Source organism: Gobio gobio, assembly GCF_949357685.1.
Source record: "Gobio gobio genome assembly, chromosome: 8".
NCBI classification, from domain to species: domain Eukaryota; kingdom Metazoa; phylum Chordata; class Actinopteri; order Cypriniformes; family Gobionidae; genus Gobio; species Gobio gobio.
The window spans coordinates 47,929,482-47,991,592 of NC_137114.1; the positions used below are offsets into that span (position 1 = coordinate 47,929,482).

The following is a 62,111-nucleotide window of genomic DNA, read 5'->3' on the forward strand; positions in this document are numbered from 1 at the left end:
CAGGCAACACACTACCTACATTATCTTCACTGCATATACATTTAAATATCCTAAAAAATAAAGTTATGAAACTTCTCTTTGCCCTCAGTCAAAACGATTTGGTAGGCAACAAATTATAGATTCATGAGGCCAAAGATCGCCCGTTAGATCTACACAAGGCGAATTATATCTCATGTTTAACCACTACAGAGACATCAGAGCCAGCGGCAGACGTCAGAAGGACTGGCCGAGGAAAGGCTGCTCTCGCCGGGGTTAACGAGCGCCGCTGATTGCCTGGATCTCACAACTCCTAAAACGCAAGATTACATTTTTAAAATAGGTGCTCTCTTTATAAATAACCACAGATTTGAGCTTTAAAGTTAAACAACTACATTCTCACCTGAAAAAGTCTTAAAACTACATTTTGTGACACAATAACAGTATTTTTAAATTATGCAGGTTTTCTCATCACGTCACTTTACCACGTGAAAGCAGAAAGCAGGCTCCTGATTGGTTGAACAAGACGTGAAATGACGCCAAAGTTCAGATTTTTCAACTCAGGCATCAGACACGTTTTGCGCAAAACCCTCAAATCGCGTGAACTGGACGTGCGAATGAGGCGAAATCGCATCCACCGCACCGCGCTAAACGCGTCTATCACACCGCAGGACCTCCAGACACGCGTCAACGTGCCTTTCCATTGACTTGACATAGAAATCACTCACTCCAGACCATGGTTATACTGAAATTTATAGCAAAATTGAAAACTATATTAAAATAAAAACTAATTTAAAAAACGCAAAACTATAATACCCTTGCTTCATATGCTCTTTTCGCGTTAGGTGTGAACGCAGCATTAGCGCAGCTAAAAGAAAGACGGGACTGTATAAATCGGTTTATTTTGGGAACTTTTTTTTGTCCTACACTCTAAAAAATAATTCAGTGGCTTAGTAAATATCACAGTAATAATTAACTTTATTAACTTAATAAAATTTCTAAATATCATTTATTTGATGTTTTGAGTTGAACATACCAAAATAATTGACTAAAAATCCAACAGTTAATTTTGTCTCAAATTTACTGTTATTTTTAAGTTTTTTTCACTAAAAGAATTTAGTGTTCGAATAACCAATTATTTATTTCAATTATACTTAATATATTTGTGAAATTTCTATCAAAATATTTGAGAAAGGAGAATTAAATCGATCTGTTTCAAGAACCACAAATATTTCTTAATTCAAATCAAGATTATTAATATTTAACCCGCACTGATGAAATTTAGTAAGTTTACTTGATTATAACACTGCACCCCTCCCCCTACTGACGTGACGACGGCTCGACGGTTGATTGAGCGCTGCTGTTTTCCTCTCAGGAGTTCCTTCTTCTCAGCGTCGCAGAATTGGAACATTTCCTCTGTGAAATTCAGGTTTGTGTGTTTTATTTTATCTATAAAATCATTACAGAGCTTAAAATTTTTTTATTTAATCCAAAACAACATAAGTTACAGGGACGCAATGTGAGTAAACGAGTGCTGCATTGACGCCCCTGGTGCTACTGCCTTGCTCAAAACACACAACTTTATTCCTTAAGATAATAAATATAATTAATTTGGATGATAAAATGTTCTTAAAACTGTGCACTGTTTGTTTCTTGGCAGGTTATGGACTCAGGCGCGTTGCAGCATCTTTCGGCTACGAGTGAAACGCTGGACGGCGGTCTGAAGTTCAATGAAGTTGCGAGTCCATCTCAGGCTCGAGAAACGGCGCTGATACGGTGGAAATTGGATAACAGACAGGTTGATAACACTTGAATTACTTTTAAATGTTTATTTTTTACTTCTAAAATGTTTGTTACATGAGTTTAAATGTTGTAAATATGTTGTATAATATTGTATACATGTTAAAACTGTAATATATGCTGAATTTCTTTACTCATTGACAATAAAGGCCATTGTCATGTATAAGTGTGGTTGTGTGGAGTATTTTACAAAGGTTTAGAGGAAATTAAAGTTATACTGTAAGAGTTAATATTACTCATAAATAAAAACAGTTAATTTTACTCTTAAATATGGTTTTTAAATGTTTTTCCTCCAATTTTTTCTACTCAATTTTATTTGTAAATGTACCAAATGTAGTTACACAGATCTACTTAATTTTTTTACTTGCATTTGCTCAGCTCATATGGTGTATGTAATTGATTTCACTGCTTTAAAATGTACTCAATTTTATTAGTGTAAAAATGTTTCACCAAAAAAATTGAGTAAATCATAGTAAACGTTTTTAGAGTGTACGTACACAAGTCATTTAGACATTTGCAATATTTTTTTTTAAAACAAAGGCTGGTTTTACACGGCCAATCTGTTTTGCAGTTCCTGACTGTTGTTTTTCATTTGCAAGTCGATGTTCAGATGCTAGAATAAGCGGCCCCTTTAAGAAAGACGACACTGCGCGCACTGAGCATGCGCAGAAGAGATAAATGCGAGACGAGACGAGAGCAAACACTCCAGTTGAAGCTGAAAGCGACGGTGTTAACGATCGTGAATGAAGGACAAAAGGGAAATATTTCTGTCGAATGCCTTATATTTCAGTCTGCAGGTGAGAGATGTTTCTCAGATTACAGAGTTTAACATTAATCAGCTCCAGAGTTTACATGTTTAAGGACCAATGTAATGAAATGCGTTGTGTGTCCTGGTTTATTATTAGAGTGTAATAATATGTTGGCAGAGTTTTTCACAGACTCTGACTCTATTACACCAATAAAATGTGCTTAATGTGCCACTTTACAGAAGATCTCAGACATCAGCATAATGAATGAGGTGAAAACAGGGAACTTTTGGAGACAAAGAGGCTTTTCAGCAGCTCAGTTAAACATGATGGTCCTGTTGTTTCTCTCGGACTTTGGACAGGAGTTGAACAAACCTTGTTTTAAATGCAATTAATATCTAACTTGTATCAAAATACACCATATTCCTGACAGAAAGTATGTGTTCACTTGACAAAGAGGCTTTTCAGCAGCTCAGTTAAGCCTAGTTCAAACAGTTATTTTCACACTGCATGACTATCTTGGGTAGCATTCAGTCACTGCTGTGTTCACACTGCACGATGGATTGGCGACAGGGGGTTTCACACTGCATGACTGTACAAGAGGAAAAATTGGAATTGTTATTAAAAAATATAGACTGCAGTTCAGAAACTTGCTATCTAAAAAGGAGAAAAAGAAAAAAGCTGGCGCATATTCAGAGAGGGGTGGCACCTTTACAGACGTGTAAACAGTGAACCAGTAGTCCTACACTGGAGGTAATAATACTGTATATTATTGATAACAAAACTATTATTCTGTGTGAAAAGGAATTAAAAATTAGCAACTTCAAATATGATATGAAATAACCAATAACTCAACAGTAGTAGAAGCACATGGGCTGTGGTAAATGCAATGCAAGCAAGATTTTTTTCCATCATAGTTGTATATAGTTGTAAACAAGATGGAGCAACTTAATTGACACAGGTTGAAAGGCCTTTGAGCTCAGCAAGAAGCTGTAGCAGTGTTTATTCATATTTATGTTACATTATAAATATATTATTTGTGTTTCACACAGGGTTTTGTGAGACTGTGCTGTGTAGACATTGGTCCCTCTAGGTTAGGGGGTCCCGGGACGTGCTCTCCAAAATAAAATGTTGTTAATTTTAAATTTAAATGCATAAATATGGTGCATTTTGAGAGAAAAATTAAGTGACTAGATCAAGGGTGTCCAAAGTCGGTCCTGGAGGGCCACTGTCCTGCAGAGTTTAGCCCCAACTTGCCTCAACACACCTGTCTAGAAGGTCCTAGGGTGCGTTCCATTCGGCCGTAAGTGGACTGCGAAGTGGACTTCAGAGGGTATTCCGCCATCTTAAGTGAGATTCCAATCCAAAGGGAGCGAACATGTTCAGTCCGAAGGGCACTGCGAACGGCGCAGGGAAGAAGGGAACATCGATACATCACTTCACAGGAAGTGGAGAGTGAAAATCACCTAAATGTCTTTGCGCGTCGCGTGCATCAACTGTCTGAACTAATGATGGTGCAGAGCCGTTGGTTGGAAGAGTTTTTAAACAGCTCTGCGATTAAGGAGTTTACATATGCATTTGAATATTCATAGTTATTATACAAACTAGAGTATTTATGAATGGTGTTACATTTATATTATATTTTATGAAAATGTAAACAAATTAAAAGTGTTGAGAAGCGCCTGAGGGCTGTCATGTTTTATATTTTACTTTATTTACCTCAGGAATGTGTACTGTGCAGCTGCACTTGGGAAAGAAAGCGCACGAGATGAGACGCTACAAAGACCATTAAGAATAGCCTACATACATAGTTAACCAAATCAAAGTATTTTCATATTGAATGACAGGTGAAGCTTCAAATTGGTTCATAGTCAATACAGGTTATAAGTAATCTAATAAAACTAATGGACAATGTTTTGATTATATGTTTTAGATAGCCTATACTGTGTGTTTTTGTAAATGTATATGCTTATTATATGGTTTTCAATTTGAAAGTAAAGTAAATTACAATATTAGTTTATGTTAGGTTATATCATAATCTGCACCCGTCCTTGCCTTTCTTTGATGATGTTGCAGGGCGTTCCAAATGAGCGATTATTGTCAGCGAAGTCCACTTCAGCTGATATACCGTGCTCAGGGAGTAGGGAGCAGTGAACAGTGCGTAGGGACCCTATCGAATGGAATGCACCCCTAGTGTGCCTAGTAAGACCTTGTTTAGCTGGTTCAGGTGTGTTTAATTGGGGTTGGAGCTAAACTCTGCAGGACAGTGGCCCTCCAGGAGCAGGATTGGACACCCCTGGACTAGATCCATGAAGAAATGTTTTTTTTTTTTGGTAAACAATTTTGTACTTTAGTATTAATTCATTTATTGGTTGCATAGATATGAATGGTGATGGTATAGGGCACATAAATTAGTTCATAAATGGTAAAACATGTAGGAGTATGCATTCGAACCATCAAAAATATGTAGCAAAAGAGGTTACCTTTGTTGAATTAACTTATTTCTAGAATAATTAGTGGGGGCCTGTAATACGTATTTATTATGTGCATTTACTAGGGGTGTAACTGTTCAAATTTCTCATGGTTCAGTCAGTGCTATAATCAGGGAAAAAATAACTACTGTCAATTAAAATTAAAGAAAATAAAAACAAATACTCTAACTATGCAACAGCACACATAAATACAATCAGAGCAAAGATACTTATAAAATAAACAGGTCTAACATTAGTTCTCAGGTACAGAAATTGAATATCAGTAATCAAATGTAAAATAGCATTGCATATTTCACTGTATAAATTAAAGATTGTCATTAAAGTTACAAAAGAGCAGTGAGTGATTTCCTTGTATTTTATTGTTTGATTAACATTAAAAACACAGACAGCAAGAATATTAGTTTGCTAGGATACTCAAGACGGTCATGTTGACAATTTTGTGTGAATTTGTCCATTTAGGGACGCTGTTGGACACCGAGCATGTAGGACGTGTCGCCCTTTTGCTCCGAGTTTGTGATTATTTTTACTTTTTAACACGTTTCTATTCACTAATTTGGCCGGTGCACAATGTTGACAAGTACTTGGTCAGTTTAGGTGTGTTTTGGGGGAATTTCAACTAGGGCTGTCACTTTTTATTCAATATTTGAATATGCATTCGAACATGACGTGAAATATCCGTAATCGAACTATAAATAAACTATCCGGTTTTTAAAGTGCCATGCAGAGTCCTGCACGGTTGTGGGTATCCGCAAATATTGCTGAAACTGGTGAAAAACATCCCAACTGTGTTGGATACGGGTCGGGTCGGACAAGGGAGAACACGGGTCTAAACACGGGTTTTAAAAAGTCGAATATATATAAAAAAATATATGCATGTACAGTGCAGCCGCTCCCATTACGCGCATCACGCGCTGCGCGTCGGGCACCAAGTGCTGAGGGGGGCACCACAAGAAAATGCTCTCTCCACCTGTATTTCAAGATGATAAAATAATTTTTTATCAACAACGCGATCTGCCTGCACTCGTCGAGATGGATCCTGAGGAGTTGAATAAAAAGATAGCCGCAAATGTGGAAGTTCATCGCTGATGAAGCACGCAGATAACTGTGGTAACAAACCAAGCACACAGAGTTCTATCGAACAGTATTTTTGTTATGTTTCCTGAGTTTGGTCTCCTAATAACACTGTTTTAGTACATTAAGCCACGTTAAGCGTTTTATTATAGCCTAATGGTTTTCTATGGGAGAAAAACGCTCGGGTTGGGGCGCTCGTAGATATTCGAATATATTGCTTGATATTTGATATCCGTTCGAATCAGATTTTTCTCAAAAATGACAGCCCTAATTTCAACTGACTATGGCAGCTGCACGTGGAAACTCGGCTCGCACAGGCCGTGCTAAGGCCTCTCCCTCGACTGAGCCCGCATCTTGGCCGAAGGTGGCCACGGACCCCGAGTGTGCGCCCAATTTGGACCACCTCCGGGCTATGTTAGACCAGTTGAAAGGGGACATTTGTGGCAAAATACACTCGCTATCTTGCGAGCTTCGAGCGGACATTTCTTCGGTAAGAGAGGAGCTTAGGCACGCAATTGAACCGATGCAACAAAAACTTAGCTCCAACGATCAAGCTATCACGGAGTTGCAGCGCACGTGCACTGACCACAGTGATCTGCTAACTTCACTGGATTCAACAGTTTCTACGCTGAAAGCCGAGGTTAAACTGCTGACTGATAAATGTGAGGACCTGGGTAGAGGGTAGAGCGAGGAGGAACAACATACGCCTGGTAGGTGTGCCAGAGGGGGCCGAAGGTGTGCGTCCAACCGAATTTATTGCCCAGCTGCTGAGGGACTCCCTCGGTCTGGAGGAGTTGCCTCTGCTCAATCGTGCGCATCGCACTCTCCGATCCAAGCCCAGTGATAGTAAACGAACCCGGCACTTTGTGATTCATGTGCACTTTTTTCACGTGAGGAATGACATTTTACGCCGAGCCAGCGAAGCTCCTCTTCTCCACCAAGGCAAAAGACTTTTTCTCTTTCCTGACTACACTTCGTCAGTCGCGAAGAAACGTGCTGCATTCACGGACGTTAAAGGGTAACTAAACCCCTGCTCAGAGCTTAACTCCACCCACTGGCAAATTTTGAAAAATGCTGGAAAAGTGGGCATTGATTGACAGCTGTCAGACTCGCGAGTCGCTGAGATGGAGAATGACTGGAGTGACGCCAGCTTTGCAACAGAGCGGTCATTTCTCCTACCTTTACCTGAAGTGGAGGAGGGTGAATTGTTTGTAGACACAGACCCAGAGCCTTATCAATGAGAGCCGCTGGCTCAAACTGCGTTAACTCCGAATGCCGACGATGCTAGTGAAGCAGCAGCGCAAGAGAACTGACCTAATCTTTGAACAGTCAAATCATTATACTGAATGTATGGCTGTAACGATTTGACCAAAAATAAAAACCTCGATTAATTTAACATTTGACCTCGATTACGATTAATGAACGATTATTTTGCTTTTTTTTTTGTTGCTTTTTTTTTTTTGCCCTCATAAGGTTTTTGAGTATGTTCACTGATAAGGTTTGTACTGTAAATATTTTCTACTATTAAAGGTGGATTTTTTTTTTCTAATGAAAGTGCATTTCTTTGTGATTTTAAAATACTTGAAGGAAACAGTTCACTTTTAGCAGTTATTGTCTATGGGAGTAGAGATATGAGAGTGATTGTGTGTGTGTGTGAATTAGTCATACTGGCCCTCATTTATCAATCTTGCGTAGAAACGGGCGTATATATTGGCGTAACATTATGCTTACACTCCTCTCACCGCCTGATTTATGAAGCTGTGCGTACCTCTGAAATCCAGGCGTACGCAATACCTGCCCTTGATAAATGCCGCGGCTGAAAACGATCGTCATTAGATTAACACGCCCCTATATATTCAAGTCTCCGCCTCCCCCACGCCCTCATTTTACGCCATGGACATACGGAAGACGGCAAAGAAGCGAAACTTCTCTGAAGTAGAGATCGAGACCATCACCAGGGAAGTGGAAAAAAACAAAATTGTTTTATTTGGAAGTTTAAAGAGTGGGATTAAAGGTGCCCACAAAAAGGTGTACGGTGGAAATCCAGTTTAAATAGCTGTTTGGATGAGAAATTACCTATCACAATTCATTATTTTACAGCACGTGTTTTGAAATAATATGTGTACAATAGTGATGATGATGTGATGTGGAGTACCATTCATTCACATTAATATAATTGCATGACAATTTGTAAGATTAATATTATGATTTGTATTATTAATGACGCTTATTGTTATTTAGAAGAATGTCATTATTATCATTATTATTATTTATTTTATTATTATTTAAAAGAAGAAGAATGTCATTTTTATTATTTTGTCAGTCTGAATTATTTTCAGTCCAGTCCGTGCGCAGCTGCCGGGCCTAACCAACATCAGGTAAAGCGCACAGGCTCGCAACTGGACGAATACATGCCTACAAATCAAATGCTTTGGTAAAGTCACACAAATTGAAGTTCATGTTGCACAAAAATAAACACTGAAGTTTATAATTACTTATTCGCACGGGATTATTAGTATATGCGGGGACCTCTGGTGATTTGTAGGCTAATAATCGCAGATAATGTCTGTGATCTTAATCCCGTGCGAATCGGCCATGTCTGTAATATGTAGGCCTAAAGTAAAAATTCCCCCGCAAATGACCTACCATATTTCGCCGAACACCGAGGTGATATTATTAGTCCCGTGCGAATCGGCATCTATTTGGCCGGGATTAGGCCGATCGTATATAATTTTTGCAAGGTTTTCGTGTCCTGTGAGCATTTCTATCTTTATCTTTCACGAAGAATGGCGCTAGACTGCATATGTGCACCGTTATGACTTCATGAGCGGCCGCGCGGATTATAGGCTACCACTTTCACTTTAGAATGAGCACAAATTGGGAGTAAATTGCTTGAATGGTGTGTTTAATATTATTCTTAATGAAAAACACAAAAACAGAACAGTACAATGACAACTCGCTTAAATGGGCACTTTTACATTTAGCTTTGAAACTGAATCTTCCGCCGTGTTATTATAGGCTATATTGCTTAGTTACGTTTTTAATTGCGTCTGTTCTCTAACTGAACGAAATTATTTGTATTACTATAAAACAATCAAAATGATATCGATACGACTGTTTATAATTTCATACAGCTATATAACGAAAAAACATTTTCAAGTAACATCATATCCAGGAGATAAGTCAGTAAATTCGAGTAAAATCACAGCTTATCCCGTGCGAATGCGCCACGCAAAATTCAGATGTGGGGGAGTAATTTCTAAATCACACGAGGTCCCCAGATAATAGCCTAGCCTACTTATCCCGTGCAAATAGGGCTTTATTTTTTTTTGTTGTTGTTGTTGTTGTTTTTGTTTTTTTTACAGTGGGTCATAATATAGCATATCTTTGTCAGTGCGTTTTGTGGTGTTAGGAATTGTTTTTCTGCGCATTTTCGCACTAACTCAAAACGTGCGTACACCACCTCCTGAGCTGGCGTAGGATTTGAGCGTGCCGTACGCCAACGTCCATATTGATAAATCTCAAAGTCACCGTGGTTTTGGGTGTACGCCAGGTGTACGCTGGAAATTTGGTGTACGCACTTTTGATAAATGAGGGCCACTGTCTCTATTCATTATGAAGCTGTGGTTTGTTCTTACTTCAAAGGTATTCAAAAGTATGCCTATAACGATTGAGTTTCTAAGCTACTTTAGTGACTTTACTCACAGGACGGCGGTGACACTGCGTTTCTGCGCGCGATCTTCACGTGATGTGCGAGCTTCTGTCTGAGTGTTCGTTTGTCACAATATATCAGGCATTAGTTCAACATAACACACATCTGATGGTCGAAACTCGCTTTACTGTTCAAACTGGCAGGGCTTAAACCACCTACAAATGACAAGCTTTGTGAGGACTTAGGTGAAAGAGGTCTGCCTTCAGGGCGCGCGCGCGTGTTGTCAGAGACGTGACATGACTCGGCTCTCTGTGTCACAGAAAAAAAGCTGAGCACTGAACGGATACGTAGGCTATTGTTGTTTTTGAATAGTGCACAATCGCTTTAAATGTTGAAACTGGCAAGCCTTTAAACGCATGTACTTGACAAACTTTATGAGCATGAAAGTGAAAGCGATCTGGCTTCGGGTCTTGCGCGCACCGTCTGTGTGTGTGTGTGTGTGTGTCAGCGCGTAGGCTATAAGAACAGCAATTAACTGACCTGTATTATATAAACTGTAAAACATGAAGTTACTATAGTGATTCTGGGCATCTATAAACAGATAACTGCTCCTGCATCTCTCTGTGTGTCTGCAAACTGCACTTGATGTGACTGACGGGGCGGAGTCACGTGAAAACCAAAATAACCGACATGGGAAAAATACGTCGGTTAGAAGTTCTGAATGTCGGTTTCGGTTATTTTTCGATTAATCATACAGCCCTAACTGAATGCCACTAAAAATAGATCAGATATCTGATATACATACGATTTTCATTCAAATTAACTGAATCAATAAGCAGCACAGGACCAATAAGCTCAGACCTAAAAGCCAGATTTCCTCAAATAAGCCAGCACGTTACGGTATTGTTGCTCGTTACCGCAGCAACCACTTGCGTGTCAGGGTTTGAAAGCGCGTCTCATGTATGAAACTTACCTGTACACATGACGGGCGGCAATAATATCGCAAGAAAAGCCTGACGTGTACTGACAACTGCATTATTTAACCGTATTTTCTTCATTACAATGTTAAAGCAAGTGTCAAGTCAGTTTCATTCATAATGTTTCTACCTCATGTAACATGAGAGTTCATACTGGAGAGAAGCCGCTCTCAATATGTGATTGGGGGAAACATTTCTGAGGGCGTGGTGAGCTCGTGCCAGGGGCGCGGATAGTGAGCCGTTGGAAGTACCATCCTACGTCACGATGTACCACAACGTCCAATAGGAAAATTCAACTGCAGTAGCCACCGTTCAACCTTAAGAGGGCAGCACTTTGGCGGTTTTACACCATATTTTATAGAATTAAAACACTTTATACTCAAATGTCAAAACATTTACTCGAATCAATGAACAGCATTAATAAAGCCCCAGTATTACAGATCATTAACTAAAAAAAGTTGGTTTAGGGTTTAGTTACCCTTTAAGCGTCTGTTACATTCGTGCGAGTGAAGTTTGGATTGAGGTTTCCCGCGACTTTAAAGATCACTCTTCCCGGTGGAGCTACACACACCTTTGAAGACCCAGCCACTGCAATGGACTTTGTCAAGGTGATCTTGAAGTAGTGCTGGGCGGTATACCGGTTCATACCGAATACCGGTATTTATTTATTTTATGATATGAATTTTGATGATACCGCTATACCGGTATATGTCGCTTAAACAGCGTTCGGAACGTGGCGCAGCGCGTCATTGTTTGAGAGGGGACCCATTTCATTGATGCACTGTAGTAAGAACAGTCAGAGCACAGTTGAGCTTGCATAAACAGCATAGCCTATGGCTGAATCCTATACTCTCATTCATTATTCCCTATGTTATCACTTTATTTGAAGGAGTGAATGAAAACGTGCATGAAGTCGGACAGGCAATGTGTGTACATCGGCTGTACACTCGTTATTGCGGTGCGATGTGGTATAGAATGAGTGCACTCAATAACGTCCACTAGGGTTTCGGACACCACTAAAAAGCGCTGTCCCCTCCAAATAATGCTATATTTGAGGTTATGGGGGGCGATTTCGGATTCAGCCCTTGATTATAGTGGAGAATTCGAACTACATGTGGCGCGCGAGAGAGAGCGGGTTCTGTGCGGAGCGCCGCGATGAGTTTAACAGCGTTCTCCACATGGATCATATAGCACTGATATAGACCGGAGCGATCGCGTTTACATTTTTTATGGACATATTTCATAAACTCTAGTGCTCTAGACATGAACCAGAAGCGTGTATGCGCGCATATTTCATCACGTCTTATTAAAATGAAATGTATGCACTGATTACACTGATACAACCGTATGTCTGATCAAGAACGCGCTGACACGATGGATTATTCTGCTACACAAAAGACAATGATGTAAATTAATAAATAAACTGACAATTTTAAAGAAGAATGGGCAAAAAAGTAACTGCTTTATTCTTTCTGTGTTAAACTGATGTGTGTCATTCGTTCATAGAGTGCTCTTAAATGTAGGCCTATTGCAAATATCCGTGTTTTTCTTCGTTTGGCAGTTTGTTGTTATATTGGGTTAGATTTTTAAAATGCTTAAGGTGCCCTCAACCCAACTTTTAATATTCAGGTGTCTGTAAGTATGACTCTGAGTGTGTTGCAGGTCTGTGTTTTATTGGTTGCTGTCTCTCCACAGCATCAATTTGTGAGGCTTGGTAAACCAGGCCAATTAACTCTAGTGTGGAATTTTTCTACAATAGTCACTCATCATGACAGTAAAACAGGTATTCTAGTGAATCTCCTGCAGTATTTCCTCTCTTAATCAGTAGAAAATGTGATTAACACCCGGTCATGCATAGGGGAAAAAATACCGTCATATACCGTGAAACCGGTATAATTTAGAAAAATACTGTGATATACATTTTTGGTCATACCGCCCAGCACTAACTTGAAGTCTGGTGTCTCTTATGGAGCTACAGTTTGAAGGTGGCTGGCAGTTTGTTTGGTAATCCGGGGGTTAATTTAACCCGTTTTCTGTTTGTTAAACTGTCCTGCTTTAAGTTTGTGTCACTTGAAACACTTTTCATATTTTGCTACTGTGTTTGTTTACATATTTATTCTATGCTTTATTACAAACTCGCATGAGCAGTACTGGTTTGTGCTGTTAACGGAGCGTGTTAGGATGTTTTTGGTAGTTTGTGGGTTTTGCTCGCGTCTTATTTGGGAAGACGCTAGGGATCAACTCACATGATCAACTGCTAAATTCAAATGTTGAATTTAGCCAGAGACAGGCGCGCTCAGAGCTGTCATATATCACAACTTTTCAGTGTTTTCAACCACATACTGTTTATTTTAGGTTTCAAATATAAATTCACATAAGTACTAAAAAAACAATACATTTAGAGTTTGTAAAATACACACTGATATCTATGGGAATAATGGTAATAATAATCCTTTGCATTATAATTCGACACGTTTTATTCATATCAGATACACATTGTGTAAGTAACTTCAATGTTTACTCTATTCTATTCCCAATTCACCAGCCACTTACTTTTAAGTATTTCGGGAGAAGTGGATGAATTCAAGTGTTGTAAACATAGAGGTTGTAAATCCAACAGATCCGATTCTCTGAACTGCGTCTGCGGCACAAACTAACACGGCGGCGCCCATCGCGCATACAGCTCAACTAATGCGATCGTTATAAAGGTGTTTAAACAACAATATACTTCCACTTGCATGTATTTGACAATCGGAATATCAGATATTTCATGCCATAGCTAACACATTTGTGAATATTCTTAATAAAAAAGGAAAAATTGACATGAAAGCAGATCATCATTCATTCAGCGCTGTTGCTGCTGCGGTGTGTCACGTGACAAGCAATAACGCGTCACCATGGAAATGCCGCCCCCCCCTCTCACAATATAGTTCCCACATCCCTGGTAGTGTGTGCGCGCTGGCTTTAGCGGTGCATTTAAGGGCACTCGTAAAACCTGATGTTTGTTGTGACTGCCAGAGTTGTATGCAGGGCGAGCGCGGAGAGGGGAAATCTATCTCGTCTATATCGTTGCTTTTTTCGATAGTAATATCTTGAAAGTTCATATCTAGATATAGATACGATAACGATATATCGTTCAGCCCTAGTAGACGCTTCAGCTCATGGGGTGGTGGGTGTGTGTGTGAAGAGTTCTCCTTTTTTTTTTTCTCTCTCTATGTGTTTTGTTTAGTCAGGTCGCCCATGTTTTAATTTATTTCTGTGACTGTTATACATTCCATGCTGCAGTTTACACTAATACTTGACTAGCATGCAGCAGTCTAAGATGCTACGACAATCAGGGACAGGACTCAAATTTGTTAGCTGGAACTGTAATGGTTTAAATCAGCCTATTAAACGTAGCAAAGTACTTCACCATCTTCAACAATTAGGTGCCCATATTGTTTTCCTTCAAGAGACTCACTTAAAATCTTCCAGCCATATTAGATTAAAGGGGAGGTGGGTCAGTCAAGTATTTCATTCTAATTTTAATGTTAGATCTAGGGGTGTTGCAATTTTGATTCACAAATCGGTTCCTTTTGTGTGCTCTAATGTAATAGCTGACCCCAATGGAAGGCTTGTGTTTGTAAATCTGTGATTCTGGCTAATGTGTATGGTCCAAACTGGGATGACGACAATTTTTTTCCATCAATTGTTCACCAAATTACCTGACATGTCCACACATCTACTTATTATGGGGGGGACTTTAACTGTTGGCTTAATCCTGTATTAGATTGTTCTTCCACTATACCCCTTTTCCACCAAAGCAGAGCTAGAGCTAGATCGGACCCAGAGCCTAGTTTCAAATCAGTTCTTTGTGTTTCCACACCCAAAGCCCCAGCTCCAAGCCAGGAAAAGTGGTTCTTAAGTAGCACCAAAACATTGCTGGGCTAGAACAGGGCTAGAAGTAAGAACCGATTACGTCAGGCGCTGGGGGCGGGGTCAACAAGGCCAACACAAACTTGAGATCCGCCATTTTTGAAATTGCAGTTAATGGAGCTAACAGCTGCTGCTCGTTTGTAATCTCCGTCTATACAAATTACGGCGAACTGCATGAATGCGTTGGATTCGCTGTGTTTTCGTTGTTTTGATGCCGATGTAGAATCGTAAAGTCATGTGAATCAATAGTAACGCAACGTTTGCTTTGTTGATGGAAGGCTTGTTCGCAGCGGTGCTGTGCAGAGACTGATCGCCGTATGATAACAAGTCCAGCGAGAGCATATGACTCCTTGTGCTTTTGATTCACTCATGCGTTTTTTTTTTATATATATATCATACGTGGATCGGTCTGCACAGCGCCGATGCGTCTCGAACAAGCCTGGTGTGTGTGTGTGTGTTTCCCGCTCCAGGGTTGCCAGGTTTTCACAACAAAACCCGCCCAATTGCTTCTCAAAACACGCCCAATCGCGTTCCAGAGGGGGGTTTCCCAGTAAAAATCACATTTGGGGGTAAAATATGTGTTTTTTGGCATGGTTGCCTACTAAAAGGTTGCCTACTCGCATTCCCGGGGCTAAATATCACATAATTGGGGTCGCCTCATCCCGCGGACATGAAAAAACAGCCCGCGGCAAAACCACAGACTTGGCAACACTGCCGCTGCCTCGCTAGCGTTGCTGAGAAAGATGAGACGTATACAGTGACGTAAGACCTGGCTCTGGTGTGGCTCTCAGCATGTGGAAAAGCAAACGGTTCTTAGAAGGCTCCTTAGTCGAACCAACTATGAACTGGTACTAGCTCTGGCTCTGAATTAGCTCTAGCACTGCCTTGGTGGAAAAGGGGTACTAGACCAGGTGTACCCTCAAAGTCTTCCAAGACCATTTTATCCTTTATGAAGGAGTTCTCGGTCTCTGATCCATGGCGCTTTCTTAATCCGTCTGGTAAAACGTATTCTTTTTTCTCTAATGTACATCACTCCTTTTCTCGTATTGATTATTTTCTCTTGGATAACTGTTTTCTCCATTCTGTCCAATCTTGCTCTTATGATACTATTCTAATATCAGAACATGCTCCGACCACACTGGAGTTAGTCATACAGGAGCGCGAACATGCGTGCCTCCCCTGACGTCTTAATACGCGCTTGCTATCTAATGAGGATTTTGTTAAGTTTGTTTCTAATCAAATTGACTTTTTTCTTATTACCAACAGAACTCCAGGGATCTCAGCCTCCCTTTTGTGGGAGACTTTGAAAGCATACATTAGAGGTGAAATTATCTCATACAGCAGCTATGAGAACAAACAAAGGAATTTTTTTTTAAAGAATTAAGGATTTCCCAGCTTGATAATATCTACGCTTCCTCCCCATCCCCTAACTTATATAAAGATCGTCTCTCTCTTCAGGCTGAGTTTGATGTTCTTTCTACTAAAGAGGTTGAGGAGCTCTTATTTAAGGCTAAATATTGTTATTATGAATCTGGAGATAAGGCGTCCAAACTTTTGGCCCATCAGCTTCGACAGGCCTCCTCCTCTCAGCAGATTCCACAAATTCATACTCCTTCCGGCGTCACAACCGATGAAAAATTAATGATCAGTTTAAACGGTTTTACTCCTCTTTATATACTTCTGAGGTTGGGTCTGATCTGTCTGCCCTGGATAGTTTTTTTGACTCTCTGGAGTTGGTTAAGGTAGATGCTGATATTGCTGAGCAGTTAGAGGTCCCAATCACCATAGATGAACTGAAACGTGCAACATTTTCTATGCAGTCTAGAAAATGTCCAGGCCTGGAGTTTTACAAGACCTTTTTTGACAATTTAGCACCAGTTTTGATAGAAATGTTCAATGAATCTCTTACTCTTTCTTAATAACCTCAGACTCTAAATCAGGCCTCCATATCTTTACTTTTAAAACAAAAAAGGACCCTCTGTCCTGCTCAAGTTACAGTCCAATTAGTCTATTATCTGTAGATGTAAAACTTCTGTCCAAATGATTAGCTCTGCGATTGGAATCAGTTTTGCCCTTGATCATTTCTCCTGATCAGACAGGTTTTGTCCAGAACAGACATGGATTCTTTAATCTCAGACGACTTCTCAATGTGGTTTATAATCCTTCTACGTCAAAGGGGCCGGAAGCCGTAATCTCATTAGACGCGGAGAAGGCTTTTGACAGAGTGGAGTGGAACTACCTTTTTTACGTTTTGGAGAAATTTGGTTTTGGCCAGGAGTTCATTTCTTGGATCAAGATGCTATATTCATCCCCTGTGGCTTCAGTCAGATCTAATGACACCCATTCAGATTATTTCCCTTTGCACCGCTCCACTCGTCAGGGCTGTCCTCTGAGTCCTCTCTTATTTGCTGTTGCTTTTGAACTTCTGGCTATTGCACTTCGTTCAGAGCCACACATCACTGGAATAACAAGATATGGTCTTGAACAGAAGGTCTCCCTCTATGCCGATGATTTATTACTATATATGTCCAATCTCTCTGTCTCAGTTCCAGCTGCTCTTGACATCCTTAGTACATTTGGTCAGATTTCAGGTTATAAACTAAATTTGGACAAGAGTGAGCTGTTTCCTTTAAATCAAGGTGCCCAAAACGCTGCTCAGGGTTTCCCATTCAAAATTGTTCCATTTGGCTTTAAATACCTTGGTATCCAGATTGGAGACCAATTTGAAGATTTGTTTGATTATAATCTTTCCCCTTTGTTAGATCAGATACGGATGGACTTTCAACGGTGGTCACTGTTGCCTCTTTCCCTTGGGGCCAGGGTCAATTCTGTTAAGATGAATATACTCCCCAAATTGTCCTATCTCTTCCAATGCATACCTATCTTTCTCCCTCAGTCCTTTTTTCATAAACTAGACAAATTAATCACTGAGTTTATATGGAACAAAAAGGTCCCTCGTATGCGAAAGGAGTTGTTGCAGAGACCTAAGACCCTTGGGGGCTTGGCCCTTCCTAACTTGAGGTTTTATTACTGGGCTTCCATCCTTAGAGTAATTCAGCTTTGGATTTCTCTGGAGGGTGCACCAGTTCCTCCCACATGGTTGAGTATGGAGATGTCTTCTGTTAAACCTGCTTCGTTGACTGCTCTCATCCACGCTCCTCTTAGTTTCTCTCCCTCCCTTTTTTGCAATAACATCTTAGTTAAATCCACTTTTAAAATTTGGAAGCAATTTAGATGTTATTTTGGTCTACAGACCTTCTCTTTCTTAGCACCCTTATCCGCTAACCCTGTTTTTCATCCTTCCTTAAAGCTGTAGTCTACGATGTTGAAAATCAGTCGAGAAAGCCTGAATTTAAAAAAAACTCATCCCGCCCCTCCACACGCACACCCCTCCCCTCTGTGCTACCTGATCCCTCCCACCGGGAAACGACCTGAACAACGTCACTCAGTCAAGCAGGAGTAAACATTGGAACAGAGATGTTGATAGCTCAAAGGCACACGTTTGAGTTCACGCCCACGCAAGATTAGCAACACATGCAATGTTCTATCGGCTCGAACAGAAAACCGCTAACGTTAGGCCTATTGAAATAGTCAAGCACTTCAAGAAATATAATTACTTTGACCCGTGATAGGCGATGCTAAACGGCTAACATTCCAATGCCGACCGGCAGCATGATCATGTTGTCATGCTGATAAAAAGCTATTTATGTAATACACCACACCATAAAAGTATAAATAAATGTTTACCTGCTCAACAAATAATCAGCGTCGGTTTTAAGTCCAAAGGTTTCTCTGAAGCTTCCTCCAACGGGCAACGGTGGACCCTATATTGATTCGGCTTTGAGTCCGGCGTTCTTCACATTTATTTTAAATATCTGCTCTTTCCTCAATTGACTTTCTCTTTATTCCAACCTTGACTGTTGGGGCGAGCAGGGGCCGCTTGCCGCTGTCTGTTTGTTGGTTTTTCTCCATTGCTGAGTTGACGCTGCCTACTTGCCAGCAAAATTTCATGTCGCAGGAGGGGGCGGGGTGGGGTGCGGTCGGGGGGAAACGCGAGTGGAGCAGGGATTGGATGAGAGCAGTTAACCAATGTAAGCTGTCCGGCCGGACAGCTTACATTGGTCAATTTCTCTGCGGGTGTACACCCAATAGAGTGAATGGATTTTTTAAATTCTTTTTTCTCTTCATATTGTTAGGATTGTACTGTAGAACCATAACCAGCATCTAAACGAGATTATTAATAATGAACAATCTTTGAAATCGTAGACCATAGCTTTAATTGACGGAGCTTTTTCTTTGTGGTCTGACTACGGCATCAAGGTATTTAGGGACTTGTATATTGCTGGTACATTTGCATCCTTCCAGCAACTCTCCGATAAATTCCATTTGTCTAGACAGCATTTTTTTAGATACCTTCAAGTTCATAGTTTCATTCGCAATCTTAGCCCCAATTTTCCAAATCTCCCAGAGGCCTCTCTAATTGACTCCTTTTTAACCCCATTGCCGACTATCAAGGGTGCCATTTCAAGTTTATACAATCTTATTTATTCTTTGCAGCTTACCCCGCAGCATAAAATTAAAACCCAATGGGAGGAGGATCTAGGGGAGGGGATCTCGGAGGAGTTGTGGGATGCCATCTTGCGTCGGGTTCACTCCTCATCTATTTGTGCTAGACATGGTCTGACCCAGTGCAAAATTCTACATCGTACCCATCTCACTCGAGTTAGGCTTTCCAAAATCTATAATGATGTCGACCCCATGTGCATTACACTCACCTAAAGGATTATTAGGAACACCATACTAATACTGTGTTTGACCCTCTTTCGCCTTCAGAACTGCCTTTAATTCTACGTGGCATTGATTCAACAAGGTGCTGAAAGCATTCTTTAGAAATGTTGGCCCATATTGATAGGATAGCATCTTGCATTTGATGGAGATTTGTGGGATGAACATCCAGGGCACGAAGCTCCCGTTCCACCACATCCCAAAGATGCTCTATTGGGTTGAGATCTGGTGATTGTGGGGGCCATTTTAGTACAGTGAACTCATTGTCATGAAACCATTATTAAATGATTCGAGCTTTGTAACATGGTGCATTATCTTGCTGGAAGTAGCCATCAGAGGATGGATACATGGTGGTCATAAAGGGATGGACATGGTCAGAAACAATGCTCAGGTAGGCCGTGGCATTTAAACGATGCCCAATTGGCACTAAGGGGCCTAAAGTGTGCCAAGAAAACATCCCCCACACCATTACACCACCACCACCAGCCTGCACAGAGGTAACAAGGCATGATGGATCCATGTTCTCATTCTGTTTGTGCCAAATTCTGACTCTGCCATCTGAATGTCTCAACAGAAATCGAGACTCATCAGACCAGGCAACATTTTTCCAGTCTTCAACTGTCCAATTTTGGTGAGCTTGTGCAAATTGTAGCCTCTTTTTCCTATTTATAGTGGAGATGAGTGGTACCCGGTGGGGTCTTCTGCTGTTGTAGCCCATCCGCCTCAAGGTTGTGCGTGTTGTGGCTTCACAAATGCTTTGCTGAATACCTTGGTTGTAACGAGTGGTTATTTCAGTCAAAGTTGCTCTTCTATCAGCTTGAATCAGTCGGCCCATTCTCCTCTGACCTCTAGCATCAACAAGGCATTTTCGCCCACAGGACTGCTGCATACTGGATGTTTTTCCCTTTTCACACCATTCTTTGTAAACCCTAGAAATGTTTGTGCGTGAAAATCCAAGTAACTGAGCAGATTGTGAAATACTTAGACCGGCCCGTCTGGCACCAACAACCATGCCATGCTCAAAATTGCTTAAATCACCTTTCTTTCCCATTCTGACATTCAGTTTGGAGTTCAGGAGATTGTTTTGACCAGGACCACACCCCTAAATGCATTGAAGCAACTGCCATGTGATTGGTTGATTAGATAATTGCATTAATGAGAAATTGAACAGGTGTTCCTAATAATCCTTTAGGTGAGTGTAGATGTCATCAGGCTCCAGCTACCCATGTCCATATGTTTTGGTCTTGTATTTCATTTTTGGACACAGATATTTAATTCTATTTCTGTTTGTTCAGGGGTTCAATTCGATCCAACAGCATGTACCGCTTTGTTTGGGGTTTTACCTCCTACTTTGCAGCTTCCTAAATATAAAGCTGACTTTGTAGCCTTTGTCTCCTTATTGGCTAGACGTTTGATTTTACTGAGGTGGAAGTCTCCTGCACCGCCTTCTCACTCGTCTTGGATCAGAGACATCCTTTAGTTTGTGAAGCTGGAGAAAGTTAGGTGCTCGATACATGGTTCTCTTGCAAAGTTTAATAAAACTTGGGGTCCATTTTTTGCACATGTTGAGGGATTGAGTTTTACGGCTATACCAGACTAGCCACCCTGATTGTCCACTAATTGTTAGGTTTTTTTTGTTAGTTTTTTTTTTCTTGTGTGAATTTGTAGCATGGATGTTTATTTAATTTTTCTTTTATCTCTGTGTAATTTAACATACTGGGCTTTTATTTTGCAGTGGGTGACCATTCTGTGTTTTTGTGTTGTTCTGTTTATTTGTTCTTGGGGGTTGTTGTTGTTTTTTGTTTGGTTTTTTTATTTATTTATTTATTTTTTTACTTTTTTTTTTTTTTTTTTTTTTACTATTCAAACTATTACTATTATTCTTTATCTGATTTCAATTTTTTTAATTTATTATTATTCTTTTTTGTCAGTTGTTTTGGACACTGTTTTGACTCCCGAATTGTTACCTCTTGATTTTATGTCACTGAAAAATCAATAAACAAATGTAAAAAAAAAACTAAGAATTTGTCTGTTTAAGCGCAAGACTCAATTTTTGAGCGCCATCTGAAATGCGGATTTGCGCACTTCGGATGAGCGCACACACACAATCTTCTCACAGAGCGCGCACAACTTCTTTTTCGCGTCTTCTGGCTCCTGAATTGGCTTAGTTTTAGTTTATTTTTGTGCGCAAATGATTTTTTATAAGCTTTAAAGCAGAGAAACCAACCAACCACCGCACTTCGCCGTCTGTTTGTGCCCACTATTTACTCCGATAACAACACGTCACGGTAGAGTGGTTCCTCCTCAGTGCGGAGGCGCTCCACAACCACAGCAAACAGGGGGATGAGTGCAGTGGCCAAATCAATGCACTGTAAAATATTAGTTTTAGTTTAGAAAACCGCTAGAACTACTAGTAAAGAATTAATACTGACAAGTCCAACAACATATTACATTCCAACTCTGATGGAGGGGGGGGGGGGGGGGGGTACTTGGCGTGGCCAATTACATTTTTGGGGGTGGCCCCGCCCCTGCACACAGCAGGAGTTTGAATCCCTGACAAGTCCAGATATTTAGCATGCCAAATATCTCGCGGGCGTCGGCGACTCATCGGAGATTCTCTCTGATCACGTCTTTGATCGTTCACACTGCGTGATTGTCACTCTCGTGCACGAGCACCGATTTGCCTATGATTTCAGGCATTTGTCGGCGATTAAAACCTGTCGGCGAGTCAAAATCAGGGCTAAAATCGGGCAGTCTGAACTAGGCATAAAACATGATGGTCCTGTTGTTTCTCTCAGACTTTGGACAAGAGTTGAACAAACCCTTTGTTAAATGCAATTAATATCTAACTTGTATCAAAATACTCCATATTCCTGACAGAAAACATACGTTCACTTCATTTAAGTGTATTTCAGTAATCTAGTGTAAATTCAGTAACTTCTCTTTGATTTTTTCCAGATCTGGTCCTGTGGGCGTCAGTATCTCACAGTGATCACAGTTCACACCTGCAGTGAAGCCCCTCCCACAACAATTCACCAATAAATACTGGGAATATTCACATCATCCTACAAGAGAAGGACAAACTCCAGGTGTAGCAGCTGAAATCTGTGTGACTGTTAAATATGGAGTTTATTAAAGAGGAGATTAAAGAGGAGATTAAAGAGGAGATTAAAGAGGAGATTGAAGACATGAGTTATCCAGAACCATCCAGAATAAAACATGAAGAGACTGAGGAACAAATAGGTAGGTGTCCATTCTTGATTCTTCATTATTGACTGCTTTAGTAGCTGTGAAATAATAAGCTGTAAATAATAATAATAATAATAATAATAATAATAATAGGCAGCAGGGTAGTTTCAAGGCAATTAACAAAAACATTTTTTTTTAATACTGGGGAAATATACTCTTGTTCCATGTTGTTACAAGGTAAGTGGGACATCTGCTATTCTGTATTATCTATTAAAAGAAAATACAGTACACCCAGAAATGTCCTTTCCATTTACCCAGTTTTTTTTACCCTCATGCCATGTGAGATGTCAGGGCTCTAGAGCAGCCTTTCTCAAAGTGGGTGCCAAAAAAATTACGCCAAAAAAAATTACGTAGGCTAAAAATAAAAAGAATTTAAAAAAAGCGCTCGGACTTGTCATATATCACAACTTTTCAGTGTTTTCAGCCACATAATGTTTATTTTAGGTTTCATACATATACGTACTAAAAAAACAATACATTTAGAGTTTGTAAAATACAAAATGATGAAAAATGAAGAGGCAATAATAATCCTTTCCATTATAATTAGTTTTATTCATATCAGATACACATTGTGTAAGTAACTTTAAAGTTTACTCTATTCTTCTCCCAGTTCACTTGCCACTTAATTTTATGCATTTTGGGAGAAGTGGATGAATTCACGTCTTGTAAATCCAACAGATTTTCTGAACTGCGCCTGCGGCGGCGATGGCGGCGCCCATCGTGCATACAGCTCAACTAATGCGATCGTTTTAAAGGTGTTTAAACGACAACACTTCCCCTTGTATATATTTGACAATCGGAATATCAGATATTTCATGCCATATCTAACAAATTTGTGAATATTTTGAATAAAAAAGGAAAAATGACATAAAAGCAGATCATCATTCATTCAGCTCTGTTGTTGCTGCGGTGTGTCACGTGACAAGCAATGACGCGTCACCATGGAAACCATAAAGTGACACATTAATAACGGTCGCTTTGAAAAACTCACGCTGGAGGGTCAGCCAGAATGTTTTAAATTTACATGTGAAAGGGTTAAACATATGAGCGGATTAATAAAATTGTTAATTAATTTTAGATAAATATATATATATATATATATATATATACAAAATTAACCATAAAAATCCGTCTCACATCAGTAACTGTCATGACGTCCCCACTGGGGTCGCGTGACTGTGCAGTTGGCTACATTGTTTTATAATTTAACCGCGAAAATACATTTGATTTCACAAAGAGCAAGAAACAAGCAACAGCAGCATGGATAGTTTTTTAAAAAGAAAAGCCCCACAAGAACCGGACAGTTTTTACTGTGAAATGGAGCCTCAGCCTACTACTTCCTCCACCAGCTCTGAGTCGGCACCAACGGTCGCAAAGGCAGACAAGGCTAAAAAGAGAACATACAATGATAATTACCTCAAATTTGGCTTCATCAGTACTGGGGATGCAACATGCCCTCTCCCTTTGTGTCTAATATGTGGGATGAAACTGTCAAACCAAGGGATGGTTCCGAGCAAACTTAAAAGACACCTGACCACCAATCATCCATCACTTGCTGACAAGGATCCTGAATATTTTATTAGAATGAAAAGTCAAAAAAGCCGTCAAGAACAAATGATTATTAAATCCGCTAAAGTCTCGGAGAAGGCACTGGAAGCTAGCTACCTTGTAGCTGAAATAGTAGCTAAAACAAAGACGCCTCACACTATTGCAGAAACTGTAATTATGCCAGCATGTACAGCAATAGTGAACAAAATGCTAGGGCCTCAAGCTGCAAAAGAAATTTCAAAGGTCCCGCTGTCGGATTGTACAATAGGGAGGCGAATCAATGAAATGTCTGTGGACATTGAAGATGTTGTGTTTGGGAAAATCAAGACAAGTGGACATTTTTCTTTACAACTTGATGAGTCAACGGACGTAAGTGGGCACGCTCAGCTCTTGGCAAATGTTCGGTTTGTGGATCGTATTAGAGAGAATTTTTTATTTTGCAAACCGCTGCCAAACAAAACAACAGGAGAAGAAATTTATCGTGTGACAACTGAGTATCTTGAAAAGGGAGGATTGAGTATGAAGAAATGTATTAGTATCTGTACTAATGGTGCAGCTGCAATGACGGGCTGCGCCAAAGGTTTCATTAGCAGGGCCAAACAGCAAAACCCTGATATACGAACAACCCACTGCTTCCTTCACAGAGTGGCACTTGCTTCAAAGACTCTCCCAAAAGAACTTTCGGACGTGCTTGACAGAGCAGTGGACATTGTTAATTTCATAAAGGTGCGCCCGTTAAAGAGCCGTCTGTTTTCGATTCTGTGCGAGGAAATGGGGGCAGAGTATCAGAGCTTGTTGCTACACACGGCAGTCCGCTGGCTATCACGGGGGAAGGTTTTGGGCCGATTGTGCAAGTTAAGAGAAGAACTCAGAGTCTTTTTGACAGAAGAAAAATCTGCATATGCAGAGCTGCTTGCAGATGAACAATGGTGCCTAAAACTTGCGTATTTGGCTGACATCTTTAAGCACCTCAATGAGCTAAACATAAAAATGCAAGGCAAAGAAGAAAACCTCTCCTCGTCTGACAAACTGCGTGGCTTCAGATCTAAGCTCACACTCTGGCGTTCCTTTGTGGGACAGGGCAGGCTGGATATGTTTCCCCTGTGCAATGTGCATGTAAAGAGCAGTACAATTTCTGATCTCATAACCCAGCATCTGAAATCTCTCGGAGCGATTTAATCATTATTTTCCATCGGAGTCTTATGCACAGTTTGACTGGGTCCGTAATCCTTGGAGTTCAAGCGCTCTGGAGAGTGCAAAGGACTGGCCACTGCCAACACAGGAGCAACTGATGGAGATCAGGGAAGACCGCACATTAAAAAAATGAGATTTGGGGACATGGAATTGGACAGGTTTTGGATTTCAGTGAAAAAAGAGTATCCAGTGGCTTCAAGTAGCGCTGTTGCTATTTTGCTACCCTTCTCCACAACTTATCTGTGCGAACTGAGCTTTTCAAGCCTGACGTACATCAAGAACAAGTACAGGGAGCGACTGAGGACTGTGGACCAGGAGCTCCGTGTCTGCCTCTCATCCATCCCTGCCAGGATAGGGCGGCAGTGTGCGTCGCACCAGGCTCACATCTCTCATTGATTGTGGTCACCCCCACCCCCGGCTTGTGTGAGCGCGTATGTGCGCTGCATGCGCGCATGTAGATCTTTCTCCATCTCTCGTTGCGGATTATTTTTTTGTGTGTGTGGGTGTATGTGGGTGTGTGTGCATGCGCATATGGCACGGATGAAAACAAGCACTAAATGGAAAAACATTCCTGCTTATCTCTGGTGCATGGAACATGGATCTTTTTCTTATCGTATTGTATTTGGTTTTATTTATTTTTGTTATGTCTGCCACTTTTTATTTTATTTTAACTGCATCCTGCACTTCAGTTTAGTTCTCCTGGTCAGGATTTGTTGTTGGGTTCTGGTATTGTGCGGTCCACCTCTTACGGTTTTATGGCATTTGTGTCTCTGATTAATTATTTTGTGAATTACTTTGCAAACCTGTGTTTTTAAAGGTGCTATAAAGTTGCTATAAAGTTGTTGTTGTTATTATTATTGTTATTTACAGTTTGTATTATGCTCTGTTCATTACTGTCCTGTCTAAATAAACAAGACATTTGCATTTAAATTTGGGTTATGCAGTGTTTTTAAATTATATTTTAAACTGGGGTGCCTTGAAATTTTATGCACTTTTGAAAGGTGCCCTGACTGAAAAAAGTTTGAGAAAGGCTGCTCTAGAGTGCGAAAATTTGTAAAGGTGCGACTAAATTTTTCCTCAGTTGCACCGGTGCACCTAATGTCATTGCATTATGAATTAATAAAATTCAAAGAAACGGTTAATGATTTACGGAAACGGAGTATGATTTCTTACCTCAAGGTTTGTTTCTTTTGTTCCTCATTTTTTACACACTTTACAGATAATTGTTTTGGTATATAATCATATCAATATTAAATAGTAGCATTCAAAATTAACTAATAGGCTAATTTTCTGCCTTATACAATTTAATAAAATTATCAGCTATAGCTCACAACAACTTTGTTCTGGTTTCACCTCACTCCAGTCTAAATGATTTTAGCCTATTTATTTTACTACACATTGTCAACAGAAACAAGCTGAAATACTGTGGATAATTAAAACTAATTCTCACTAAACACTCTTGCTAAATTGAGTAAGCACACTTGTGTTCTCATTTCAGAGGTGTTCTGAGTAAATGATTAAACTGATTCGTTAGTTCAGTGTTGGACAGATCAGTTCTTTTAACTAGTCGTTAAAATTATTCGGTTCAAAGGAGTCGGGAATCAGACATTAGCAGACGCGTTGTGTGGCCATTCCGTCTATTAGAAGTAGAACATCGCTAAAGATTTGTCAAAACACAGAAAACACTTCGTAACTGGATATAATTTGTTTCCTGTTTATTGAAAGTGTGCTTAATGTCAGCTGGTCAGAGAAGAGTCAGCGTTTTTTGAGCGCAATTCACACCCAGTGGTAATTCAAGGAAAATTTGTCAGAATGCACCACGTGCAACATGGATTCTTCATGGTCTTCTGACCTTTTTGATTTTGATTAATATGTGAAATATGAGAAGGAGCTAAGATGATGCTTATTTTGAAGACAGAGAGAATGCGCGCAGGAGGGTTTCTTCAAGCGTCTTGGAGACACTGCCACAGTTCTTCTGGATTTAGTCTCAGTTTTTTCTGTTTCTTCATGTAATCCCAGACGACTGATGGCGAGATCAGATCTCTGTGTGGATCATACCTCTGTTGTCAGACTCCTTCTGCATACAAAAATCTCACTGGAATGGATTATTACAATGAATGTTTAAAAATGTAAACTGATATTACCTACTGACATATATAAATAACTGGCTTAAAACCCTTTTTTAAAAAGTTACTCTGGAGCCCTGGATGTATACGACTTTCTTTCTTCAGATGAACTCAGAAAAATTAAATAATCTCAGCTAATGAAAACTCATTTGGGTTCCTAAAAGTTGAAGCATCAAACCGCACATACAGCAATAATTACAGTAATCCACACGACCCCAATGGATGAATCAATGTCTTCTGAAGTGAAACGATAAGTGCTTGTATGAAAAATACCAATATTTTAAACTGTAGACTATCGTTTGTGTCACCAGCACGAGCATGAGAGGGTTGAGTTCACGCTTGACGTAACTTGAAGCGTGACTTAAAGGGTTAGTTCAGCCAAAAATTAAAATTCTGTCATTAATTACTTACCCTCATGTCGTTCGACACCCGTCAGACCTCCGTTCATCTTCGGAACAGAAATGAAGATATTTTAGTTGAAATCTGATGGCTCTGAAAGGCCTCCATTGACACAATGGCACTTTACACTCTCAAGACCCTTAAAAGGTACTAAAGACGTCGTTACAAAGTCCATCTCACTACAGTGGTTCTAAAATAACTTTGAATCGGCGACAATAGTTTTTGTGCGCAAAAAAACCCAAAATAACGACTTGCATAGTGATGACGATTTCAAAACAAGGCATCATGAAGCTTCGAAGCGTTATGAATCAGTGAGCCGAATCATGATTCGGATCGTGTGTCAAACCGCCAAACTGCTGAAATTTGGCGATTCAAACCGCTGAATCGACTCGCTGATTCATAACGCTCATCAATGAATGCATATTAAGAGCATGGACACGTTTGTGTGCATTTTGGTTTGTGATTTCACCTGGAAAGAATAGTCTCTCTCCACAATGGCATTAAGCGAAAGATTGCCGTGCTCGTCTGTGCGTGAAGACAAAAGAGAACATAAACCCCACCTACTTTGATTTGATTGGCCATCTCAATCATTTTGACATTGACGAGCGCTGTTAGACCACATTGGTTTTGACTGTCTGATCAGCCTCACATTCTGTTCCTGTCAATCACGCGGTGTCAACCAATTATACTGCATGAGGGCGGGGCGAGCCAACTCTCTCACGGAAACACACACAGGAGGCAGCAAGCACGGCACACGCAACGACTCAGCAAAAAGGTGCTTTTCAGGACAACGTGTGGGCCGCACTAACACTAAACTTTGATGTCAAGTAAGGGGCCACAAAATATCATCCCACGGGCCACTTGCCGTGAGTTTGAGACCCATGGCCTACACGTATCCCATCACAAGGCATGGGTGCTAGCATCAGTGACAGGTGAAGTACAGACGGCGGGTTGTTCATGTATTACAGGGCCAGGACACTGTTGTAGTCATCCAGCAGCTTTTGTGGAAGGTCAGTAAAGGAAGGACAATTAAGGACACACATTTTTTTTTTTTATTGTATTGTGAGATTATTAATTAACTAAGAAATATACTGAACTGAAATGTTAAGTGTGTGTCATTCATGTTGCAAATTTTGCTTCACAGTAACTTCACTTAACCCTTGTGGCACCATCTGATAAAAAAAAAGTAAAAATTATAATTATGAAACCTTGCCAATGATCCGAAAAACACTTAGCCTCTTCACTAACTAGCACACAAAATACCATTGGTATTCTACTTCCGCCGCCTCACTGGAAACAGGTGGATAAATTCAGGCCCAGTGGCCGTATTCACAAAATATCTTGAGGGTAAAAGTAGCTCCTAACTTGCAGATTTAGGAGAAACTCTTAATAATAATGACCGTGTCAACCTTTATTTTAGGACTCCTAATTTTTGCTCTAAGAGCATTTTAGCACTAAAACTAGCTCCTAAGTCCATGAAACGCTAGGAGTAGGGGTGTGCAATATGGACAAAAATGGATTTCTCTATATTTTCTGGGATTTTCTCGATAATGATAATTAGACGATATTTTGCTGAATGTGTTATTGTGCTGTATCTTGCCAGCTTTAGGACTGCCCTTGTCGGCTGACTCCTAAAGTTTTTGATATTATTCATATTCCTCCCCTATCAGCCAATCACTGTGGTCATAGTTAGTAAGCGTGATGACATCACCCATAGCAACGAGGTCAACCCCACCCTTACTCTTAGCTTACGGCTTCTCTCTATTCCTTAGTAAAAGTTGCTCTCAGCAGCTTTGTGAATGGGCTTTAAGAGAAAAATCGTAACTAAGAACTTTTACTACCATTTAGGAGAACTCTTAGTGGTAAGATCAAATGTTTTGTGAATACGGCCCCTGATGTCTTGTTTTCTGCTGAGTGTTTTAACTTTCACATTTAACCTCATTGAACTGATTCTGACTACTTTATATGTTTATTTTAGACCAGATGGAAGTGAAGGAGCAACGACACAAACTAAATGATGTAAAGAAACTCTGTGACTTCAAAACTCAAGAAACAAAAGCCAAAAAGCTGCACACCTGCTCTCAGTGTGAAAAGAGTTTCACACAAAAACGAGACCTTAACAAACACATGAGAGTTCACACTGGAGAGAAACCGTATACATGCACTCAGTGTGGAAAGAGTTTTACTCAAACATCAGCTCTCAGTAAACATCTGCGCATTCACTCTGGAGAAAAGCCATTTAACTGTGATCAGTGTGGCAAAGATTTTATTTCATCATCAGATCTAAAAACACACCTGATAGTTCATTCAGATGAGAGACCTCATGTGTGTTCTCACTGTGGAAAGAGTTTTTCATGGCTGAAGAGTTTTAAACTGCACCAGAAAACACATGATGAAGTGAGAGATCATGTGTGTTGTGACTGTGGGAAGAGCTTTACTACATCTGGCAATCTGAAACTGCACCAAAGAATTCATACTGGAGAAAAACCTTACAAGTGCTCATATTGTGACAAGAGTTTCACTCAGTCTGGAGCCCTGAAAAAACATGAGCGACTTCATACTGGAGAGAAGCCGTACCACTGCACACAGTGTGAGAAGAGTTTCAGAGATGCATCAGGTTTCAGAAGTCATCTGCGCATTCACTCTGGAGAAAAGCCGTTCAACTGTGATCAGTGTGGTAAAGATTTTAATTCGTCATCAAATCTAAAAAAACACCTGAAAATTCATTCAGGTGAGAAGCCTCATGTGTGTTCTCTCTGTGGGAAGAGTTTTTTATGGCTGAAGAGTTTTAAACTGCACCAGAAAACACATGATGGAGTGAGAGATCATGTGTGTTGTGACTGTGGGAAGAGCTTTACTAGAGATGCCTATCTGAAACTGCACCAAAGAACTCACACTGGAGAAAAACCTTACAAATGCTCATACTGTGACAAGAGTTTCACTCAGTCTGGAACCCTGAAAACACATGAGCGACTTCATACTGGAGAGAAGCCGTACCACTGTACTGAGTGTGAGAAGAGTTTCAGAGATGCAACAGGCTTAAAAAATCATCTGCGCATTCACTCTGAAGAAATAATCCTTCAAATTCATAATGAAATGCACCAATCAGGCAAAACATTATGAATATTGTGTTGGCCCTCCTTTTGCAGCCCTGACCCGTAGAGGCATGGACTCCAATAGACCCCTGAAGGTGTGCTGTGGTATCTGGCACCAAGATGTTAGCAGCAGATAATTTTTTTTATTTATGCTTTATTTTTCCAGGAAGGTCCCATTGAGATTAAAGGAACACTTCACCGTTTTAAGAAATAGGGCTTATTCAACATCTTTCCTACATTTAGATATGTGGGCAAATGCATTTTTGTTTTAGTTTGGCAGGGTCGCCGCTAGCTTAGCTTAGCATAATGAATGGAATCCTATGTTGCCAGCTAGCATGTCCCGAGTAAAAGTGATCCCAAAAAAAAAAAACACCTAATTACTTCTTGTGGTCTGCATATTCACAACGAGTACAAATAGCGATGCAGATTAAGACTAGGCGATTTCCTAGGCAGATATTGATTTGGGACTATATTATGGGGAAGCACAGACGAAGCACTGCTACTTGGGCGCAGAGATATCACGCAACACATCCCCAAACTTCTGTCAACATACCGGCGTGTATAGTAGCTGGCTATTTTTCATACAGTACATGAATGGCGATGAACATGGCTGATTTTGTGAGAGATGAAGAGACAGCAAAAATCCTGTCTCATCTGGCCCAGGACCGTTTTGGACCCGTTTATCTAATTTTCAAAATCCCTTCTGTTCTTGCTGTAGGATAAAATAGGATAAAACTAAAACTATCACTAGGCCTAGGCAGAAATAAAGGCCTAAGTTTAAATCTTCGTTGCCTTGTATTTTTAACCTAACAATATTGTAAATAGGCCTAAAGGAAAAGGTTAATGTCAAGACATCAATTTACTGTTCAAAAGTAATCACTTCTCAATTAAATATTTTATCTATTAGGCTACACCTTCAATGAAATGGTGCACTATGCATAGATAAAATATTTTTTGTTTGCACCGACCTAGGCTTACAAAGCACTAAATTAGGTTTTGACCACAAAATTAATGTAGAATAGCCTCGCCAACGTAGGCTACTTAACAAAAACAGAATAGGCTATAACCAACTTAACTTAACATAAATATAAATATCAATTTTATATTTCCATTGAATAGTGGTTACTTTTGTACAGTAAATTGATGTCTTGACTTGAACCTTTTCTGTTAGACCTATTTACAATATTGTTAGGTTAAAAACACTAGGCAGTGCAGATTTAAGCTTAGGCCTATATTGATAGTGGCCTAGTGATAGTTTTATCCTACAGCAAGAACAGAAGGGATTTTGAAAAGTAGATAAACGGGTCCAAAACGGTCCCAGGCCAGATGAGCCAGGATTTTTATGAGTCCATTGCGGACACCCCACAAGAGCTGCAGTTTTGCAGATGCTCTGACCCAGTCGTCTATCCATCACATTTTGTCCCTTGACAAACTTTCTCAAATCCTAACACTTGGCCATTTTTCCTGCTTCTAACACATCAACTTTGAGGACAAAATGTTCACTTGCAGCCTAATATATCCCACCCACTAACAGGTTACGTGATGAAGATAATCAGTGTTATTCACTTTACCTCTCAGTGGTCATAATATTATGCCTGATCTGTGTATGTAGCTAGTGTGAATAACACAATGCTTTCTCTGTGTCCAGATTTGACTGTAATGCAAAACTGATTCTTCAAATAAAAATAAAAACTAAAATTTGACTAAAAGTTTTCTTTAATAATGTGTAAATATACATGTTCAAATCAAATGCAGTAACTAAATATAACTGAAAGCAGCAATATCGGGGCCAAGCGCAAAGAAGAAGACAAGACATGCCAAAATGGCTGGCAGTGTCAGATCAACTGCAGCAATGAGCAATTAAACACATTTAAAGATTATTTTTGGCAAAAAGGCTGAAAAAAGCATTGTAGTCAATGGGAATTTCATGTTTTGTTTTTTTTATAGCGCCACCAAGTGGCACAATCCTAAAAAAAATGTATATGTGTCTTCGGAGTGAGCCCATACATGTTACTAACGGTTACTACCCCTTACTATCAATATTTTGACATTTGGGCTCGCCCACGTGACTATCAACCTATGTTTCAGAACTTCTGACGATGGTTTCGTCTCAATCGGACTAGCGGTTTCGAAGACATCAGCTAATTTTTTTTAAGCGCTAAATTACAACGCTGCGCAAACCATATGCCCAAACCTAGCAAGTCTGGTATTGTAGGACTCAAAAAGGATTCAGGATTCTAAGGAGATGACTCTCATGAAAATATGTAGACCACACCCAAAGTTATAAGCATTAAAAAAAACTCCAATAGGTGGCGCTGTTTCGAAACTTCTCAGGCTCCTTCAAGGTATCGTGGTGATGACCCATACCAAGTTTCGTAACAATCCGTTCATGCGTTCATAAAATACAGCATTTTAGCACATAATTCAAGATCGCCAACAGACAGAATGGCCGATATGGTAAAATTGGATATCAATCGACTCGGTATGACGTCCCGAATCTAACGAGGACACTTTTTGAACAAACGGTTTAGAAATTAAGCAAAAATAGCCATTTTTCGTATCTCCAGACCAGTAGGTGGTGCTGCGCCGAAATGCTGCATGTTTCCTAAAGACATGCTTGTGCTGACATGTACAATGTTTGGTCTGAATACAATAAAGCGTTGCGAAGAATTAGCAAGTGCTTTGTAAAATGTGTTCACACGTTTATCAAAAAGAATTTGAGGAATCAACTTGAATTCCATAACTTTTTGTCAGCACTGGCTGAAGAGGATCTTGTTCAATTTTCATGCAAATTGGACGAACCGTCTAGGACGAGTTCGCAAAAGTAGGTTTTTGGGAAAATTTCAAACGGCTGGAAATTTATAATGCCGGGAAATGACGTCTTATGGTGCGATTGAATCGGCATGAGCTCAGGAATCAGAGGAAAATAATTTTGTTTCTAGCCCTTAAGGTTCAAAAGTTATTAGAATAAACATGAGTACAAATTTGGACAGGTGGTGGCACTAGAGGGATTGAGTTAGAGACACCAAAATTGTTACAACTTTCCCGCAAACGGTTCTATGGGCTGCCATAGACTTCAATGGCAGAAGAAGAAGAATATGGGAACGGATACAATAGGTGCCTCCACACCTTCGGTGCTTGGCCCCTAATTATGTCTGAATCAAAACCATGTTGATATGTTTATATAAATATATAGGGCTATACAGCCATCTAGAGGTTACACAATGGCATTATATTTGATAAATGGTGCATAATTTAGAGATGCCCTTAAAATACATGTTAAAGGGGGGAAAAAACATTATTATAACTCATTTTAGTAAAATAATAAATCAAATAATTCAGGAATCACCCCTGATCAGGTGAAATTATGCATGCATAGAGCACATACAAGGCCTGCTGAGGAGGATAATGTTGAGCAGGATACATGCACTTGTTGGGGTAACAGCTTAGGACCCTAGCCTTGCTCCGCCCTCCTACGTACTTCCGCTCAATTTTCATTTACCTTCAGTACTACGTCTGGGACTGCTGTATATGCTTAGGTTTTCTCCCGAACAATTTTTTACCGGTCTAATCAGCGAACAGAGGGAGTGGCTGTGAGTGATGACGTTGATGTTGTGCGCTAGTTTGAGTTGTAGTTCAGTAATGGCGGTGAAAGATGCGAGTGTGTGGCACCGCTGACGAATGTCCAGAAGTTAAAGCCGGAGTGTGGCGAGGTGGATGAGCGAGCGAGATCGGTGTGCGTGATTGAGAATGAGACACACCGGTCTCGAGTCCTCTCATGAGGGAGCACGGAGGCATAAGGACGAGGGACACCGGTGAAGGACGAGAGAGGACCTGGCCTGGATTTTAAGTTGTGTTTTGTTATGTGTGTGCGCAGCAGTCGTCCGTGAGGGGCTGCCTTTTTTACTTTCATGTTGTGTTTATTATTTGATTAAAAGTTGTTAAACGTTCGCCGGTTCCCGCCTCCTTCTTCCCTGAACAAACAAATCCGTTACACGGAGCAAGAACAATCACTGCTGAGTTTGTGGCCATGATGTTGTGGTCCGGGAAAAGTCTTTTTCAGCTCGCTCCGTTAGTGGTGAAGGAGTTGGCTGAAGCCGTCCGTCTCCCACCACCCGCGAGAAAACCCCAGGCTGAATTAACGAATGTTTTAGACAAACACCAAGGTTGTGTGGTAATGTAATTGCTCTCCGAATCCACATCTCTGAGTTTTCAAGAATATATCACATCAAAATTCACTGTTTATATCCTTTATAGACTCCTGCAGAGCACCGTGCGGTTGCGTGCGCTGTAATTAGCATTTCTAGACTTGTATTTCTTTAAATGCTGGCAATTGTTTACAAGAGCAAAATATTTCATCACCGCTCAAAAAAATAAAAGAAGAAAAGCATGTAAACTTTTGAATTGGGCTGTTATTTACGGCAACATTTATTCCTATTATACCATGCATATGACATTTTATTTAGGCTACAGCATATACAATCATGTTATGATTGCACGAGATATGCACCACGAGAGCAGCGCGTTCCGATCACAAAACTCTCCTCTCCACCGTGAATAAATCACAATCCGAAAGCACGAGGTTTTATCACTGACACTGAGGTGGTGTGACTGCACAGTTAATGTGAGAATCAAAAGTGAACGGCGCGTGACATACGTCACGACCAAGCGTTAGCGATTGGTTAGGCAGACCAGAGTGACTCTTGGCAGATCCAATAATTTTAAACTTCAACAGAGTGCCCGCCTTCAAGGAAGTAAACGCTTGTCAATGGAGAGTGGCCAGACTCTATGTACAAATTAAATGTACGAGAGTCTGGTAAAACCAGGCTATTAGGACCCAGGACCAGTAGCGAAAAAGGAAGACCAAGAGTCAGGAGTTGGATTAATTAAAGAAAAATTTACTGAAGAATAGTTTGCGGTTTCATCAGCAGAAGCCAGCTTCAAGTCTCACAAGGAGTTCGTAGGCCGCGCTCCTTCTAACAGTCTCCGTGCCTCCACCTATCGTACATTTATACTGTACATTAAACAGTTATACTGTTTTCAAGGTCTAACCACGTCATTATTGTCATGTGGAATGATTCTGATTGGCTCAGAGAAAATGGACAGTCTTGGTAAATTTCCACGCATTGTCAGTTAATCAGATTCACGTGTACAGATATCACTTGTTGACTCTTTCACCCCGGAATTAGGTACGTAATGACCTTCCGGATTCTGGAGCAGGCGCCAGCTTGTCCAGAACAACAAGCCCCTCATTTTTTAGGATACCAGCAATCCACCTCCAATACTGATCTGTAACACCAAATACTGCGCACATACACAGATACACAGTCTTTCTAAGGTTGGAGTTGGTGAGATCTGGTCCCAACCAGAGAAAGTTTTCCAAAACATATTGATAACATGTGCTTTTCTCTCAGTGAGAGATACAGACAATAGTAAAGACCATATTCATCTTGATTCTTTAGGGTTTCAGTAAAAGGAAATATAAAATGAAATGAAATGAAATAACATGAAAGACAAATCCATATTTCATCTCTGGAAGCCGGGCTAAATGAGCAATCTCTGTTACTGCATTCCTGTCGAGGTGGAAGTGTGTGATGCCTAGGGCTGTAACGATTTGACCAAAAATAAAAACCTCGATTAATTGAACATTTGACCTCGATTATGATTAATGAACGATTAATTTGCTGGGTTTTTTTTTTTTTGCCCTCATAAGGTTGAGTAAGTTCACTGATAAGGTTTGTACTGTAAATATTAAAGGTGGAATTTTTTTTTCTAATGAAAAAGTGCATGGTGATTTTAAAATACTTGAAGGAAACTTTCAGCAGTTATTGTCTATGGAGCAGATTTCTGTTTGTTGTACATCAGATACAGATAAATTAACACTGTAGGCCTACATTATTTGAATGCATTAATGAGAGAGTGATCGTTTGTGTGAATTACTCATACCGTCTCTATTCATTATGAAGCTGAGGTTTGTACTTCAAAGGTATTAACCCTTTAAGACCTAAGGGTATTTTTACAATTAATTTTCCGCCTGGTGTTATTTACTAAAAAAGCTTGTAAAACATCAACCCTGTTGTGCACAGACAATTGACACACCTCTTTTTTTTTCAAGACAAGTTGCTCTGTCAGTATTTTTGTGTTGCATTGATGTCACCTGAATGTAAAATAAGTTATGGGACCATAAAGACAAATGAAAACATAAAACGGAAATTGAATCACTCAAATATTTATTGAAAACACACACAAATAAATAAAAGCTAAGCATATTTCCTCTGGAAAACAGTTTGTTCAAGTCTTTAGAGTCCTGGAACTCAGGAATAAACATGATAACTTATACAGAACCAAAACTATTTAAATTTTTCCAAAAAAAGTCCAGGCGCTTTTGGCCTCTTTGGATTTTGGATATTTACTGGTGCCAAGCCTCAAAACAGTTCCTATCAGGAACTTCTCCTCAAACTTTCTCCTCAAACTTTTTCCTCAAACTTTCTCCACAAAACTACTAAAAACTGCAGCGCGTCTCTCTCTCTCTATCCTCAACACTAGCCGTGCGTCTCTCTCTCTTCACAATAAAAGAGCTGTGGTTCATGCGTAATGACGCACCCCAACGTGGATGACGGATCAGCCTGTCATTGGTCAAACCCTCATCCAAAATGGCAGCTAGCATCGCGCTAGCGGCAAAAATGACGGAAAATTTATAAATTATGGACATCAAGTGGATATATCTTGGATGTAAGCGTTTTGATTTATTGCTGAACAACTCCAAAAAGATGCACATGTTCCAGGCTGGATAGAAAACCTTCTGTAAAGGCTACAAAGACACCCCCGTGATGGCTAGCTCGTTAGCTTTCTGCTGGAAAAAAACGGTAAGAAAATCGATAAAAGTTTCATGAAATAATATAGATATTTATCGGAGGTGCCGTGTGACGTCGTGGGCGATGCCGTCGGGCTCTGAGGGTTAAAATGTATGCCTATAACGGTTGAGTTTCTAAGCTACTTTAGTGACTTTACTTTAGTCACAGCTTCTGTCTGAGTGTTCGTTTGTCAAAATATATCAGGCATTAGTTCAACATAATACACATCTGATGGTCGAAACTCGCTTTAATGTTCAAACTGGCAGGGCTTAAACCACATACAAATGACAAGCTCTGTGTGGACGCAGGTGAGAGAGGTCTGCCTTCAGGGCGCACGCGTTTTCAGAGACGCGACACGGCTCGGCTCTCTGTGTCGCAGAAAAAAGCTAAGCACTGAACGGAGAAGGTTTCCGTATTGTTGTTTTGTAGTTCACAATCGCTTTAAATGTTGAAACTGGCAAGCCTTTAAACGCATTTACTTGACAAACTTTATGAGCACGAAAGTGAAAGCGGCTTCGGGGCTTGCGAGTCTGTGAGTGTGTGTGTGTGTGGCACCGCGTAGGCTATAAGAACAGCAATTAACTGACCTGTATAAACTGTGTAAGACATGCTGTTACTATAGTGATTCTGGGCATCTATAAACACAGATAACTGCTCCTGCGTCTCTCTGTGTGTCTACAAACTGCACTTGATGTGACTGACAGGGCGGAGTCACGTGAAAACCGAAATAACCGACATGGGAAAAAATACGTCGGTTAGAGGTTCTGAATGTCGGTTTCGGTTATTTTTCGATTAATCGTACAGCCCTAGTGACGCCTCTAAAATCCAAACACACCACAACATGTTGAAATCAAGTGTTTTTGCGAAACATCACACACCACCAGGACAGACCCTCAGTCACCACTCAGAGACCAAATACAAACTTTAGAAATTATAAAGGAAGAAACAATCATGGGTCCTATTGATATAAGCAAACTCATAACTGGAAAGAATAATTCAAATCATAATTATATAGGAGGATGAATATTGATTGAGGCTTTGATTATAAATTGAAATATAGCTGCAAGCAGCCATTACCGGGGCCAAGCGCAAAGAAGAAGACAAGACATGCCAAAATGTCTGGCAATGTCAGATCAACTGCAGCAATGAGCAATTAAAGACCTATTACGGTGATTTTAGCAAAATATACAATAAATACAATCGATAATAGTGATTTAATGATTTTTCACTTTCAACCAATAGATGGCACAGTTACGAAATTGATGTGGTGTGGTCAGAATAAGGGAACAATGGCACTTGCAAAGATTGGTGTCAATATATCAAAGCAGGGTGTCAATATAGTGTCAATATGTCCTTGCAGAGATATAGCCACAAGAGGCCATTTCATTATAAGTATGGACCACATGGCGGTGCTGTTTTGAAACCTTTTAAGTACCTTAAAGGCATGATGGCACATACCAAGTTTAGTAATGATACACCAATTAATTTGTAAAGTATAGCATTTTATATCACAATACTGCATTGTAGTCAATGGGAATTTCATGTTTTGTTCTATTATAGCGCCACCAAGAGGCACAATCCTACCATTTTTTGTATGTGTCCTCAGAGTGAGACCATACATGTGTGTCAATTTTGGTGAAAACATCTCATTTCGTTTTAGAGTTATAGACATTTATATGAAAAAACGGGTAAAAAATGATTGACACCTGACTTTGATTGCAATATTACTCCCCCTTGCTATCAATATTTTGACATTTGGGCATTAGCATGTGGCTGTTTCCGAACTTCTGACGCTGGTTTCGTCTCGATCGGACTAGCGGTTTCGAAGATATCAGCTAATGTTTTTTAAGCGCTAAATTACTGCCCTGCACAAACCATATGCCAAAACCTGGCAAGTCTGGTATCGTTGGACTCGGCAAAGAGACAAAAAAAGTTAGTCCCATGAAAATAAGTTAACCACACCCAAAGTTATAAGCATTTGGGGAAAAAAATTCTCCACTAGGTGGCGCTGTTTTGAAACTTCTCAGGCTACTTCAGGGCATCGTGCTGATGACCCATACCGAGTTTCGTAACAATGCGTTCATAAAATATGGCATTTTAGCACATAATTCAAAATGGCCGACAGCCAAAATGGCCGATATGGTAAAATTGGATATCAGACAACTCGGCATGTCGTCCTGAATCTAACAATACCATTTATGATTTTTGGACAAATGGTTCAGAAGTTATAAGAAAAAATAGCATTTTTTTTATATCTCCGTCCCAGTAGGTGGCGCTGCGCCGAAACGCTGCATGTTGCTTCAGGTCATGCTTGTGATGACATGTACCAAGTTTGGTTTGAAAACAATAAAGCGTTGCGGAGATATTTCCTTAAGTGTGTTTTTGCATGCGTTACATAAAATTTGTTTGCGTGTTTATCGAAAACGATGTGATAAATCCACTTGAATTCCATGTTTTGTTTGTTAGCATGGTCTGAAGATGATCTGGTTCAATTTTCGTGCAAATCGGATGAACCGTCTCGGACGAGTTCACAAAAGTGCTTTTCAGAAAATTCAAAATGGCGGGAAAATTTTCATGACGGAAAATGCCGACATAGGGTGCAATCGCACTCGTATTGAGCCAAGGAATCAGAGGAAAAAAATATTTTGTTTCTAGTCCTTATGATTAAAAAGTTATTAGCATAAACATGAGTCAAACTTTGGACAGGGGGTGGCGCTAAAGGGATTGAGTTAGAAACTCCAAATTTGCTATGTTGACACTTCAGACTGTCCTCTATAAGTGTGCCAAATTTCATAACTTTCCCGCAAACGGTTCTATGGGCTGCCATAGACTCAAGAGCGGAAGAAGAAGAAGAAGGAGAAGAATAGGAACGCTAACGGTTTCAATAGGTGCCTTCGGACCTTCGGTGCTTGGCCCCTAATTAGAATATAAACATTTATTGAAGCAGTAGTGGATTTCAGAATCCACCTTTCAGCTTCTTTATAAAAGTCTCTTAGACAACTTTTACTCTTAAGTTTAGGGTTGGGTATCGTTTGGGTTTTTTTCGATTCCGGTGCCAAACCGATACTTTTAAAACGGTTCCGGTGCCTAAACGGTGCCTGAACCGATACTTTTTTTTTTTCAAAAGGCCACAAAACGAGGTGGATGACATTAAATGGCTTTTTATTTATTTATTTTTTATTTAAATTGAACCATTTATTAAAAGTTTAATGTATACTTAAATGTATGAATATAAATAAATACAAAACACAATTTACTTATTTACAAATTATAATTGACTTATTTACAAATTCACAGTAAAACCTAAGCCACCTAACCCAACTACAACAAGCCTAATATAACTCTTAATTACAATAATAACAGCAGTAGTCTGTATTCTTGCTCTGCTACTAACCAGCTTTCGAGCTTCAGCTCTTTTTTTAAATATGATCATATTCTCTGGCTAAATATTTTAGAACGCATCGTCTTAATGTTTCCATGGCGACGCGTCATGTTTCTCACATGACACACAGCAGCCGCAATAGCGCTGACAGCTCAGCTGTATCGGGTTTATTTCGTTTTTTCTTTTTATTCAAAATATTCACAAACTTCTTAACTGTGTCACGAACTATCTGATGTTCAAATGTGCGAGTGAATGTGTGTTAGTTGATCTATAAAGCGCAATGGGCGGCGCCATGTTAGTTTGCGCCTCAGAATCGGATCTGTCGGATTTACAAGACTTGAGAGCATTCTCGTCTCACGAAATACATGAAAGTAAGTGACCAGTGACCTGGAAGAAGAACAGAGTAAACGCTATAGTTACTATATAATGTGCATGTATCTGATGTGAATAAAACATGTAACGTTAGTCAAATTATAATCGTCTGAAAGGATTGTCATTGCCGCTTTCATAGACATCAGGGTGTGTTTTTTGCTAGTAGCCTACTTATGAGCATTTAAATGTCTGAAACCTGAAATAAACATGATGTGGTTGAAAACACTGAATAGTTGTCATGAGTTGTGATGTGACCAGCGCTGAGCGTCTGTCTCTGGCTCAGCCAAAGTGCGAAAGCACGTTTGAATTTTGGCACCGAAATGAGGAACCGAAATCTGCGTTCTGATTCGGTCCGGTACATACCGGTTATATAAGTACCGGTGCCATATTGGAACCGGATTTCGGTACCCAACCCTACTTAAGTTAAAGCTTAAGACTATTCTTAAGAGCATTTCTTATCGCTTTCATAAATACAGACGCATATTTTTTGTTTTCTGCTGAGTGTTTTTAATTTTCACATTTAACCTCATTGAACTGATTCTGACTACTTTATATGTTTATTTTAGACCAGATGGAAGTGACGGAGCAACAACACAAACTAAATGACATTAAGAAACTCTGTGACTTCAAAACTCAAGAAACAGAAGCCAAAATGCTGCACACCTGCTCTCAGTGTGGAAAGAGTTTCACACAAAAAGGAAACCTTAACACACACATGAGAGTTCACACAGGAGAGAAACCGTATACATGCTCTCAGTGTGGAAAGAGTTTTACTCAAACATCAGCTCTCAGTAAACATCTGCGCATTCACTCTGGAGAAAAGCCATTTAACTGTGATCAGTGTGGCAAAGATTTTATTTCATCATCAGATCTAAAAACACACCTGAAAGTTCATTCAGATGAGAGACCTCATGTGTGTTCTCTCTGTGGAAAGAGTTTTTCACGACTGGACAGTTTTAAACTGCATCAGAAAACACACACAGGTGTGAGAGATCATGTGTGTTGTGACTGTGGGAAGAGCTTTACTACATCTAGTCATCTGAAAGAGCACCAAAGAATTCACACTGGAGAAAAACCTCACAAGTGCTCATACTGTGACAAGAGTTTCAATCGGTCTGGAAACCTGAAATTACACGAGCGAGTTCATACTGGAGAGAAGCCGTACCACTGCACACAGTGTGAGAAGAGTTTCAGCGATGCATCAACTCTCAGTAGACATCTGCGCATTCACTCTGGAGAAAAGCCATTTAACTGTGATCAGTGTGGTAAAGATTTTGTTTCATCATCAAATCTAAAAGAACACCTGATGGTTCATTCAGATGAGAGACCTCATGTGTGTTCTCTCTGTGGAAAGAGTTTTTCATGGCTAAAGAGTTTTAAACAGCACCAGAAAACACACACAGGAGTGAGAGATCATGTGTGCTGTGACTGTGGGAAGAGCTTTACTACATCTAGTCATCTGAAAGAGCACCAAAGAATTCACACTGGAGAAAAACCTTACAAGTGCTCATTTTGTGACAAGAGTTTCAATCGGTCTGGACACCTGAAATTACATGAGCGAGTTCATACTGGAGAGAAGCCGTACTACTGCACTCAGTGTGAGAAGAGTTTCAGAGATGCAACAGGTTTAAAAAATCATCTGCGCATTCACTCTGAAGAAATAATCCTTCAAATTCATAATGAAATGCACTAATCAGGCATAACATTATGAATATTGTGTTGGCCCCCCTTTTGCAGCCCTGACCCGTAGAGGCATGGACTCCAATAGACCCCTGAAGGTGTGCTGTGGTATCTGGCACCAAGATGTTCGCAGCAGATCATTTAAGTCCTGTAAGTTGCGAGGTGGGGCCTCCATGGATCAGACTTGTTTGCCACCAGGGAATACCGTTTCCATAAAAGGGTGTACATGGTCTGCAACAATGCTTAGGAAGGTGGTACGTGTCAAAGTAACATCCACATGGATGGCAGGACCCAAGGTTTCCCAGCAGAACATTGCCCAAAGCATCACTGCCTCCGCCGACTTGCCTTCCTCCCATAGTGCACCTGTGCCATGTGTTCCCCAGGTAAGCGATGCACACACACCTGGCCAACCACGTGATTAGAAAAAAAAACGTGATTCATCAGACCAGGCCACCTTCTTCCATTGCTCTGTGGTCCAGTTCTGAGGCTCTCGTGCCACTGTTGGCACTTTTGGCGGTGGACAGGGGTCAGCAAGGGCACCCTGAGTGGTCTGCGGTTATGCAGCCCCATACGCAACAAACTGAGATGCACTGTGTATTCTGACACCTTTCTATCAGAACCAGCATTAACTTCTTGAGCAATTTGAGCTACAGTAGCTCGTCTGTTTGATCGGACCACACGTGCCAGCCTTCGCTCCACATGGGCCTCAATGAGCCTTGGCCGTCCATGACCCTGTCGCCGGTTCACCTCTGTTCCTTCCTTGGACCCCTTTTGATAGATACTGACCACTGTAGACCGGGAACACCCCACAAGAGCTGCAGTTTTGGAGATGCTCTAACCCAGTCGTCTACCCATCACAGTTTGGCCCTTGTCAAACTCACTCAAATTCTTACGCTTGCCCATTTTTCCTGCTTCTAACACATCAACTTTGAGGACAAAATGTTCACTTGCTGCCTAATATATCCCACCCACTAACAGGTTCTGTGATGAAGATAATCAGTGTTATTCACTTTACGTCTCAGTGGTCATAATTTTATGCCTGATCTGTGTATGTAGCTAGTGTGAATAACAAAATGTTTTCTCTGTGCCCAGATTTGACTGTAATGCAAAACTGTAATTTTCAAATAAAAATAAAACTCAACTTTGACTAAAAGTATTTTTTAATATTGTGTAAATATACATATTCAAATCAAATGCAGTTACTAATTATGTCTGAATCAAAACGCCATGTTGATATGTGTGTGTTTGTGTGTGTGTGTGTATATATATATATATATATATATGTGTGTGTGTGTGTGTGTGTGCATCAAAAACGAGAACGATGCTGAGTCAAATTAAGATAAAGATGTGTTCTGGCGTCTGGGGTGTTTATTTAACCAATCAGATAAGAGTAAATCGAGGGTCAGCAAGAAGCTCATTTGATTGGCTACAGAAGTTGGACCCGCCTTCCTCTTTGTGCTTGCAAAACACAGTGAGTGAGAGAATCATGCCAGAACTTTAAGCGCAGCTAAAGGAAAGACGGAACTGTGCAAATTGGGAAATGAAAACATGTCAAAAGTGTAAGAGTGGAAATATGGAAGTCATAAGCAGACCCGACACGTCGCAAGGGGGGCATTTTTCAACGCATTATTACACAGAATGTAACTTGAAATATAATTATATTCATAAATGACTGTTAAAACATCCCAAAACAGCACCCAAACCTTGCAAAGACTTACCTAATTAATTATTCAAATACAACAACCAATGGCATGTCTCCAGCAGCAGATCTTTAAATATTTATATTTTTGTGTTAGTACTTTTATTTATTCAAATTACAATATGCAGTTTGTGTGTAGCATATGTATATATATAAATCATGTAATTCATATAGATAAACATACAGTATTGTTTATACGTAATTCCTTTGCGCAGCTGCGTATTGCAAGCGATCTCAGAATACAATTTTGGTGGTTTCGTACAGCAAAGCGATGGATATAAGAAAGTGGTTTAAAGATTCGACTTTGACCAACAACAACGTGTGTGGAGACGACTCTGGAGCTAATGAGATGGTAGGAATGGAGAATTTGTCGAATGAGACACAAGTTCACAGCGTAGACAGAGCAGCGAGTGAAATTATGAATGGGCCTACTACCAATGACGTGATCGCCGTCGCTGCGGCATTGACTGGGCCAAAGCTGCAGGCCATTGATGACCTTGGAAATGAAGGACCGAATCGGATCATTTTACAGCAATATCCTGCTCGCTTGTTTAATAATAAAAATCGCCCTTTGTGTCTTCATGGTATCAGACTCAATACTGGCTTGAATATAGTGTCAAAGCTGATGCAGAATTCTGCTTCCCATGTCGAGTGTTCAATAGTGTGCACGACATAGTAGACTCGACTTTCACTGTAGCTATGTTTCCATCCAAAGTTGTGAATATAATTTATGCGTAAAAATGCAATATCGCATAAAACATTAGCGAATAAAGCACCGTTTCCATCCAGTGAGTCGAAGAGAACATAATCGTCACTTCCTGATAAACTACCGCTAAAAAATCACTAAGAAACATAGGAGAAGCCACCACATATAATCATTTTCGTATATAATAAATGATTTGCGTCTCAGAGAAACTTGTGCGTCTCAACAAACTTGTTGTCTTGCTTTCAGAGGCAGATGTGCTGTTTGGGAACGCAGTCGTGTAAGACAGTTCTAGGAGGGAAATATACCGACAGTGTCGGCGCTGTGGTGGGGCATTCGAGGGCCGTGCCCCCCCTAGCGGTCATTGATGCCCCTCCTACCAAAAGCCATGGCATGTGGCCCCAAAAAATATCCCTTTTGTTATTATTCTTTTAATAACAGTAGCCGCGTTTCCATTACAGATTTGCGCAAAAACGTTTGTGATATTTTCTAAATGTCAATAAAAAACTATTGCGAAATGACAGAGTTTCCATTAACCGATGTTATGCGACTAAAACATTTTTTTCCCCCTCTTGCAATAAGTAATTCCAAAAAATATTTTGATATTTCATTGTTTAGAATCCAGTATTCCTGTAATTCTGTTGTCTTTTATGAGTTTAATAAAGAACACGTTGTCTTCTGTCTGTGTCAGAATGATCGATGGTATGGTGACGCGCATCTGCCACATCATATACAGGCCTATTATTTTTTCCCCACAATTTTTTTTTCAATTTTGTTGTAATAACGAGATGTTATGTCATTAAAATAGACTGTGAAGTTTTGATTTTTCCCTTAAGCATAGTGTAACCACTTAAAATAGCCTACTCCGTCATTTATGGTATTGTAGTAGGCCTATATATTTTAGTATGCAACGTGTTGTAGAATATTTGAGTGTATTTATTATAAGTTGTGTATTTGTTTATTATTATTATTATTATTACTAGGCTATGTGCATATTTATTTAGAACCTTTAGTTAATTACCGTTCCCCTGTCGGGTAGTCACCGCGAGAGAAGGGCGAAATGTTTGCATGGTGGTAGGCTAACGCAAAGTTGTTGTTTTTTGGCCACTTCGTTATTTTGGCACGGAATTTCGTTTGCTGGAAATATGAAGTTAATTTAGAAATGCTTTTGAAATGAAAAGCTTTGAGTTTAATAAACAAAATAATTTTTTGAAATAAAGACAGCGTTTGGAGTGCAAAATAATCTGTTCCCTGAGTCCACAGCCTTTATTGGTATTATGTGTACACAAATAAAAGTAGACAGTTTATAGTTTATAATTATGTCTTGCACTTATCTGTGTGGCTAAAAATGATGGAGTGTGAATTGTTTCCGCTGTTATAAAGGAAAAAATGCGAACCACGGAGAGCGATCGCGGACAGGTCCGTCCTATATGCACAGAAACATTTTACAATGCAACAGAATATTTAAAGAGCATCAAGCTATTAAAATCTCTATTATGTAAGCACAGACAATATAACAGTATTAGTCCGTCATTTTAATTAGGTTAAACAGTGATTTGATAACGTTTTTAATATTAAGGTCTGGCCCATCCAAAACTGGAATCCTGGCGCCGTGCCTGATTAATATAATAATAATAATAATAAAACGTGTTTTGCCTTATTGCATTTCTGCTGTGTTGGACTATGTCGCCACTGCATCAAAATATTTCTCAAACGGCAGTGCCCCCCCCCCCCCCGCCGATGACCCAATGCCCCTCCATTAGGTCTGCTCTGGCGCCGACGCGGCTGTCATTCTCAGCGCGTGTCCAGTCTGGCGCGTTTTCTGATCGCATATGGAAGCTAAACTCTCATAGGAATTAATTGGAAAGTTGAAACACTCACTTTGCTCTGCAATGCTCAGTTATGAATGCCCGAGGTCGAGCCGCGAGCACATTTACGTTCTGTGAGTGAGATTTTTTCCCTGTGGGTGGGTAAATAACATGCGGAACAGCTCCCTCTACTGGCTGTAGTTTTTAACCTCAGGCCAAAAAATCCTCTGATGACAAAAAATGATGATATTTGCGTCATCGGAGGAATTTTTCAAGAAATAAAGTGCTTAATTCTCTCGTCTCAGGGGGATATGAGGGGGAAAGTACCATAATTCAAATATACTACGGGGTTTCTACTGATACAAATCTTAATGCTGAATCACTGAAGTTACCCTTTAAAGACCAAAACAGCATTTCAGATGCTGTGCAAACAAGATTTTTCCGCTGGTTAGTACAGTTATGCTGTTACATCGCGAAAGTCACATGATTTTCTTTATGCGCATCAAGGAATTTATTCGGTAAATGCGTTTCCATCGTAGTTTTTGCGCATGTTTTCGTATCGGATAGAAAATGTATCCTACTCAAACGAGCGCATACGTTTTTAATGCGGATTTTTTAGAATTGAATGCGCATCTTGGCGTTTCCATTCAGGATTTTTTGATGCGATATCCCAAAATGCGCATAAAAATTGGTGGATGGAAACATAGCTAGTGAAAGGGTACCGGGAACCTGGAAACATGCCACTGAAAAAGACAAGGGGTTCCATAAACACGCAAGTTCAAAAGAACATTTGACATGTCTGGCAAGATGCACCAACACCAAAGAACACCAGATGCGCATGGAAAGTGGAAGGGAAATTTCCACACTTCTTAATTCTGATCAGCTAGGCAGAAATCGTTATTACGTGTCTGCTCTCATTGATGTTGTGGGATTTCTCGCTGAAAATCAGTTACTTTTCAGAGGGAGCTGTGGTGCTTTTGATGAGATGGCAGAGGATGGTAGTGGTCTTTTTCTCTCCCTGTTGAATTATACTGTTAAGAAAGACCCTACATTGTCTGAAATAATAAAACACATCCCCCGTAATGCAAGCTACACAAGTCCAGATATGCAAAATTAACTGATCGCCAATTAGGAGTAACGTCGTGACTAATGCCATTGTCCAAGAGGTGGGCGATTCGTGGTATACTATTAAAGTGGATGGGACATGGGACACCACTGGATGTGAGAACATATCTATAGTTATTCGCTTCGTGTCTGCATTACATGAAACAACAGAATGTCTTCTCACAATAGCCACAGCAGATGCCGGTGATGCCAACACACTGACAAACAAAATTATGGAAGAACTGGCAAAAGCTGGACTGAACACGTCAAAAATTTTAAGTCACGTGTGTTATGTCCCCGGTCTAGGGTCGGGAAAAGCAAACATAAAATAAAGAGATCCAACACCAGTGCTACCGTGTTCGTGAGCTTATTTATTCATTCTTTCTTTTTTTTGTTAGAACTTTTAGAAAATGTGTGGTAATAACTTCAGGATTGGGTAACGCCAAAATAATAAACAAAACTTAACTAACTAAAACCAGAATCTCTAAATAACCTAAAGGAGATAAAAATAAATAAACAACAACAACAGCTTCCCTGACTCCCTGTCTAACCAAAAACAGGAGAAAACGGAAAACTGGCACCTAATCCCTACAGCCTCTAAAGCAAGAGACACGGTAATAATAATGAGTACAATAAAGAATAAAAAAATAGCGGCACACTTGCTGTCTCATGAAAACAAAAGAAGGGTTGAGAACATAAAACAACAGACTAAGGAACAAAGGTTTTAAACAACAAGGAACTTATACAACAAAGTTCTAACAACAGAATAATTCAATAATGAAACTCCTAATTCACAGAACACAGCAACGCAAACGACAAGCCTGCTCTCTCTCTCCCGTGTCTTCATCTTCCGGATATTTAAAAAGACACGGGGCCTCAGATGGCGAATCAGCAGGCACGTCCTCATACGTCCAATTAGGGCAAAGACCTAAGAACAAGAAAAGAGAGAGAAAAGAAAGAGAGAGACACACACCGCAAAAATACGTCTCCAGATGTAACACCCCCAGAGTCAAACAATTTTGACATACTTTAATCTTAAACATCTCCATAGTGAGCATGAGAGAGAGCATCTGCCAGTACATTTTCGCTACCCTTCTTGTACCGTATGTCAAGGTTAAACCCCTGAACTGCCAATGACCACCGCATCAGTCTCAGATTTGAATTGGCCATACGTGAAAGAAAAATCAATGGGTTGTGATCTGTATACACTACTACAGGCAAAGTACTACTACCAACATAAACCTCAAAGTGCTGAAGTGCTAGCAGTAAGGCTAAGGCTTCTTTTTCAATGGTACTGTAGTTTCGTTGTGCCTTCAGGAATTTTTTTGAGAAGTAGGCCACACGGTGATCGATACCCTTATCACTTTCTTCTAGGAGTACAGCACCTGCACCCACAGCACTAGCATCCACCTCTAGTTTGAAAGGACAAGAAAAATCGGGAGCAGAGAGTATAGGGGCATTACACATCAGGTCCTGTGCAGCATGGAATGCTACCTCACACCCCGCATCCCAGCAGAAAACTTTGGCAGAGCTCAACAGAACTGTAAGGGGTGACACAACCATTGCAAAATTCTTGCAAAACCCTCTATATTAGCCCACTATCCCCAAAAACCGGCGGAGCTCCCTTTTGGTTTTGGGGGTAGGGAACTCTAAAATCGCAGTGACCTTTGCATCCACACAACCCTGCCCCAACTGGTTTCCCAGATACGTAACCATGGCCTTCCCAAACTCACATTTTGCCAAATTCACAGTTAAGGAAGCTTCTCGTAAACGTGCAAATGCCTTACGTAGTATCTGTAAATGTTCGTCCCACGTACTGGTGTAAACTACCACATCTTCCAAGTACGCTTCGCAATTGGCTACACCTGACAAAACCTTATGCATCAGCCTCTGGAATGTGGCTGGTGCATTTCGCATCCCAAAAGCCATCACAGAATATTGCAGGAAATTGTCCGGTGTAACAAAAGCAGAAATCTCAGAAGCTCTGGCCGTTAACGGGACCTGCCAGTACCCCTTTAACAGATCTAACTTACTCATAAAACATGCTTAGCCAACGCGATCGACGCAGTCCTCCATTCTAGGGATCGGGAACGAGTCAGGTTTCGTGATATCATTCACTTTCCTATAATCAGTACAGAATCTGAAAGTACCATCAGATTTAGGCACTAGGAGGCAGGGCGAACTCCACGGACTCGAACTAGGAGTTGCAAGACCGTGTTTCAATAGATAATCAACTTCAAATCTCATCGCCTCCCTCTTAAAAGGATTCACGCGATAGGGGTGTTGTTTAATGGGAGCGGCATCATTCACATCAATGTCATTGTAGAGATGTTTGTTCGTGTGGATGCGGGAAGGAAGAAGACGGGGTCGCCGTAACTGGGACTGCACTCTTTATTGATCTTCACGATCCTCAATTTACAACACGCACGAGGGCGTTCAACTCAAAACTTCAACAACAGACAACGTTGCTCTCAAACTCAATATCTTTCTCTGATCTCTGGCAGCGATATGCAGGCGTCTGCAGTCCCAGTCACAGTCTCTCTCTCTCTCCCTCTCCAAGGAGCGGCTTTTACGGTCTCTCCACGCCAATCACTGGAATGAGACACAGGTGTTAGTGATCTGCACTTGACCTACTTACTCACCGCTCGTCTCCGTAGTTCCTCGCTCCCGCTACAGACTTCGCAGAACCACGCCCCCTCCGCCGCATACCCCCACCGCCCGCACCAGGCCGGGGAGCCATCCGGCCTGCAGACCCCCCCCCCCCCCCCCCCCCCCCCTCCTGGAGAGGAAGTCAGCCACAGCCATCTGAGCACCCGGCCTGTGGATCACCTTGAATTTAAAAGGCTGTAAAGCTAGATACCAACGGGTGATCCGGGCGTTGGTATCCTTCATGCGGTGGAGCCACTGCAAGGGGGCGTGGTCCGAACAGAGGGTGAACTCCCGCCCCAGGAGGTAATATCGGAGGGTGAGAACGGCCCACCTGATCGCCAGGCACTCCTTTTCTATGGTGCTGTACATCGTCTCTCTCTTAGAGAGCTTGCGACTGATGTACAGCACCGGCCGCTCCTCGCCCTCCACCTCCTGGGACAGGACTGCGCCCAGCCCCCTGTCCGAGGCGTCGGTCTGTAGGAAAAAAGGGAGAGAGAAATTAGGAGCTTGTAAGAGCGGCCCACCACACAGAGCAGCCTTTATCTGGGTAAAAGCCTGCTGGCACCGCTCCGTCCACTGAACTGTATCTGGTACCTCCTTTTTAGTTAGATCAGTCAGCGGGCTAGCGAGGTCCGAATAATTAGGTACAAACCTTCTATAATATCCCGCTAGCCCCAGGAACTGTCTAACCTCCTTTTTGGTCTTGGGCCGTGGGCAGGTTGCAATGGCTGCAGTCTTGTCAATTTGGGGACGCACCTGTCCATGACCCAAGTGGAAGCCCAGATATCTTACTTCCACCCGCCCAACTGCACACTTCTTTGGGTTGGCCGTGAGCCCCGCCCTTCTCAGCGACTTCAGGACAGCGCGCAGGTGCTGCATATGCCGCTGCCAGTCGGCACTGTAGATGATAATATCATCTAAGTACGCAGCAGCATATGCAGCATGCGGCCGGAGAATCCTGTCCATCAGACGCTGGAAGGTCGCGGGAGCCCCGAACAAGCCGAAAGGAAGGGTGACAAATTGGTGTAATCCAAACGGCGTGGTGAAAGCGGTCTTTTCTTTGGACATTGGCGACAAGGGGATCTGCCAATAACCCTTGGTCAAGTCCAGCGTCGAATAAAAGCGAGCGGTTCCTAGCCGATCAAGCAATTCGTCGACCCTTGGCATTGGGTACGCATCAAATTTCGACACCGCGTTCACTTTTCTATAGTCCACACAGAACCGAACCGAGCCGTCAGGTTTTGGGACCAAAACTATCGGGCTCGCCCAGTCGCTGCTGGACTCTTCTATTACGCCCATATCCAACATAGCCTCTAATTCCGCCTGAACAACTTTTTTTTTTGTGTTCAGGTAAACGGTATGGCCGGCTGCGAACCACCGTGCCGGGCTCTGTCTCAACATGGTGTTGAATGAGGTCCGTGCGACCAGGGAGGGGCGAGAACACGTCAGCAAATTCTGCTTGTAATGTTTTAACGTCAGTGAGCTGCGACGGCGAGAGATGATCCCCCCCCGGGGCCAGAGCGAGTGATTGAGGCTTTTGAACCGCCTCCGGCCCGAGATCATCCTCTCCGCTCACCACCGTCGCAAGCAACACTGACTCCGCCTCCGACCATTTCTTTAAAAGGTTGAGGTGGTATATTTGACGTGCTCCGTCCCTATCTGAGCGCACTACCTCATAGTTGAGATCACCAACTCGCCGTGTGACCAAAAAAGGTCCTTGCCACTTTGCGAGTAATTTAGAAGTGGAAGTAGGGAGTAATACAAGCACCTTGTCTCCCGGTGTAAATTGACGAAGCCTAGCCCCTCTGTTGTACAGCTGTCGTTGTCTGTCCTGAGCCTGTAACAAATTCTCCATTGACAGCCGCCCCAAAGTGTGGAGTTTTGTTCTCAGGTCCAGGACATACTGAATTTCGTTCTTACTCGCGGAAGGTCCGTCCTCCCAAGCCTCCCTAAGGACATCCAGCACCCCCCGAGGCTGGCGCCCATAAAGAAGCTCGAAGGGGGAAAACCCCGTGGAGGCTTGCGGGACTTCGCGAACAGCAAACAACAGAGGTTCTAGCCACTTATCCCAATTTTTGGCGTCCTCGTGAACGAACTTACGAATCATGGCTTTCAACGTGCGATTAAATCGTTCCACCAAACCATCTGTTTGTGGGTGATAGACGCTGGTGCGAATCGATTTAATGCCCAACAACTCGTAAAGTTCGCGAATCGTTCGTGACATGAACGCCGTGCCTTGATCGGTGAGAATCTCTTTCGGGATTCCCACCCGGGAGATTAAGGAAAACAGAGCGCTCGCAACACTTTTCGCCGAAATAGTGCGGAGCGGGACTGCTTCCGGGTATCGCGTTGCATAGTCCACCAAGACCAATGCAAAGCGATGCCCGCGTGCTGACCGTTCTAATGGCCCGATGAGGTCCATACCAATTCTCTCGAAGGGGACCTGCACTCGTGGGAGTGGGCACAATGGTGCTTTTGGGGTGGCCGGTGGATTCACCAACTGACATTCACGACAAGACGCACACCACCTGCGTACATTCTCGTGAATGCCCGGCCAAAAGAACCGGGCCATTAGACGGTTAAGTGTGGCCGTTTGACCTAAATGCCCGGCCATTGGATTGGAATGAGCCGCCGGGAAAAGCATTTCCCGGCGGCTTTTAGGTATTAACAACTGGGTTGTATTCTGCTTTGTCTGGGCGTCTTGGGTCACCCGATACAACCTATCCTTTAAAATACAAAAATACGGATAAGAGAGCGGCTGGTCAGGGTGGAGGAGGTGGCCGTCGATGGAGCGGACCTGCGCGAACGCATTTTTAAGCGACTCATCCTGGGATTGTTCCAGGGGAAAATCATCGCGGTCTGTGAGAACGGGCATCTCAAGACCGCTCTGTTCCCCCGGAACAGGTCCCAGAGGTCCCGAATCCACCTCTCCCACCTGAGCAACCGACTCTTTCCGGTTTACATGTTTACCCCAAGAAGCACCCGCACACAAATGACCCAACAATTCGTTAAAAGCTGTCCAATTGGTCCCTAAAATTAGCGGATGCCGGAGGTGCGGATTAACTGCCACCTCCACACTATGTTTTTGACCCCTAAATAGAATATCCACGGGCAGCAACGGATATCTCACCACTTCCCCGTGCACACACCTCACCGTAACCATGCGGCCGTTACCCAATGCCTCAGGGCGAATCAGGCTTTGGTGGATAGAGGTCTGGTTACAACCCGAATCGACCAATGCCTGATACGTACCCCCCTTGATACTCACAGGAATTAGGTACAGCCCAGCTTGATCGGGGGCGGCTTGTGGAGCGTCGGGGACCCGGACCAGTGTCCCGACCTCCATGACGGGACAGCGGTCGATGAAATGTCCCGGATCCCCGCAGCGCCAGCAAGCCGGCCCAGGCTTCCCCGCCGCCCTAGTGGCTGGAAGTAGATCCAGTGATTGGCATGGAGAGAGCGCTGAGCCAGAGGGGGAGGCGTAGGGATCCGAGATGGTCGCCCCTCCCCTCTGGAGCGGCCGGGGAGGTGCTGCCGGATCGCTGGGACCGCCCGTCCTCCACCTTGGGGCTGGTTTGGGCGGCAACAGCCCACGCGACCTGGGAAGGGGAACAGGCTTGGGGAGAGAAGGGGAAGAAACAAAGGGGGGAAGAGAAAGAGAGAGAGACGCGGATGGTAAGGGCTCGCCGACCCCGCGGCACGCCACCATGTGGTCCTCCGCCAACTGGATGGCCTGGGTTAGCGACGTCACCACACGGTCGATGATTCCCTCGACGTCGCCACCGTCGGCCATCAGCCACTTGCGGCATGAGTCCCGGAGCTGGTGTGCGAAGGTGAAGGGTCGGCCGGATTCGCCGAGGGTCAGGGTCCGGAACCGCTGCCGCTGTTGCTCTGGGTCCGGCCGACCCGCTGTAAGATGGCGCGCTTCAGGTCTTCATAGTCCAGGAGATTCTGGACTGGCAGTTGGTGTGCGGCTACCTGCGCTTCTCCAGACAACAGCGGCAGGAGCCGCATTGGCCAGTCCGACCGGGGCCACCCCCGGGACTCGGCGGACATCTCGAAGAGGTCGATGAATGCCTCCAGATCATCCTCGGAGCCCATCTTCGAGAGGTGGATGGTGGCGGCCGAGTCGATGGTAGACGGGGGGGTGGCCGGAATCTCCCGGACCATCCAGCTCCGGAACAGCTCGCGGTCTTCATGCTGGGCGCGAATGAGGGCCTCAAAACGTTTGTCCTGTTCGGCCCTCACGGCCAGCAGATCTTCATGGGTTTGTTGATGAAGACCGGCGAGCGATGACACCAGGTCCGCAAGCGGCGTCTTTGGCGGGGTCTGCATAGCGGCAGCTCTCTTCTCCCTTCCCAGGTTTCGGCACCAGTGTAGAGATGTTTGTTCGTGTGGATGCGGGAAGGAAGAAGACGGGGTCGCCGTAACTGGGACTGCACTCTTTATTGATCTTCACGATCCTCAATTTACAACACGCACGAGGCCGTTCAACTCAAAACTTCAACAACAGACAACGTTGCTCTCAAACTCAATATCTTTCTCTGATCTCTGGCAGCGATATGCAGGCGTCTGCAGTCCCAGTCACAGTCTCTCTCTCTCTCCCTCTCCAAGGAGCGGCTTTTACGGTCTCTCCACGCCAATCACTGGAATGAGACACAGGTGTTAGTGATCTGCACTTGACCTACTTACTCACCGCTCGTCTCCGTAGTTCCTCGCTCCCGCTACAGACTTCGCAGAACCACGCCCCCTCCGCCACAGTCATGAAAAAGCACTGTAGTTTGCGATAGTTGGTCAGAAAATACTGGATGAAATTCTCTTAGCAGGGTCACTATATCATTACGCTGTTCTACAGGCAAATAGCTTAAATGAGCGTTGATGCTCTGCAACATTTCAGAGTTCGGAAGCCTAGCGCATAGTCTTGTTTCAATGTGGGCGCTCAAATCATTGTTCTTATGAGTGGCCGCAGCGGGTGCCGTAACGACAGTGGCAACAGATATGGTCTCACCACTATCCTTCTTTGTACCCACATAGGCTTTTAAGCATGTTCACGTGACAAACTCGACTTTTCTTTCTGCGGTCAGGGGTACGAATTATGTAATTAGCCTCACTCAGTTTCTCCACGACTGTATAAGGGACCGGAAAATCTAGCCTGCAACGGTGAACCAGGGATCGGTAGCAAGACGAGAACTGAATTATTAGGCTCGAAGTTACGACACACCCCTTTTTGGTCGTAGATTCTCTTAATCTTCGCCTGAGCTGCAGACAAGTTTCTTTTAGCCATCTCACAGGCATGGTACAATCTCTCACGAACTTGACATACATAATCAAGTACAGACATTGGTGAGGAATTTTCCTCCAACATCTTTTCTCGTAACACTTTAAGAGGACCCCGTACTGTATGACCGAACACTAGATCAGCCGGGCTAAACCCCAACAATTCTTGTACAGTTTCACGTACCGCAAATAATAGCAGCGGCAACCCCTCATCCCAGTCCCTGCCCGTTTCCACACAAAACGCTCGCAACATCGTCTAAAGGGTCTGGTGGAAGCGTTCCAGCGCACCCTGAGACTCCGGATGATAGGCGCTCGACAACTGATGTTTTATCCCAAGTTCACGAAGAACCTGTGAGAAGAGAGATGATGTAAAATTAGACCCTTGATCTGTCTGTATTACCCAAGGAAGCCCAAACTTCAAACAGAAGTTGATTATCTCTTTCACCACAACTTTCGCCCGAATGCTGCGCAGAGGAACGGCTTCAGGGAAACGGGTAGTGACACACATCATGGTTAGTATATACTGATGACCAGATTTAGATTTTGGCAAGGGACCTACACAATCAATAAGAATGCGCTCGAACGGTTCTCCCACTGCAGGGATCGGGTGCAACGGAGCAGGTGGTGTTTTCTGGTTCAGTTTCCCGACCAGCTGGCAGACATGACATGAATGGCAGAAAACGACCACATCAGATTTTATTCTTGGCCAAAAATAATACCGCAGAACGCGCTCATAAGTCTTTCTGACGCCCAAATGTCCAGCCAAGACATGATCATGCGCTAAACTCAAAATCTGTTCACGATAACCTTTTGGAACCACTATCTGGCACACCTTATCTGCCGACTCCCATTTCCTCATCAAAACATCGCCATCCCAGAAAAACGTTACCTTAGGATCACTCGTTCGGGCATTATCTGCAGCAGCGATGCATTCAGACAATGTCAAATCATCCCGTTGTGCAGCTGCCAACTGCTCACGTCCCACCTGCAAGGGTATTTCACAGAAAGAAACATTTGGTAGATCTACATCGGTCACTTTCTTTTCCAGAGAAATCTCACTGTCCCCGAATCACACATAAATTAACCCGACAAATTGACTATGTCACCAAGCTTCCGAGCTTGTGCTCTCGTCACCACACACGCAGGGAAAACTTTCGAAAGTGGCTCAAAGATTTCATCAGTATACACTTCAGGAGTATCCACCACCACGGGAGGTGGAAACACTTTCCCACCGCTAAGTCATTCCTAAGAATAAACTCAATCCCTTCCACTGTGAGCTTTTCACACACTGCTACGGAAACATAACCTGTCACTAAGTCTGATTTCAAATATATTCGATGTAACCGGGCCTTTACACAGTCAGAGCCTACCCCACGCAACAAAACATCAGTACCTGTATATGTTTCTGAGGGCAAATCTAACACAGTATCCAGTACTATAGATTGAACTGCACCGGTGTCACGCAGTAGCGTAATTTGTTTAACTTCGTTGTCAGCACAGGATGCTACATAACCGTTAAGCAAAAATGGTTCGTAACCAGTTGGAGAAAATCAATGAGAGAGAATGTACAAATCCTACACTCTTAGGTTTGCCTGGTCCGTTCGTCTTTCTCCAGGCCTCACAATCAGCAATTAGCTTCCGTCTCCTCCCGTTTAACCTCCAATTCTAACTCCTTTAATTTGATAGCAAGCAATGGATCGGAACCTGATACCGGATATGGTGTACTGTGTGGCACAAAAAATTGTTCACTCCAACGTACGGGAGAACGCAAAGCAGTGGAGAGCTTCTCGTCGGCCTTCACCAGCGCAGCAGCTCCTCCCTCCGCCATCCCCGACTCCTCCGGCAAAATCTGTTGCCCAACTAATTCCTTGTGCAACACAGACTTAACGTCTTTTTTAGAAGCGTTTCGAGGTACACTTATTTTCAGTGGCATACCGTGGGGTTTTAGTCAGGGCCTTCACTAACCATCAACACACCCCACGCCGTTGCCATAACACCACACACACCGATACATACAAAATACAAGCATGCATTGTAGGCATTACGATTCCAATTAGATCGTCTTTCCTACACCGCTTGAACTGTTCCGTGCTTGGAGACAGTGTGAAGGCAAGTAAATCAAACTCCATTAGCCTAACTAATCCTTCATACACCACGGGGAAAAAAAAAAACAGACAAACAAAGATGATATGAAATGACTTATCAGACATGTAGTTAAAAGAAGGGTAGTGTAAGTTGTCGTCACCAAGACAAACTTTAAATAAATTCAGATGACCATAAAATTGGACGAGCCCCCAATTATGTTACGTTATTATGTTAAAGAAAGAGAGAGACACACCGCAAAAATATGTCTCCAGATGTAACAGGTGTATGATGGAGCTTCGGTTATGGCTGGAAAGAATGGCGGTGTGCAGAAACTACTCAAAGAAAAGCTGGGCTGAGAAATCCCATATGTTCATTGCATGAACCATCAGCTGCACCTGGTTGTTGTGAACACTTTGACAGCAGAGAAAGCAGTCACCGATTTTTTTTTAAAGTATGTTGCACACTGCACAGATTCTTTCCGAAGCCTACTGTTTCGGCGCAGTACAAAGGTGAGCGATTAAATGCGACTTCTTGAGCAGAGATGGACAGGACATTTATCAACAGTATCTACGATCTGTTGTTGTTGAAGGATGTTACTTCCGCACCTTCAAAACGACAGTGCACAGTAAATAAGAATTTACACCAGTATTTTGTTGAAGAAACAACAGGACAAAAGGACAATGACAAACCAGAGCTACGAAGGCTTTATTACAGTGCACTTGACACACTTCTTGGAGAAATCAACCATCGCTTTGGTGAGCGAAACACACAGCTTGCGCAATCGCTGATTGCTTTGAACCCAGAGAGTGATACATTTTTGAATCCGAAGTTACTTCAGCACATCATGTCATTAGCAAAAACAACCACCGTTGAGACAGAATGTATTGTTGCTAAACAGTTTATTTCTACACAAATAAACAAAGAAGGAAGCGTGAATTGACAACACAAAATCTCCTTTCAAAGCATCACAAAACATTAGAAGCAATGCCAAGTGTACTGACAGCTTTGAAGACAGGATTGACCAGAGCCGGCCCAAGGCATAAGCGAACTAAGCAGCTGCCCAGCCAACATTGCCATGTGGGCCCCATGTGGGTTTTTGATGGGCTGTCACTTGGGCCCTACATTGGCAACCCAAGTGGGGCCCATAGAATTTTGTCCATCGGCTCCACATGGGCCCCATGTGTGTTAGCCCATAGGGGCACATGATGGGTCCATAGTGGGCTCTAAGTGGGGCCCATTTGTGTATTCATTATAGGGGCCAATATGGGTCCCATATGGGTTCTAATAAATGGGGCCAAAGTGGGCCACATACAGAACCCTTATGGGGCCCAATTGGTTGATATCACTGGGCCCACAAATGGCCCCTCTATGGGTTTTTTTTGTGGGACCCGAGTGGGTGAGATCTGGGCCCCATTTATATGTCTTTTTATTCCTGTAAGTGAAATTAATGTGCTGATTTGCAAAATAAACTATCAAACCCTGCCAACTTTAAGTTAATCTATGTTTTACTAAACCTGTACCGGACCGTAATAATTTAAATTACATGAAAAAATTTCTACTGTGAAAAAAATGACTTTCAACTCAGAATTTGCAAATCACCTTTTTATTGATCATAAGAAAAAAAAACAAGAAAATAAAAAAAAAGTCTAGTCACACAGGACATGAGCATTGAAAATTCTTCAGTCCATCACTCCTGGGATTGGGCAGACCCATCAGTTTCATATCTAAAGAACAGTAATGAAAGAAAAGACAGAAAAGGCAATTTGTCAGGACTTCTGAAATGGAGGACCCAGATGCAGAGTGAACAAAGATAATTTATTGACAGGACAGTTCAACAAGGCACAAGAGGGTAGTGGATGAGTGAGTCCAAACAGCAGGGCCAACGGGGAACAATGACATGACGGATGAGTGTGACTGCTGGAACCAGCTCCAAGATACAGCAGGTTGAAGAACCTCTGAGGACTGACCAGACCAGGTAGATGGTAATGGAGAAGACAGGGCAGGACACAGTGAAGCAGGGATCCGTACTTGCTGCTCACACACTCAGAACCAGTCCAGTTACCAGGCAGAGGGAACCAGCAGGCAGGGAATCCCAGGGAGGCGGCAGGAACTAACACAAGACAACACTCAAGACAACGAAAGAAAACCAATCAAATAAAAACTGACGAAACTATAACACTAGAAACAAACGATAAACTAAATATAACTGGAGCTAGAAAAAGGGGAAAACAAAAGAGAAACCAAAATAAAGCCTGGAGAAAACTAGAGCAAAATAAAGATAGAACCTTGACTAAAAATTCAGGATCAAAGGGAAAAAACTGAAAATAAATAAACTCAAAGCCAAAAATATAGGAGACACTAAATCTCTAACTGACTTGGCAAGATGAACGAGCAAACACTGAATACGTACAACAAACCAAGGAGGGAAAGGAACTCAATATAAAAGGGAAAAGCACATGAGGATCAGGTGAGCACAATTAGTGAAATGAGGACTAGACAAGGACTAAACAAGGGGGCGTGGTAACCGGAAACAAAGAGGTGGGACAAGAGGAACACAAGGCAAACACAAACAAAGACAGACAGAGCCATGTGCTTAGACACAACACAAACATAGAAACATTAAACAAGGACAACACAGACAAGGCTGCCAGGGCAGAACCCTGACACAATTAGTTTAAAATACTATCAAAACATTAACAAGAACACTCTCTTAAAAAGCATACATGATTATGATAAAGCCATGCCTGCACGAGGCAAGTGATTTTAGATTATTTAAAAAAATTATTTTAATGAAGTGTGTGTGTGTGTGTGTGTGTGTGTGTGTATGTATATATATATATATATATATATATATATATATATATATATATATATATATAAAATAGGGTTAGGCTGTTACCCATAATTGTATAAAAAACAAAACCAACTGCAAACAATAAAACTTTACAATTCTAAATATAGCCCAAATGTGGCCCACATGGGACCCTCAAATAAACAATAATGGGCAACCTAACTGGGCCCCACAACTTTATCCAAGATGGGGCCCACATTCAGCCCATCAAAGTGCCCACTCTGAGCCCATGCCCAGATGACGCCCATATAGCCCAGATAAAAACCACGTGGGGCCCACATGGACATGTTGGCTGGGTGCTTAGGGCCCCCTTTGCCACCAGGGGGCCCCCAAGAGCACAATAAATTACCATCCGGCAATGTTATTTTTTGATGATTGAAATCGCGAAATGGCCTTAAATAATTACTAAATAAACTGCAAAATGTTACATTTTCAAATATATGCACGTATTGATTCTGACAGCGCTGCACGAGCTCGCGGCGCCATCGGCTGGACACTATTCGCTTGTTAGGGGTTCAAAGTCCAAAGTGCGGAAAAATCGGCGCTAAAACGTACTCATCAGTTGCCCGGTAACCTTTTTATGAATGGATGGATTTGAGAATGCGCTATGGTTTAGTGTGAA

The 62,111-nt window shown here is 41.8% G+C and overlaps 2 protein-coding genes across 2 annotated transcripts; both read left to right on the forward strand.

Moving 5' to 3' along the window:
* Nucleotides 1–2,421: 2,421 nt before the first annotated feature.
* On the forward strand, nucleotides 2,422–32,702 carry LOC307129932 (uncharacterized protein). Its single transcript, XM_079822732.1, has 3 exons — nucleotides 2,422–2,573; nucleotides 22,373–22,657; nucleotides 29,909–32,702. The coding sequence occupies exons 2-3, from the start codon at nucleotides 22,537–22,539 to the stop codon at nucleotides 31,051–31,053; spliced, it is 1,266 nt and encodes a 421-aa protein (XP_079678858.1). The 5' UTR covers nucleotides 2,422–2,573; nucleotides 22,373–22,536; the 3' UTR covers nucleotides 31,054–32,702.
* A 9,502-nt stretch (nucleotides 32,703–42,204) lies between these two features.
* On the forward strand, nucleotides 42,205–44,456 carry LOC307129973 (uncharacterized protein; the record flags this gene model as incomplete). The annotated part of the gene is made up of 1 exon (XM_079822796.1): nucleotides 42,205–44,456. One exon carries the CDS (start codon nucleotides 42,205–42,207, stop codon nucleotides 43,324–43,326), a length of 1,122 nt encoding a protein of 373 aa, XP_079678922.1. The 3' UTR covers nucleotides 43,327–44,456.
* Nucleotides 44,457–62,111: the final 17,655 nt, after the last annotated feature.

Excerpts from the sequence above, each read along its gene's own strand:
- LOC307129932 (XM_079822732.1), top strand. The coding sequence starts at position 22,537 with ATGGAGTTTATTAAAGAGGAGATTAAAGAGGAGATTAAAGAGGAGATT. Across the intron at positions 22,658-29,908 it reads AGAGACTGAGGAACAAATAG|ACCAGATGGAAGTGAAGGAG; the intron begins GTAGGTGTCCAT and ends TGTTTATTTTAG.